General features: G+C 37.5%; 2 protein-coding genes across 4 annotated transcripts; one reads left to right on the top strand and one right to left on the bottom strand.

Moving 5' to 3' along the window:
- Positions 1-10,803: 10,803 nt before the first annotated feature.
- STIL (STIL centriolar assembly protein) lies at positions 10,804-35,791 on the bottom strand. Of its 2 annotated transcripts, XM_087719705.1 has the most exons (17): positions 35,726-35,791; positions 33,320-33,386; positions 32,944-33,048; positions 31,514-31,629; positions 30,454-30,641; positions 29,845-30,092; positions 28,827-28,910; positions 28,556-28,642; positions 26,968-27,115; positions 25,894-26,003; positions 24,364-24,475; positions 22,622-23,659; positions 22,031-22,193; positions 21,303-21,525; positions 13,536-13,728; positions 12,737-12,987; positions 10,804-11,729 (listed from the first exon to the last, which is right to left on the bottom strand). In XM_087719705.1, exons 2-17 carry the CDS (start codon positions 33,352-33,354, stop codon positions 10,913-10,915), a joined length of 3,918 nt encoding a protein of 1,305 aa, XP_087575831.1. In that variant the 5' UTR covers positions 33,355-33,386; positions 35,726-35,791; the 3' UTR covers positions 10,804-10,912. The 2 variants fall into 2 exon arrangements, with proteins under 2 accessions (XP_087575831.1, XP_087575832.1); XM_087719706.1 differs by lacking the exons at positions 24,364-24,475; positions 25,894-26,003.
- A 2,558-nt stretch (positions 35,792-38,349) lies between these two features.
- CMPK1 (cytidine/uridine monophosphate kinase 1) lies at positions 38,350-46,576 on the top strand. 2 transcript variants are annotated; one of them, XM_014075762.2, is made up of 6 exons: positions 38,351-38,648; positions 41,905-42,051; positions 43,279-43,431; positions 43,811-43,887; positions 43,975-44,071; positions 45,312-46,576. In XM_014075762.2, the coding sequence occupies exons 1-6, from the start codon at positions 38,463-38,465 to the stop codon at positions 45,351-45,353; spliced, it is 702 nt and encodes a 233-aa protein (XP_013931237.1). In that variant the 5' UTR covers positions 38,351-38,462; the 3' UTR covers positions 45,354-46,576. The 2 variants fall into 2 exon arrangements, with proteins under 2 accessions (XP_087575830.1, XP_013931237.1); XM_087719704.1 differs by lacking the exon at positions 43,975-44,071 and having other exon boundaries at positions 38,350-38,648.
- The last annotated feature ends 7,476 nt before the right edge of the window (positions 46,577-54,052 follow it).

Raw genomic sequence — 54,052 nt, 5'->3', positions numbered from 1 at the left:
AGTGAGCTGGAGATCAGGCCATATTATTTTTATTGTGATTACCTTTATTCCGATTGAAGGGTTGTCATTTGAAGCAAATTTATATTCCGACTAACTAGTGATGTGACTTAAAGAAACTAAAATTTGAGATTGCTTAAATGCAATCAAATCATTTTCGTTCGATTTTCTCTACTGAGCCTCCCTGGTTAATTTCACGCCTCACGTACAAAACCAAGCGGCAGTTGGCTCTCTTTTGTTGAGGGGGGTGTTAAATGGATGCAAAATTTATGATGAACTGAAGGTGAAGCAAAGACCGAGTCAGCTTTATCAGCGCATAAAGAATGTTTCCATAAATAAATATTTTTTTAAAAAAAACTGACCCAAATGTCAAGTTAAGCAAATGTCCTCTTTGTACAATCGTGTGTGTGAAACATTAAAGGAAGGTTTGCTATGTTTTCTTGTGAATCCACCACTACGACTGAGAAACTATCATATTTAGCGTTACAGTGTTCCTAGAAAGCCAAAGCCAAACAAATTATGTTGTGGCTTCACCGGTTATATGATTCAAGCTACTATACATGGTTGTGCTGTAACTCATCTATGAAGCTGCAGTCTTCCGACTTAAATGGAAGGTCAGCAACATGCTGGCGAGGGCCTGAGTTTAGCATCGGCCATTCTTTGTTTACTGAATAAATCAGAGATATCTGGACTTTGCAGACTGTATTTGGCTGAATGTCCGTAAAATGCGAAGTCCCAAACCTTTTGGCTTAGATTCGATTTTTTTGATGGAAAACAACATCAATTCAGGGGGGGGGGTGTCATGTACGGCTTCCCTATCTAGAACTGCGGGTGTCGGTAGATGAGAGCACCGATAACGAAATCTCGAACACCTGGCTGCCATCCAGGGATTGACCGGAGTTTTGCAATGGAGATCCAGACGCTCCAAATTGAACTGTTTTCGATGTTAGGAGCGGGCTATTTAAAGAGCACCTAGCTCCAAAGCGACCTCGATCCAGTGGGTTTGGAGGCCTCGCCGGCCGCAACGAGTTTCTCCTCTCTGGGAAACGTGTTTCTTCCCCCCCACCCCCACAGCTTTAACTTGCAGATCTGCCCGGGCTCTTGACTCGGGAGGTATCTTTCTGACGATCTTTAGAACCCAAAAGCGATCACGTTGATTTCTCTGGCCACGGAAAGGCGAGAGGTTTTTTGTTTTTGCTGGCAGCGGGTAAATCAGAAAATCTTCCTCGTCGGTCATCAATCTCTGATCTGGCGTCTCTGGGTGGCTTGCTCTGCCCCCTTCCCCCCTTTTTAAAAAAAATAGAATATCTCACTTAGTACAGGGAAACACCATTCACACTTGTTAGTCTGAAGACGCAGCAACTTCGGCTCAGCCGAAGAGTTTCTCCCTGTCAAGGCCGCCGCCTTCTTATTCCACCTCCCTAAGGCGCTGAGCGAAGGTCCGGCCGAGACTTCCTGGGGAACGCCGAAACTCTTGCAGCCTCATAGCTCTGCAAGCGGGCGGAAGAAATGGGGGCGACGCAGGGACTGGGAAGCAGAAACAACGAACCCTGCCAACCTACCCCTAACACACACACACACACACACACACAAACACAAAGAGACCAGAGGAGGATGGTGGCGCTTTCCGTTCCGTTTCAGGCAGCCTAGAGAACTTTCAGTCTAGAAAGAACGCCTAGAATTTCTCCGTTTGGTCTTTAGGATACACACATACACTTCCTTAGTATTCCCGGGCACTTCCTTGGAGGCGGGGATCATGAAATTCTTTAAACCATGGTAGGAGAGGAATTGCCTAGTTTTGGGTTCCGATGTTGGCTTAGCGTGTAGCGACCACCTCTCTCCCATTGAAATTTAGCCAGCGAACCTGAATAACGTGAACCGTGGCTTAGTCGAAGGATGCGTGTCTCAGAGTGTTCTGCAGTCTAGACCTCTCGCCAAAGAGGATTCCTGGTCAGCTCGGAAATATTTGCGTCTTCCTTGTGTAACTCCTTACCTGTACAAAAAAAAGCCCTCTCTTGTACTCATTTGGAAGAGTTTTGATTTTGAGAAAGCGGACAGACGCAGACGAAAGCACCACTGGATCGTCCGGGGAGGTGGGGGAAGAGGTAGCCTGTCTGCTGTAGAAGAGGGACAGAGCAGGTCAGAGATCTTCATGTTCCTGCTGGAAAAAGCGAGGCTATGTGAGAGAATACTCCTTCTCCACCAAGCCTATGCTTCGGGGTTGATTGTACTACAACTCCCAGAGTTCCCAGCAGGAGAGATATCTAGGTCAGCACATCAGGAGTTTAAAAATAATAAGGCATTTTAAATGGTTATAATAATACGATTCGAGCTTAATAAATATGTCACAGGATGTCAGTGGTTTCACAATATGAACATCAATACAATCGTTTTTAAAAGACAACCCATATGCTACTGGTGCTGCGACCTAAGGCAGCCTTCCTGTTGCCAGGAGTGAAGTCTCAACAAGATGAGCCCCATAGTTTTAAACTATGACTGAAACAGACAAAGGCGCAAGGAACATAATGTGTATTTCCCCATTAAGAATGGAATATCAGATCCAAAAATACAAATAGTCCTACTGAAATGATGTAATCCAAGTTAGATGTGACTGGCAAGTCCCATTCATTACAACAGGTGTACTAAAAATAGGAACCAGCCTGGATCTCAGTTCTGAGGCTTCTCTCCATTCCCAGAATAGTTTGAGGACTAGCTGTGATGTGTCTTACTGATTTGTGCAATTTACAGTCTCTTCTTTCAACTCATAAAGTTATTGCAGGCACCGAGTGATTGCTTTTATTACACACTTAATTGTATGTTAATATTGTCCTATTGTGCTATTGTGGAATATTGTCCTATTGTGGAATTAAGATATGCCACTCTGTATTAATAGCCAAATTATTTACATTTTATTCACAAGATATGTATAGATACCACAATTAAGGATCAGAAGACTGGTGAACTAGCACAATAGCTATAGGAAATTACATTTTGCCTATCAATCTGGCTGCCATCTATCAATCTGGACTACAAACTTCATTTACTAGCCTGATTTTTAATGATCACCATAAATAGTGTTCAGTGGAAATCAGAAGAAAAGCAGCAGAAATGACCACCCAATATAGGAAAAACTGTTTTATATTTGACATTCTATTGAACAAAGAGGATAGACTCATGGGGCAAAAATATTATTTAATTATATCAAAGAACATTATTCAACAAATCTAGCTCCCTGATTACTATTACTACCTTCAGTCCAGCTTGTTCTGGAGGTCCCAATTTACATCATTTTGCTGTACTAATGGATGCCTCCGTTTCATCTAGTCCTTTAACATGAGACCTCTGCAAGCACATTCTCTTTTAGATCATAATAATATTTATTTTGCACAATTCCCCCCCCCCCACTTTTTTTAATTTGACAAGACACACATGCCCTTCGCCAAGCTATTCTTTTCCTTTCTCTTTTCTTGTGTTCTCTTCCTTTTCAAATACTTTCAAGGAAGCCTACAAAGGAAGCCTCTGGGGTTTTGTTTTTTGGTTTTTTTAAGGCCTGTTAGCCACAGAAAAACCGAGCAGCCTCCTCGCATCCGAATTTTGTCGCCGTTCTTTCCCGGCATTTCCCTCCCTTCCCTGCTAATATCTTGGAACTTCACAATTGAAAACCGTTCTTCATTTCCATTCCTGCATGCCGAATTATGGAGGGGGGCGGGGAAGGAGACGGGGCGGGTAGGGACTCAAGACCGCCGAATCGGATTTCCCGACGTCTTAATCTTCCCCAAAGCCATCGAGTTTTAGGGGGCGACCCGCCCGGCCGCTATGCCCGTAGCCCCCCAATACTTGTCTGGTGAGAAAACTGGAGGGGGAGGGGGGGTTACTGGCAGAGGCACTGAAGGCGTTTCGGGGCGCTGCTCTTTCCCCATTTCCTGGCCTTCAGCAAGCCCAGTTCCGCCAGTATTTTCTTTTCTGGATCAGCATGAAGGTTTCCTACAAGGCTCCCCCCCCCCCCGCGCGCGCTGCTAGTGAGCAAAATAAGAATAGATCAACAATTCACCCCAGGATTTGGCCGTCCTTCCGTCACCACCACCCCGCAAGCCCTTCTTTGCTATCTGGGTGTAAAAATAAGAGAGAGAAAGAGAAGTGGGTGATATGAGGAGTGAGGAATTGTTCCTTCTGCCTTTCCTGTGTGGTTCGCTGTCTCTCCTTTTGAAACAAATTAGTTCAAGGAGAATACCTCCTCTACCGCTATACTCATGTATATATCAGTTGGCACTCTGCGTGTGTGTGTCCGTGGTAGGCTAACCTACGAAGCGATTTTCTTTCTTGAACAACAAACCAAACAAAAAGAGAGGAAAAACGACCCCTTTTACTCACCACTTGTTTTTCGTAGGTGAAAATGACTGGAGCCATTTTGCGGCCTATTCATGGAGGCTGGTATTGCCCCCCCCCCTCCCCCTATAGTTGTTTTTTTTTTAGAGGAGGAGGAGAAGTGCTGGGCGGCTTCGCAGAGCCAGGAACTAATTCCCACATCACGTACAGTTTCCTATTTAGTATGGAGAGCGGATCGCTGGAGCAACGTGGCCAAGCGAGATAAGCCGCTGGCACTGGCCCGCCTGCCCTGATAAGCCCCTAAACCCATTATTTATGAAATGATTCATTATTATTTGGCAATTTTATCGAGGGAAAGCGGAAAATTATTGCAGGGATATGCAGAGAGAAAGAGAGAGGGAGAAGAATTTTGGATCGCTAGCTTTAGAGCTTTCAAGGCGCGTCTGTTTGCGCGCTCAGGTGCACTTTAAAAAGAGACAGCAAAGAGATGGGTGGGGAGAGGGAGGCGAGAATAATCAAATGCTCCCAACGACTGCCCACTTTTGAATAAAGATCCTTTCTTTTAGCTTTCTTGGAGGTGATTATCCATCCCCCACCTCCATGCACACGCACACACAAACACACACACACATACCCCACTTAAATAGGGAACACTGTTCTTAATTAAATTTAATGAGCCAAAATAAATCAGGTACGGTACCGCTAAAGGGAAGACAGGGTGGTCGCTTGTCGCTTAAAAATAAACGGCTGAAGAGAGCAGCTTGTCAATAAAACTAATGTGTGTATTATTTTTAGAAAAATATTTTAGCATACAATTATTCAGCATAAGAATCACCTTGAGGGGCTTGAAGATGGATAGATTTAGACTCCCAGAATTCCCCAGCTACACATCTTCAAGGGGGTCCAGATTGAGAAACGCTGGAATTGCCTGCCAGGATTTGCTGCTACAATTTAAATGATATGGACTTCCCGCCCCTTATCATGAGACTAATGAATTCTGGCCACCCCTTTTCTGCCATGTTCTTGGGATGTCGACTCTGTCTCATCCCTTAAAATCTCTCTTAGCTTTTTCCAGGTTTGAAGTAATAGTTTCCATCCGCCCCAGAGTTTGCTATGGATCTGGCCTGAAACCTTTGGCTGCCTCTTTGAGCGGTGATGTGATTAGGGGTTGGGGCCTATCCAGTTCATAGGGGTCACTGCTGGCACACCTCTCCCTTTGGGTGCCTGGGCACCAGCCTCCATGGGAATTTTGGCTTGGGTTGGAGGAAAGACCAGGCAGCTGGTCACCACGAAGGTGCCTGACTAGCACTTTCCCTAGAACGTGTTAGGTTTTACAGGAGCTCCTTATAAATATAAGTTTGCATTCTGGAAGAGTCCTAGTTCTTTGCTGCCCAAATTGATCCAAATGGAGAAACCAGTTTCTGACAATTGTGTGCTGATTGTGTCACCAGCAGGTGTATCACAGAATGATGACAAGGATTTGGCATGGCTATTTTTTCCCTTACTATTTTTATGATTTAATTTTAATATTTCTAAAGACTTGTGCAAGAAGTGTCTTTCTAACCTAGCAACAACTCTGGTGCAATTGAAACTTCTAATTTCTTCTCTCTCTCTCTCTCCCTCCCTCCCTCCCTCCCTCCCTCCCTCCCTCCCTCCCTCCCTCCCCCCTCTCTCTCTGTGAGAGAGAGGGGGGAGGGAGGGAGAGAGAGAGAAAGAGAGAGAGATGGTGGTAGTATTTGGTATTTTCCATTCCAACTAGATGCCCTGATGATCACTGTAATCACAACAGCATGATTCCAGATTTTGGTCTAGCATTCTCCAAGCCTCTAAACCATAAAGTCAGGACTGAATTTGCTGATTATTAATGATTCTCTCTCCTTTCATCCCAGATCTCTTCTGTGTTTCTCAGCTGAGAGCCGGGCTGATTTCCAATCCCTACATTGCCTGATTACCAGGCAATGTTGCCAGGACAAAGGAGGAGGTGCACTGATTGGCAACATTGAAGCATTTCCTTCTGCTTCGCCCAACTTCCCCGCTTAAGTTTAATCAATCAATTCATTTGGCCATTCATAAATTGTTCTGAACAACTCCAGGCAGCTTATAAAATAACAAAGGATTAAAGCAAAAGGGAAACTTGAGAGGGGGCTAATCCCACCATTCCACTGAACCCCACTTTAAGTGAAAGAGCTTGCTGCTTGTTTCTCCATTAGCTGATGATGCTTGAGGATCCTTCCACTTACCCCTTCTATAAATTGGCTCCAGAAAGGGCTGCATCATTCAGTGGCCTTTCTGTGGTAGAATTTGGGCTTTCAGGGATAATGGAGCACAGCTTATACCAGAATACTTCCTTGATCAGCTCAGTGACAGGTCTCACTTTCACTTCCCTGGGGAGAATGGTGAGTAAGGAGATGGGAGGGAGAAGGATGTTTATTTTCCAACTAAAATCTTTCTGGTGTAATAATAGTAAACAACAGAACCAAAGTGATAATGTTTCCTAGTTTAGGTAATAAAGCATCTGCAAGAAAACAAGCAAGCTCAGAGAGCACCAAGGATCCTCAGAACCAAACTGTCCTGACAAAGAGATTCACACATCACAAGAAGCCATGGCTTGGTTAATCATGGTGTATTGAATACTCTACTGGTTCAGATATTTTTCCTGAGCTACAAATCTTAGTTTAATATAAATTTCCAAGCTACCTTGGCTATGATCACACTAGATGCAAAGCCATAACCACATAATTCATATCATGGCCTCAAGTGGTAAGGAAAGCCAACCTATCCACCATCTCTAAGCCAACCTGCTTGTGGAAAGAAGGGCAGGAGTTCTTGAATAGCCTGGTTGTGTCCTTAGAGAAGAGACCCATCTTGATGCAAAGAGAGACTTGAAGGTATGCATGAACACATCCATTAAGCATCTGATCTCACAACAGGTTGACTCACTCTGCTGGAATAAAATGAAATATCATGTAAGGTCTTATCAATCAATTCACAGCAAAACTGTACCATCAATCGCAACAATGATGTTTCCCCACCTTTCCCTTAAGTAGAACTAACTGCTCCTGGTTTACAGACCAGATATTGCAGTATCCTTCCCCTGCCACCCACACCAAGCCACCCACATAGAACCGGTAGAAAAAAAATAGATTTCACCACTGATCCAGATTACTTATCTGATGACTCTTTGGGAAATTCCCACAGAATGCAATTGATTGGAGAAATTCCGAGATTCCCATTTACCACCTGCGATCCTGTTATTTCAAAGCACCCTTGCAATCGATTAAAACTGATTAAATCTGGTGTCTCTGGGGTCTCTTCCCATGCGTGAGGGCGGGGGGAGGGGAGAAAATATTCTTAAGACTACGGTTTTTATTCCATATGGGGAATGAAGTTTCGGTGGGAAGGAGAAACCGTAGACCTTCCGGCAACGATAGATTGAGGGTCCAAAAGTGGCACAGCCGCGTGTGTGTGTTGTTTGCTGCGCTTGCCGCCGTGGAATAAACCATTTCTGGAGTGTCCCAGCCTAAAGGAGAGAGCGATCAGCCGGGGAATGCAAAATGAAGTGGGGCAAACGGGAAAAAGCTTCGGTCAAAGAGTCGGCAAAGGAAACTGAAGGACTGACAGGGTAAATGCCAGGGCAGATGAAAGATGAGTGGCGGGGTTAAATATCCGCCTCCCCCCTTTGCCCTGGGGACAAGATCTGGAGGTTGAAGTGGGGGCGCGAGGATTTTCCCCAGAGAGGTTTTTCACCAGGCCGGAGGGGAAACGGCTGGAAGTGTTAGTTCCCCGAGCAGTCACGACTGTATGCTGGGCCTGTGTTTTAAACCAGAGTCAGGAAACACGAGCGCCACTTCCTTTAGCCACCAGAGGCAGGAAATGGGAAAGACAGAAGTCGTCTGCCCGGGCGGGCACAGTAATGGAGATCACGCTTCTCCTCTGCCTCCTCCATCTCTCTCATCCTGCCCTTCATTTGATAAACAGGCCTCTCTGTGTGCAGGGTCAGGATCCCATATAGATGGAGTTATGTTGAGATCATAGCAGAGTGCCCTGGTCTGGTCACTCAGTAGTCCCAGTCAGGAATCATATACTGTACCTGGGGTCAAGGCAGGATAAGACAACCTGGTACCTTGAAACCTGAATAGAGTATTTTTAGACTAGGGGTCTCCAACCTTGGCAACTTTAAGCCTGGCGGGCTTCAACTCCCAGAATCCCCCAGCCAGCTTTGCTGGGAGTTGAACTCCGCCAGGCTTAAAGTTGCCAAGGTTGGAGACCTCTGTTTTAGACAATACTCTTTTCAGGTCTCTACAATTGGCTCTGTTGGCTGGTCTGAAAGGAATTGAAGCCCAAAATGTCACCAAGGATACCAGGTTGTCTAATTCTGGATTAATATTTTGTGGAAAGATCTAATGGCTTTGAGTCTTATTTTGTGGAAGCAAGGGTTTAGAATCCTGAAAGTTTTGTGTGAAACAATCCTCAAAATATTTCTTGGTGCATGCCAAAGAATCATAGTGCAATACTAGAGGACCTATTATCTCATTTAAACTGCTATCCACCTCATCTTTGCACCACTGAACAGCATCATCACAACACTGGCTATTTGCATTGCGCAATATGTGGTTCCTAACTAAATTGTGTTGTAATGTGTGTGCCACTTATAATATGCAATTAACTGGTTTTCTGCTCTGGCTTCGTTAATGACCCACTTCAGCATATTGTCAGCCAGCAAGAAAAATATCCAGCAACTGGAGCATTAATAGGGTGAGGATTTGGCTCTATTGTGTAATTCTAAATTTTTGCTTTTCTGGCAGACTTCCCCTCCTCCACTCCCACTTGGGCATCTGATACTGTCAAAATAATGTGAAGAATTTAGAGAACAGTTTCCAATAATATTAAGTTAGCAAATAAAATCAGATTCTACTTCAGACAGTAGAGGTACATGAAAACACCCAGATGTAATCTCAGAAAGGAGGGACATAGACCTTCCCCTGATAGATGGTTAGAGGCTAGTTAAACACTTTTGCAGAGGAAGTATTTGAAGCCAACTAATACAAGAAAATGAGCACATCAATAAAACTCCAATTATTCCATATTATTTTCTTGCCACTGCAAGTGTGCTGTGCTGCTGTTGCATCTAATATTAGTTTCTCCATTGACTCCATTCTAGAGTTGTATAAAGATAAAATTGTGTAAATATACCTTGTTTCCAAATACAAGATTGGTGGTTTTGTTTTCCAACTCTCCTTGTTAGAAACCAAGTTGATTCCAAAAAGTTGTGTTGTTTGTGTGTGTGAGGGGGGGGGGAATTGCATGAAAGGATTCAAGAAACAGAACTAATGTAGAAGCCAATAGCTGGGCACTAATTTGGCCAAGAGAGGCTGTCTAATGTCTGGAGGGATGAGAATGCTTTTCCAACACACTTGAACTTCTAGTAAAAATGCATATCGACATGTCAAAAACCTAATAAATTCCAGTAAAATGGGTAAGGGCAGGTTACAGCCACATAGGATGGAGAGTTTCCTCTGTCACTTTCATGTGTATTGATTTGAAGCACATGAAACAATTTAGCTCACTTGGCAGGCTGATCACGCAAATGCACCTACACATGAGTAAGCAGCATAAGCTATTGAGAGGATAATGGGAGCCAAAGACTCAATAACATATGCATAATGGTTGTGAGCATTATCTCTTTAGAATGTACCAATCTATTCCTCCTTGGGTTACTTTTAATAAGTATTTTATAATTTGACAGGATGATAAATATGCTCTGAATATAAGGTATCTGCACCTAAGAATGTAAAGCAGGCTGTTTTCCCAAACCAATGATGTTTTATTTAGTTTGACTTATAATTTTGAAAATTTCCACTCTTCAGAAGTAAGGAAAAGCAGTGATGAGCTTATCCTTGGTTGTTCAAATCCCTTGTTCACCCATCTTCCTTAAGCATATGTAATATAAATGTGAAGCCTCTTGGTTTAGAGACACAAATTAAACCAAGTTATATTTAATTATATTTTTATAACAGAGTTTTCTAAAAGTTAGCACATTACAAAAATAGTCTAGCAATTTTATTTCAGCACACAAACAAATCAGGAACTATAGAATATAATGTTTGGTGTTTATGGCAAGTCAAACACATAAGATGGCTATTATTTGTCACCCTAGTTTTGTTTCCTAATTGCATTTGTTACAAATAATCATAGGACATTTTATTTCAAATTCATAAAATAAGAGTTAAAATTGGTAAACACTTCAAATCAAACTTGCTTTAAACTCACTGTCTGCTTCACCATGGTCAATTTCATTCTTGTTGCATTTAATAAACAATAAATCAACATCTTTAAAAATACCCTACATAGCAGTTGTATCCTGATTATATTCAATGACCATTTGGAATGTAAATATATTCTAATATGCATAAAGACCTACATTTATTGTGTGACCCAACCTGCTGTATTTCTCTATATGTAATTAGGAACCACTCTCCCATTTATTGATTGCCAAGAAAAAAATTAAGTTATATTTAGTAAGCAGCATCTTTTGATTTTTCTGAACAAGAAAAGGAAGAAAAGAGGATGCCAGTCATTTGTAAATAAGTCAGAATAACTTTGGGAGCTGTCTGAGTTGTTTTACATCGAGAAAAGTGCCTACTAAGTTAACATTTTCTGCTTGATTTAAATTACCAACAGAGGGAGTTTGTGGAATTCCAGTCACAATGTGAACATTCAGATTTTCTTTGTCTGGATGCTGTGTAAATTCTGCTTCTCCAGGCAAAAGTTTCATTTTTGGCTTTAAATCCTTTAAAAAAGGGTGCGGAGGTTCATTAGTTTGGTGCAGGATTCTTGGTGGCAAAACAGCATTTGTAACATTTCTTAAGATGGGCCCTTCTGAATGCAGCAGGTGACAAGACGATTCAGTTTGTGTTGGATCAAAATTAATCTGCTTCTCACCAGTTCTTTCAGAATAGCCTTTCCAGGAAGCAAAGCCCTCTAAAACAGGGTTGAAATCCAAGTGCAGAACAGACTCTAAGCTCTCTTTGCTCTTGTAGTTCCCAGATGGTTGCTCTTCTTCATCATCACTACCATCATTGCTTTGTAGAAGGCCATACTTCTTCATATATCTCTTGGTTGCAAAAGACATGTTGCCAGGTGAAATTAAACCAAGGCCCATCAAAGACTTCTCTGTATTTGTTTGCAGGAGAGTCTGTAAAGATGAAGTCACAGAATTTCTCTGGCTTGAATGATTTAAAGAAAGCTGTGACAGTTGATTTTCATTCAGGTACTTGAGAGCAATAGCATTTGCCTCTATGCTCAGGTCTGCTCCAGTGGGAGTTAAGCCACTCATACCAACATTAGCAAAAGAGATATAGTTTAGTCCTGGTACTATTGCTTCAGGATTAATGCAAGCCAATACACTAGAAAAGAAAAAGACACATTTAAATATTTCTGCACATTACCATTTATTCAATTTATTAATAACCAGCTGGTCATAAAGTGTGAATATACAATGAATGTCATCTGTTTTAGTATCCATGTAGTTTCCTAATTTGACAGCTTTAATATGACACATTAATTTGTTCTCATAATGTCCGTGAAATTTATAAAATGATTAACTTTAGTAGAGATTGTTTGTCTCTATCAGGGAAATTTAATATGGATGGTCTGATTTGTATGTCTAGGAGCAGCCTTTTATTTCTGTCCTTTATAATGTCTTCCTGTCCATAAGAAAACCATTTTGATTTGTTACATAGAAAAGAAAAGAAAATACTATGGTATATACAATGCAAGTCATGATTGAAATAAGAATGCATTTGTCCAGATTATTTCATCTACAAAAGTAGATAGGTAGAATTGACAGACATTTAGCCTTGTAAGCTTTTTAAGCAATTCTATGCAAAGGAGAATTTACAATCTGCTCAACAGTAACCCTGATCTCTAGATAGCTATCTGCAAAAGACACCTGTCACAGATATTTCAGATTATTAGGCAGATATAGATGCATGGATACTCAGTCATTTGTGGCTTTATTAAATATTAAAATTTTGCAAATTTTGATTAGTTTTTCATATAGATAGGCCAGATTTGCATAGACAAGACTGTAGGAAAGAAATCAGAAATATAGTTTTCATTCTCATTTCAAATTAACAATGGTTTAATATTGCATCCAAATCCTGAACTGGAAATAACTTTAATGCTGGGCAGTAAAAACCAAATTTCAATCCATGAAGGTTGAACACAGTAACAATGCTTTACTAATAGTCAAGGCTATCCAGACTTTGTTCTGGGTTGGATATTACAAACTTTTGCTCAAGAAAAAAAAACATCATTAACTGATTTGTTGGTTATATGCAGCTCAGAACTGTACTGATTGAGGTACTATATAAAACCTAGCAATAAATAAAAATCAATAAATTGCCATTACCCAGCATTCTCCACTTTGTGTACATTGCTCATCTTCTCAGGAGAATCAAAATTTACTCCAAGGTTTCTTAATTGCTTCAAGGTTGCATTCAGAACACTATCTTTATTTCTTAGGACCATGTCTGATGTTGAGCTTCTTTTTTGTGCCGTGTTTATTTTTAGGGATGAAATGTATTCGTCTTTAATCAGATCCTCTTTCAGAGAAGGACTGCTTTCATCAGAGGATTCCTTCAAAAATCGATTTACCTGACCCTATAGAAATATTACAAAGAACATAAAATTACCGGTAGATGAATAAAATTGCTGGATGACATCTCCATAGGAATTCACAGCATGTTGACAATGTATTCATATTACCATAGGAAAACCTGTTAGCGATTTATTTCTAGCTCTCAAATCATAGCTGCACAACTAATGTCATTAGCTGATAGTTAAACAGATTTTTGTATAAGTCTTTAGAATATATACATTTAGAAATAATCTGTTCCAAGTTTTCATTTGAAATATCATAATTCTGTTTAATTTTACATAATCATGCAACTTACTAACCTACTATTTTGTCCCACACCACTTTTTTAAAGAAATAATCATGTATCTAGTAGAATGCAGTTCTGAAATATTAACAATAAGCTGGATATATCCTATTGAGCACTTTAAGAAAAGCATGGAAATTCAAGATGCATGGATAATAAAGACTTTACTATGAAATACTTTTTTAAAAAAAATCAGAAGTAATTTATAGGGCCAGCACTGTCTAACAGTTGAATTTAATAAAGTTATATTGAGCAAACAAAACTTACTAATAAATCCTGATACATTTTTTGATCATCTGGTGATACATTTGGTGGGGTAGTAATGGCAGAGTCAAAATTTTGTTTATCAGTTGGTTCAAAATTATTGTCAGTTTCTTCTGACGGACTGGTTTGCAAACATTTGTTACCATTTTCATTCTGCAGTGAAGCTTGGTCAATTCCTACGGCAAGTGGTCCATTACTATTAGTAAAAACATATATGATTTTAATTAAACTAGCAATACATTTATCATTGTAGCAGAATTTACATCTTAAACTAGATATCATATTTTTCCAGTTCTTTAAAAGTATTATCAAACTCTCAAATTTCAGAACATTTATTATGTTTTTAGATCGGAAATGACTTAAGTGTTCATCTTCATTTACTGCAAGCAATATGTTCATAATCATGACTAGAAGGTAACAGTAGTATCTCCATCAGTATATTACTTGAATATATGAACCATGTTCCAGTTATTAAAATAAATATGAATTTCATATTTTCTGTTGAATGTTTTATGTGGAACTGCATGTGTCAAACAATTGTTTAAATCCAACTTTTCTTCTGGGGTGTATACACGATTCATTTTGATTATCTGTGCATGAAAAATATGTTTTTTAAAAAAAAAATTTTTATTTCCATTTTTATAACATACAATCATGTATACTATACATAGCCAGTATCATATAGTATTAAATAATTACATCAGTTCCTCTTATCAACAATGCCCAGAAAATAAAAACCCATTATAGCTCTTCTGCTCTCCATACACCTCTTTCTTCTACCTCTCTCCAACTTCCTATCTTCCCTCCATCAGCCTTTCCTACTCTACTTCCCCTTCCTTTCTCCTTCTCCTCTCTCTACATTCCACTCCTCCTTATCCTCATCCTCATCTTCCCCCCTTACCCTCTCTCCTATCCCTCTCTTCCCATCTTTCTTCTCCCTTCTGTTTTCCACTCCTCCTCTCATTGGTGTATTTCTGCTTCATATCAATATACTTAACATATCCTAGTTTTAAAGAAAATAATAATAATAATAATAATAATAATAATAGTAATGAAAATATAAGAGAAGACAGTATACATGTGGAGTCAAATTACATTAAAATCTAACACGTCTCGTCAAACCTGATATATATCCCTCCCTCCTACCCTCCCCCCCAAAGCCTTCCCTCCCCCGACTTCCCAGAACCCATACACGGTATAGATCTTTAACAAAGACAGTCTAAAATATATTGGAAAAAATAAAAAATTGATAACATCTTTACATTGAACTTAGCTCCTCCTTGCTAAGCTAACTTTAAACAATTTATATCATTCCTGATCTTAATCATAAGCTATCTGGAATTTCCTAGTCCCATAATCAATCCATTTTTTCCAGTCTTGTTTATATCTCTCGTTTGATTGGTCCTTAAGATATGCAGATATTTTAGCCATCTCGGCTAAATTTGTGACTTTCAATGTCCATTCGTGAATTGTAGGCAAGTCTTCCTTCTTCCAGTGTTGCGCCACCAACAATCTTGCTGCAGTTATTAAGTGCAAAATCAAATTAATCTCTACAGCTGTACAGTCAGTAATTATACCTAACAAAAATAACTGAGGAGTAAACTTTATCCTTTTTTTAAGAACATTTTGCATAATCCACCATATTTTTATCCAAAATGCCTTAACCTTTTGGCAAGTCCACCATATATGAAAATACATAGCATCGAGAGAACCACATCTCCAGCATTTGGGTTGTAAATTCGGATACATAGAAGCCAACTTTTTAGGATCCAAATGCCATCTATAAAACATCTTATAAAAATTTTCTCTCAGGTTTTGGGCTTGTGTAAATTTTACATTTCTTACCCAAATTCTTTCCCACATTATTGGTTCTTCAATATTTTGAGCCCACTTTATCATACAGTCTTTAACTAATTCTGTTTCGGAATCCATCTGTACTAATACATTGTATATCCTCTTTATATGCATTAAACTTTGATCTCTTATTTGTTTAAATAAGTTATCCTTGACTTGCATGAAACCAATTTTTGATCTGTTTTCCACCTGGCCTGTAGCTGTCCATACTTAAACCATGTTTGAATTACCTTTTCCTCTTTTAATACATCTAAGGATTTTAGTTGTAATACACCCCTTTCTAGGGTAAGAAGCTGTAAGTAATTATATCCTGTTTTTGTGCTATGTTCATATTGTCTATTGCATGTCTAGAAATTGCCCACATGGGTATCTTATCATTTAATTTATATTGATATTTTTTCCAAACCCGCAGTAAAGCATTCCTTAAAATATGACTTTTAAAAATTTTGTCCACTTTTTTGTTGTATAATAGGTAAGCATGCCAGCCATATACCAGATCATACCCCTCGATATTAAGTATCCTATCATTAGTTAAATCAATCCAATCACTAATTACAGATAATGCTACTGCATCATAATATAATTTTAGGTTGGGTAATTTCAAACCTCCCCTCTCACGCACATCTTGCATTATTTTTAGTTTTACTCTCGGCTTCTTTCCTGCCCGTACAAATTTATTAATACCCTTCTGCCATTCTAGCAAGTTCACATCTTTTTAAGTATAAGTAGCATTTGGAAAAGAAATAAAAATTTAGGTAAAATATTCATTTTCACTGCTGCTATTCTTCCCAGCAAAGATAACTGTAACTTGTCCCATTTTTTCATCTGTCTGTATACTATGCCAAAGTGGTTCATAATTATACTTATATAATTTCCCATTTGAGGTTGAAATATTAACTCCTAAATATTTGACCTTAACTGTTTCACATCCTATCATTCCTCCTAGTTCTTCCTTTTGTTTAGTATTCATATTTATAGCTAGTATTTTTGCTTTCCCTAGATTTATTTTAAAACCTGACACTTGGCCGTATTGGTTAATCATATTCATTAAGATCATACTAGATTCCTGCGGTTGGTTTAATAGTATAACCAAGTCATCCGCAAAAGTATGCACTCTATATTCTTGCTGCCTAATCTTAATTCCCTTTAAACCCTCCAAGCCCCCTATTTTGTTCAACAGTATTTCCAAAGTTATAATAAACAGTAATGGAGACAAGGGACAACCCTGTCTTGTACCTTTTTCAATTTGAAAAGGGTCTGTTAAACTTCCATTAACTATAATTTGAGCCGTTTGCTGTTGATATATTGCTTTAATTGATTGTAAGAAACGTTCTCCTATTTGCATTTTTTGCAGTGTTTTCAACAGGAATTGCCAATTAACTCGATCAAAGGCTTTCTCAGCATCCAGAAATATGAACGCGGCAGGAATTTGGTTATTCTTTCCCAAGTATTCTAGTGCATTAACAATTAATCTTACGTTACTTCTCATTTGTCTCCCTTGAATAAAACCTGTTTGATCATTATGAATCAATTGTTGAATAACCAACATTAACCTATTTGCTAGTATTTTAGTGAAGATTTTATAATCTACATTAAGTAATGAGATAGGTCTATAGTTTCTTGGTTGAGTAATATCTTGGTCTTCTTTGGGTATCAGGGATATAAAAGCTGTCTTCCAAGATGGGGGTACCTTACCTTCCGTTTGAATCTTATTAAATAATTCCTTAAGAGGTTCTACCATTTCTAATTGTAGATTTTTATAGTAAGCCGCTGTCAAGCCATCTATACCAGGTGCCTTCCCTGCCTTTAACTGCTTAATTACCTGTAAAATTTCCCCCGAAGTTATTGGTTGATTCAGTCTTTGCCTCTGCTCTTCTTTAACTATGGGTATTTTTCTTTGTCCAAGTATCTCTCTATATCTAGACCATTAATTTTGTCACCCTTGTACAGCTCTGTAAAAAATTCCCAGAAGACCTTTTGAATCTCACCCTGTTGAAACACTTCTTTCTCTCTATAGAGCAATTTAGCTATGTTACGAGATTTTTGTTTTTTCCTAATCTGATACGCTAACCATCTGCCAGATTTATTTGCATTACAAAAAGTATTATGTTTTGCATATAACAGACTTGTGGCTACCTGGTCTGAGATCAGCATATTAAATTGGTCTTTTAATATGGCAATTGCTTCTTTAATCTTTATATCTCCTGGTTTTAAAGTTAACTCTTGCTCTTTCTTCCTAATTTCATCTTCCAGTTCTGTTCGTTTTACCCCTTGTTTATGCCTATGTAATCTATTTAGATTTATCAAAGCTCCTCTCATATACGTTTTACTTGCATCCCATACAATTTCCATAGATGGTCATATTAAAAACAAAATATTCTGTTAACAATTTTTTACATTCATTAATGTATTTCTCATATCTGAATAAATTTTCATTCAATCTCCAAGACCTTCTTGCTTGTGTCACCCCTCCCAACTCCATCCAAACTGGATTATGATCTGATAAGACTCTGGCAGAAATCTTTGTCTTCTTCACCCTAGAAAGCAAGTCATTAGTAATTAATATGAAATCAATTCTGGAAAGGGATTGATGTCTATCAGAAAAGAAAGTAAAATCATATTCTTCTGCATTTCTTTCTCGCCAAATATCTCTCAGTTCGAAGTCATCCATCATATCGAAAAAGGACTTAGGTAGTTTTGCTCGCATTTGAGTATTTGGACGAGAAAACTTCTTATCTTTCTTAGTGTCCAGTCACCCAGTAGTATGCAAGACCTATAATCCCACTGTACTAATTTGGCATGAAGTTATCTGTAAGATCCATCTTGTTATTGATTGGGAGCATATATTCCCAGTAGCAATGTCTTTTTCCCTTCTAATACCAGGTCTATTACAATATATCTTCCGTGGGGATCTGCTTCGATTAATTCAGCTTTCATGTCCTTTCTTAAGTATATAACTATACCATTTTCCTTCTCTATAGCAGAAGCTATAAAGTGTTGTCCAAATCTTGTATTAATCAGATATTTTTGATCAGTTGATCTAATATGAGTTTCTTGCAAGCAAATTATATCATTCTTGAACTGTTTAAGATAGTGATATATTTTCTTTCTTTTCTGTGGAGAGTTTAATCCATTGACGTTCCATGTTAGAAGCTTAGTTGTCATCTTTGGTTTCCTGAAGCTTTTTTAGAGCCACCTGGACATCCTGGAGTTTAACCTTTGGCCTGGCCGCTGCTTCTAAGCTGGTAACTGTAGCATCTTGGCTGGTGACAAGTGTTTGTTGTGATTGTTGTTTTTTTAATTGTTGATCCATTCGTCTGGTAATCACACGGTTTGGTCTTTGTTCCATGGCTCCTTGTACTTCTGAGAGAGAAAGATGACCCATCCTTGTTGATAATTGTGTAGTTTGCTGTCTATCTTGTCCTTCTTGTTCTCTTTCTCTAGGTCCAGGTGGGGCGGGATGTCCAGCCTTCAAAATATTATGGTAAAAATCTCGAGCTTTCCATACTGAATTAAGACGATATCTTTGCCCCTCAAAAATGAGTGCTAGGCCAAATGGTGCATCCCATCTGAACTGTAGCTGATGATTTTTAAGCTCTTCAACTAAAAAGGCATAGTCTTTCCTGGATCTTAGCATTTGAGGTGGTATCTTTCAGAACAGTCAGTTCCTGACCCCCAATTTGAAGCTTGGTTTTATAGGACTCTTGCAATATCATATTCCTCATGTCTCTTGTAATATGGTAGATCACAATGTCCCATGGAAGCTGCTTCTGCTTCGCCAGCCAAGAATTAGCGCGGTAAACCTTATCAATTTGCCAATCAAAATTACCCCCTGGCCTTCCCATCAGGCTATCAAAAGCTTCTGAAAGAATCTGTTTCAAGTTTTCCTGATTGTTTTCATGCAAACCCCTTACTCTTAGTGCAAGTTCCATTTGTCTATGCTGTATCATAATAATTTCTTTTTCAGCATTTTCGACTTTTTGTTGCGCCACATCTATTTTCGATACCAAATTAATATTGGCATCATTAAGATCTTCTAGTCTGTCTTCAATTCCGGAAACATGTTCTGTCAATAAACTAACAACCCCCAACATATCATCCCTGATCTTCTGAACCCGGGTCTCAAGTTTATCAGACAGTTCCTTATGCGCAATGGATATCTCTTCTTTGAGTTTTGTTTCCATCGTAACTGCATGATTTTTAAATGCATCAGCCAATTCCTTCAGAAAAAAATCTTTAGTTAATGGCTCCCCCGTAGGGGGAGGAAGCAATGATGCAGTTTTGTGCCAGGGGCGGGTGAGCTGCCAGAACCTTTTGGAGCCGGGGGTGGGGACCTTTTGAGTAGGGTTTTGCTTAGAAGCCATTCCAAGTTTCTTCTTCAACCAATTAATAAATCTCTGCTGGCCAATTATACAGCTGTTAATTTAGTATTAAATCACTTCTTTCCTTTGAAGTTTTAAACTCCGTAGAAATTCAACGGATGAACAGTGTTACGAAGCCGCTCGGCGCCATTTTAACTGTCTCTTTAGTAGGTAAGTTATCAGAAGGAATTCTTGTAAAAATGAAGCTAAGGTTTAATACAAACAATTAAAAGTTCACGTATACAGGGTCCGCTCACCTTGGATTCAATAAATCAAATTTTGTTCTGAGGATTTGAGTGTTGCTTTGCACTGCAAATTGCAGCTGGAATTCCCGGCACGGAGACAATTCTGCCCTCGGCTGGCCTTCCCCCCCTCCCAGAAACAAACTGCGAGGGTCGGTTGGCACGTTGCCCGGCAGAATGGCTCACCTTATCTTCTTGCCCGAAGAAAAAGGTAAACTGTCAGATGGCTGATGGATTGGTCATCTGACAGATAACGCGACCAGGATTTGGGAGCTGTAACGACCAGCTCACATCAGCAAGCCCCTCCCAGCGGAAGTCCCGAAAAATATGTTTTTAATTACTCTGATCTTACAGATAATTTTATTTTATGTATTATTCCTGACCAGAACAAGAAACATGAATTGACAGTTCCTTGCAAAGCAAGTCCATTGTCAATGCCTGTATACTGAAAAAAGTATTCAGATTGCATCTGTTGGTGTTTTCCTGACTATAAGTTGAGGCTTCCAAGAAAAAGAGACTAGAAACCAGAGCATTCACAATCACATAAAGGATTCATGTGAGTAAAACCTCTCATTTATGAACATACTATAGTACCAAAAATATGACTGGGATATGAATGAGATGAACTGTTTAAATTGTTCCCTCCCACATTTTTCACAATTGATGCTATTCCAATTTTTGAGGCCTACTGAGACTAACAACATTGGAACAGATCTTCACAAATGGAATACAACCTTTAAAAGCAAATTGAGAAACTGCCCCTGCTGGAGATAGAATTAAAATATTGAATCTATATGCTATAGAAGTTGTTATATAATTCATTTAAAGTAACTACTATGAAGAGAATAAGCTATCTCGACTCAAATCCAAACACTATTTTTGAATCAAGCTGCTTTTGAATCCTATTCTTAGGATTAAAATGTTAGATTTTCAATAGGAGGCAAATATAGAAAATATATAGGCAACTTATTTTGAGGTTTAAATGCATAAGATATCATAGTGCCGAACAATTAAATTCACCCAATCCAGGCTGCTATCTACGAGCAATATATTCTAGAATATAGATATAGCAATATAACATTGCTATCTACGAGCAATATATTCTAGAATATAGATATAGCAATATAACATATTACTGAAAGCACAAGAATAGAGCTAAACCAAGCCAATTTGGTATTCATACTACAAGTCAATTAAAATACTAGCTTCAGTTCTGAAAAAAACCCTCACAGGTGACTTAAACATAACAAAAGATTTATGCAAAATTTAAAAGAAGTCAGAAAGAATATTTCAACTTTATAAAAAAAAATTACCACAGGCCTGCAGAAGACTGATTAGTTCCTCCTTCAACAATATGGACACTATCAACAAAGCTGGGTATATCAACAGCTTTTAATGAAGAGGCAATGCTTGTTTGACTACTGTCCTTTTCTGCAGTCATAGAAATAGTGATGTCTTCATTGGAAATTTCAACTTCATCTTCTTTCACAGACTCTTTCTTGTTTTCCAAAGGGGTATTCCAAAACAAGCTGGCACCTATAGGAAGTCAAATAAAAATATTGTGCAATTTAAACTAGGCTGCTGCACTATATACTGTATGTGATGAATATCTTGAAACAACTTTGCACCATTTACAATGTACTTACTCCATTACTGATATAAACTAATCTGTTTACGTACTAGCTAATTCTTATTGCATGTGCAACATTTGTTAATGTGAAAATGTGAAAAATGGCAATCTATCACCAGTTTGTCTTTGTATGCAGTGCTGGTTTGTAATCCTAAAACTGGCATAAATAATTGTAACCAGGGATGAGGGTTCTATGATCCCATTACAAAATACCGCTTTAGTAATTGATGTCCAATGTGTCAAAGTGAAAATATCATAGCTTGATTTAAAAAAAATCACTAAGTAGGTTTCTGCAGAAATTAATGGGCAGCTTCATCAGGAGCTATGAACAACCAGAATAAAATGGTTAAATGCTTAGCATTTTCCCCTGAGTTTAGTGCCATTTAAAGAAAATGTACAATAAAACATTACCTGTACTCACTGCAATGCTGATACTTTTCTTCATGTGTAACCCTGGAGAAGACTGGGTTTCCATGGCAACAAATTCTACTTGCTTCTCAGACTGTACACTATTGTTTTCTAGGGATCTGGAAGCACAGGACTGAAGAGTTTGTGCCTCTAAAAGCTGTTGGATCTGTAAACAAAATCTGTGTTAATTGAACTGCCTGGATAAAAGGGGAACCAATTAGTATAAATTACCTGATAACAATTTATCCTACATATATTTAAGACTGTTTTCCTTTCTATTAACTACATAGGGCAGTGTTTTAAAGCCCCTTTTATAATACGATCTTCTTATGTGGCACCATACCACAGCACACAGAAACAGGTAGTGGAAATTAAAGAAAATCATTAATTTAGCTGGCTTCTGTTTAATATTGACTTTCCAGCATAAGAAATATTAACAATAAAAACACAAGTTACATTAAAACTTCTACTTTCTTCAGAGATTGAAACAGAAACTCCCAAATTCCAGCTTGAAAATCACACCAATCATGTCAAAGAGCAAATATAATTATATATTTCAGTAAGGAAATAGATCATTGAAATAACACAACCAACCTGAGCCTGTAGCAGCTTGATTTGCCTATGCTGTTCACCAAGAATTCTGTAAACATCTGAAGATAATTCAACCATTTCATTATCTGATACTGTATTTGTAGCAGGAAGATTCATACAAGCTGAATGTGTTGTATATGGCTGTGCATTACCATGATTTACTGGAGATGGCATTCTTACTGCAGCGGATGTGTTATTATTAACAGGAGAACAATTCCCTATTATTCCATGATGGCCTACATTAATATGGCTACTTGCGGCATACCCTGGATTGCAACCATTTACGTATTCTTGATTCTGATGGAACATTAATTTTGTACTCTCCTGGGTAGGACCTGAATGATTTTCAGGGCTGTCATTACATATGCCTTGCCAAACATTTGCTGGACTGTATTGTATATGGCCATACTGCTGACAGTTGCAAATACAAGGAGAACAACATGACGGACCTTGAATTGGTACCCGAACTCCCAGGGGTCTTCCTAGGTAAGATGGTGATAGTGTACAAGCATGCCAGGGATACTGGGAAACCAGAGGAGGTTTATTAGATTTTTGTGCCGAAAAGCCATTAGTAGAAAGTTCTCCTTTCTGTGGAACATCATCATTATTTGCCAAGGGTCTTTCAGAAGGAATTGTGCATTGATGCAGGGATGTATTTTGTGGAAGTTCATTACAGGATATTGAATGAGAAGAAGTAGGTATGCAGCCCCTTTTAGCTTGCGAGCCAGCTGGGCTGGGCTGCAGTTGTAGTGGAGATTGCATTCCTTTGTAAGGTTTTAAAGATGCAATCCTGTGTTTCAGAGGATTTGGTACTTGCTTTGGAGGAGGCTCTCTGGCACCCGAAGCAAAGATCTGTCTTCCAGCATCAGAGCTCTGAGAGTGCTGGGGAGCATGCGCTACAGAGTATGCCATCTTAGCAGGTTGGTGTACAAATGAAGATTGATTTTTAATCACAGCATGTTTAGATGTTGGTACAGATTCTATGGAGATGCCTTCAAGTACAATGGACAATTCAGGAACTGAAGGATGGATCTCAGTCATCTGGAAACCAAAACAGTTCAAAAATAAAAAATATGTATGAATTCTTAGTTTACCAAATTAATCTGAAGTATTTTTCTCTCATCAGCTACACCCTGAATAGAACTTAGTGCAGAGAAATAAAGTAAGGTGTAACAAAAGTATGTCTCTACCATGAGGCCTAAAATAAGTGCAAGGGCTTAATGTGAGGAGAACATGACGAAAAAGACACTGTAAAAATGATTTACCCAATGTAACACTCTAAAACTTAATGTTTGCAGCTTTGGGTTTTCTATTACTGATTCACTTTGAGTTTAGAAATAAGAAGAAACGCCAGTTCAATTCAGTTGGCATTCATTTAAGTTCTTAGTAAGCATATCAGTATATCCACACTTTTACTAGCTCTTGTGTCAATATGGTGTGAGAACACCTCCCTATTTAATTGAGTCAAGTAATTTTGCCATGGTTCAGCTAGTTTACTATGTTTTGCATATTCCCACAGCATAGTTATGCAGAGTCCTAAGAAAGTGCCTTTTTCAAACTTAATTTGAAGATAAAGCAGCAATAAAGGGTTAAGAGTCCTGTAGTACAACCTAGTGGCAGGATTATGACATAACATTTATTTGTAAGAACTCTGAACCAGAATATGGGTAATATTAGTTACTCAAAATAAATACTGTAAAGCTAATTTACTGTGACTGGTTTCAGGCAAGAAATCTAGAATATACCGGTTGATTGATGGGATGAGGACGGGGAAATGGTCTTGGAGATGCATCATCTTCCACACCAGAGTCATGATCACTGACAGAAAGTTTATTGGGTGAGCAATCTAGGGATAAACTATAAAAAAAATAAAATTTTATAAAGCTAGTAAAAAATAACTTTGTAATTTATTTTTTATTCCTGTAACATATTACAAATAATCATGGGATTCACAGGGATTTTAAATATTCTTATATGCAATATGCCATTTTATAATATAGCAGTTTTAAAAGAGTGTCTGCAACTCATTGACATGTCATGGCAATTTACACATTTTATGACCATTATTAAACAAGAGAAAGCTGAACAACTGTTTGTAAACAATTCAGGTAAAGCATATACATTTTATTGTATCTTAATTTTTTAATTTTATTTTATTAACAAATATTACATTTGTTTCTTGGTTACAGGAATAGTGTTTCTCCTAATACAGTCTTTTCATGAAAGGAAATTTATACTGTGAGATTAGAAAGTAAAATCTACAAAAATATAAATACACACATATTGCCTGATATATCTTGGGTAGTTTACTTTTGGATAATAAATTACAACACATTGTATTAATGAAATGAGTAATCTAAGAAATTCTACTGTCTTACAGTACAATACAATAGCAGAGTTGTAAGGGACCTCGAGGGTCTTCTAGTCCACCCCCCTGCCTAGCTAGGAAACCCTATACCGTTCCACACAAATGGCTATCCAACATCTTCTTAAAGACTTCCAGTGTTGGGGCATTCACAACTTCTGGAGGCAAACTGTTCCACTGATTAATTGTTCTGTTTGGAAATTTCTCCTCAGTTCTAAGTTGCTTCTCTCCTTAGTTTTCACCCATTGCTTCTTGTTCTACCCTCAGGTGCTTTGGAGAATAGTTTGACTCCCTCTTCTTTGTGGCAACCCCTGAGATATTGGAACACTGCTATCATGTCTCTCCTAGTCCTTATTTTCATTGAACTAGACATATCCAGTTCCTGCTACCATTCTTCATGTTTTAGCCTCCAGTCCCCTAATCATCTTCGTTGTTCTTCTCTGCACTCTTTCTAGAGTCTCCACATCTTTTTTACATCATGGTGACCAAAACTGAATGCCGTATTCCAAGTGTGGCATTATAAAGTGGTATTAACACTTCACGTGATCTTGATTCTATCCCTCTGTTTATGTAGCCTAGAACTGTGTTGGCTTTTTTGGCAGCTGCTGCACACTGCTGGCTCATATTTAAATGGTTGTCCACTAGGACTCCAAGATCCCTCTCACAGTTACTACTACTGAGAAAGGTACCACCTATACTGTGTCTTGTCTTGTCTTATCTTGTCTTATCTCCTACTTTTCTGAAAGATATATTTCACAAGGCAGCAGACAGGAACTGATACCTACTAATTATTCCTATTGAAAATCTTTATTGATGCAAGATACTGTAAAAACTTTGGAAGTGATTGAATTGTACTGAAGCAAATAAACATTACAGATTATTTGCAAGGAGAATTTTACAAATGACTCACTTGTTTAGGGAAATGTTTTTTGAAATTTTGCTGAAGAATTCTGTTTCTGCATTTATCTTTTGTGAGTTCAGTTCAAACTGGATAGGGTATTTATCTGAAGGTTCTACTTCCTGAAATGAAATAGATATAGATACTAAGCCGGACAGTCAAGTCACAACAAAAGTGCACCTCTGTACATCATTCATTTCAGGAACAATAGTGGTGCTGAGTATTTATTGCCTGAAAGATTTTTGTACCTATATGTAGGGGATTCATGACTACTATAGAGAACGCCAGAAGTAAAAAGTTAAAGAACATTATTGCTGCAATTTTCTAACAATCATATTAGGTATATTATAGAGGTACTGAAGTATTTTTATTTGCTTCCCAATCTTCTTAAGTTGTTCTCTACAGCAGAAATAATTACTATGCTGGTAATCAGAAAAATGATGCAAGATAGTTAAAATAACTATCTATTAATCTTTCCAAATTGAGAACAATTATTTACCCTTTTCATCAACAGCAAGAATCCCACAAACTTAGTTTTCAGTTTGGTTCAGTAAAAGCAATCGTTAAACCTTTTAGAATATGTAAAATATTCAAAATGCAATTTTTCTAAGATCTGGTTGGCCCAACATCTTTTATGATTAGTCTTGAAATAAAAAAAACTAAACTATTCTTTTCAGATCCCATATTTTTTCTTTTTTTTTCTTCACACAAAAATCTGGTAGTTGCTAATTCTCCACCTATATTATTTTCTTTTTAAGCCTACAAGATAGATTAGGATAAAAAGAATGATTAACTCAAGGGTAAATATCTCAGGTTAAGTAATAATTTAAATCTACCCTCAGTCTTAATCCTAAATTTGTTCCTTCATGGTGAAACTTAAATAGCAGCTGTTACTTTTGGAAGAAAGTTCTATTTAAAATTTCTAAAGATTGTCTTTACTGGAGTGTTAAGGAGATTGGAAGCCATAAACAATACCATTTCACAATTTGAATATATATGCATTCTAGTTCTTGATATTTTGATCTTATAAACAAAGTAGGGCCATGCTATTTCATATCCAGCATGACAGGAAGTCAAGCAACTTACTTTGAACAGATGTAATGTTTCTTTGCATGTAAGTAGCTGGAAATCTAATTCAGTACGCCCATCATAAGGCAAGCATTCATAAAACTTTGGATCTTTATGATTCAGAGCAAAAAGAACTACAAGAAACCTTCCTGTTTCAGAAAATACCCTAAAGAGAAGAAAAATATTCTGTATACAAAGCAATGCAAAAACCACAAATTCAGAATTTCCATGCAACAACATAAATTGTTCACTGCCAAGAGTCAGTGAAAGAAATGGTTATACAAATTGAATAAACCAACAAACCAAGTAATTATAAATGTTGAGCCAAATTTAGCATGTTTTTAAAAAATATAGTACAATATTTACATAACCATGCTACAGTCTCAATCACTGTCTGTATTGCATGTCATCATTTATCATAAAACGATTAAACAGTAGAAGTTACATTACATTCTTGGACTACCGTACTGTGCAAAACTTATAATTTCTCTTACAGTTTGCAAAGCAATAAATGCATGCAAATAGAATGCTGGATGATGCCATCTAATCCCAAATGAATTTACTCTGTATTTGCAATGGGGCAAGCAAAGCATTGTTCTGTGTTCATATAAAATACTTAACTCTTTAACACAGCCTCCAACCATTTAAAAAGTTTAGCTCAGATCATGTTTTATAAGACCTCTCCAATAAGATTTTATACTGGGCATGGGTATCTGGCTGGGTTTATAAAAAGTTTTATCCCACTTTCTAAAACAGCATAACACAAAAACAATACAGGACATTTCTATGATCTATAAATCTGTTTTACTTATTCTTGCATAATATGTATACATTATATATGACAACTATATTTTGTTCTTTGTGAGGTACTTTTTTTAAAATTGCCCAAATATTTAATAGTATTTTATGCTATCTACCAATTCTCATTTGTTTACTATTTACTGTTAGTTTTCGGAGTATAAAACACACCTTTTCCCTTAAAAAAGAGGCTGAAAATCTGGATGCGTTTTATACCTCATCCCCTTCACCAAAAAGGCCATGCAGAGCTTTTAGGAGCCTTGCAGAGTGCTCCTGGGGGCTGGGGAGAGCAGAAATGAGCGAAAAACAGGCCGTTTTTTTTTCTCACCCCCCCCCCCCGAGTACTCTATAAGCTTCCTAAAGGCTATTCATGCCTCTTTTTTTGGCAAAAAATGGGCCCATTTTCACAAACAAATGGGCCATTTTTTGCTCCCCCACTCTCCAGAAGCACTTTACAAGCATCCTAAAGGCTATTTGTTCCTTTTGGGGGGGGGGGGAAATACCAGGCCCATTTTCACGAAAAACAGGCCGTTTTTGGGAGGTCTGCAGAGTGCAACAGCTTTTTTTTTAAATTTGCCTCTTCAAAACCTTGGTGCGTCTTATACTCTGGTGCACCTTATACTCCAAAAAATACGATATTTTAACTAGTTATTTTAATGACCTTTTCAATTATACATCTTGCCTTTTTTTAGCAATAAAAGATAAAATAATATAAAAAGCCAATAAATTTAAATTCCTATTACTGTAACAGTAAGAAAAAAATCCCTATTACTATTAATTGAGAAGAACTAATTTTAATTATAATTACCTCTCTTGGATTGATGAGCTGTATAGGTATCGCAGACAAAAGGTCCAAACTTGTGGATTATGAATGTGAACTAATCCACTCAACCAACTAGAGGAATAGACAAGGAAAGATATTTCTGAACACTCATATTACAACACTTGCATATCATATAGAAATAAAATATGGACTGAATATCTGAGGTAATCTGCAAATGTACTGCAAATATTTGTTTTAATACAAATTCAAATCAAGAAACTTTTTATGGAAAATAGCTCATCACCTAAATACTTACATGCCAATCAGTGGTAATGTGCATGCTTTGGGGTCTGATTCCAGAATTAGTAGAAGTTTCCTTGTTTGATCCATTGAAAGATAACTGCAAGTAAAACAAATGAGGTTTCTTTTACAAAGAAAAAAATGATTTTAAAGAAATGAAAGAGATTTCCAAACTAGCAAAAAGCTTTTGCCAGAGAAGTAGCAAATAAAGGAGATAAACACAGGAATGAATTCTTCATATTTTATATGTAAGAGAAATGTACAAGCTTCACACAATAGACTATACATACAATGTTAAGAGAACAATTTTGTGTAATTTTTTTTCAGTACTCTTCTGAAACAAAAATGGTCAGTGCATATATTTTACCCAAAAGGAATAGAACAATGTATTAATTAAGTTATTGATGGAAATTACTCTTAGAAATGGAGAAGTCAGGCAAGTGGCAGTTTCACATATTAATTAATGCATTTAACATTGCCATCATCCTATGAAAACAATTCCAGCAGCTTTCAAATGGTTAAAAAGATTTTAAAAAATCTACCCAGAAAAATAAAAACCACCCACATTTTCTGACTGAAGGACCAAACATTTAAATTATCTTTACAGCTGTCGTAGTGATGTAATCCTAGAATTGCCTCATTCTAGGCCTGAGAAAGCAAGTGACCCAAAGTCAACCAGCTAGCCTTATATCTAAGACAGGACTGGAGTTCAGAGTCTCCCAGTTTGTAGTTTGATGTCTTAATCACTGCAACCTGCCCTAAAAGAATAAATCCTTGCAATATTATTTTGAAGCATTTCATGAGTCTGCCTGTACAACATCCTAGGACTGGCCCAAGGTCATCCAGATGGCTTTGTCTTTAAGACAGAATGAGAGCACATAGCCTGCTGTTTCTAGCCCAGGGCTTTAACTACTATTTCAAACTGGCTGTTTAATTTCATTTAAGAACCGGAACCCTTAGAAAGCATTTAATGAAAAACTGCACTCTTAAATGAATCACAAATAATGGACATTGCCAATCTCAAATTAACTCACCCATATTTGTAAGTTCCTTGAATATGTGCAATACTCATATTGCTACTTAGGTTTCTAGCAAGGGCTGTAGGAATTATTGGGATAGCCTTCACAGGAGTGCATTTTAAAACATTGGCCACTGTAACTGCTGCCCAGTGAAAATCAAAATTTAAGTTGTCCATATTCTCCATTGAAGAGATGTGAACTCTTAAGGTTAGCAGTTTGGAAAGTTCCAAAGAATCTTGTCTGCTCAGATTCTGATGCAGTATCTATAGTAAGAAAGTATCAAAATGAATCTCAGATAGAAGTATCATTAGGAGATGTTTAAAACAGGGAACTTCATCACCAACAGAACAATTTCTTAGGCATGCTTCCATGTTTTCAACACAATTGAAAAGAACAAGCAAAACAATAGGGATGATATTCCAATTGTTCTTATCTCTGCTTCTGCCATCAAGGAGAGTGTCAGAAAATATGAATGATGCAGAATATTGAGAAGAGTCTATAAGGATAGTTCAATTATGCAATCATTTTTAATAATATAGGGGTATAACTAGAGACTGAAATATTATACAGTCAAGAAGAGGTATCATCCTAAAGAATAAAAAGAATGTTCCCTCAAATTCTTACCTTAAATGCTAAGTTAAAATCCTCAAAGGTGTGTACTATAGTATCATTTGATGAACATTCCCAACAACCAATTCTGCATGGAATGAAAAAGTCTCCAGGAAGAGGTGCTATGGGAATTTTTCCCAAACCATTTGGTTCTTCACGACCAGGATCAAAACGGTCTACTGTTAGCAATACACGTTCACCATCTATACCAGGAAATTAGGATAATTAGTATGCTGACAATTTTTATTTCAGTTATTACCCCTAAAAGTTTACCAGTGTCAAAATCAAGACAAATTGCTCAAAAGAACTGGAATGACTATAACTTTGCAGATAGAAGGCACTCAGAATATGGTAAAAAACAAAAGGTCCAATTTTGACTCCATGTACTCCAACAGGTCCTCAATATACTCTACAACAGGAAAGAATACAAATGAAGACACTTCTCCAACTCATTAAAAGAGATGCAATTTTGCAGGACTCACATGGTTGTTTCAAAAGCAGTTTGTAGCCCGGCAGGCCTGGGGCTGTTGACCTCATTACTGAGGTCCAGCCCCGATTAGATTGGGTGCATGGTGATGTTTTAAATTGTTTTCTTTTACTTTTTTTACTAATTACTTTCTTTTGTTCTGTAAGCCGCCCGGAGTCCTCCGGGATTGGGCGGCCTATAAATCCATTAAATAATAATAATATTAATAATATTAATAATAATAATAGTTTCCTGTTGTCTTTGTATATACACATGCTTCAATTTCTTTCAATAAAATAGTCTTGCTTTGATTACTTAAACCTTCAATTCCTTTCCATATAAGAGGAGAATATAACTCTCAAATAAATCTAAGCTGTAGAGAAGCATTTTTGAATCATTTATATGCCCAAGGGACTGAGAAATTCAAGATAGTCATTTATTACTAAGTAGAATCAGCTTAGTCATGAAACACATAGTCATAAATAATAGATTCTAAGTTCAGTACAATGTTTTCTATTCCTTGGTGTTATGTCACAAAAATCATGTTAAGAAGAAATAAGTTTATAAGGTTTACTTATTCAATCAAAAATAGAATAATTGCATACTTACTTTCATCTACTGCAAGGGTGCCAACTAAAAAACAAGTGAATGGCTTTTTTCTACTTTGCTTTGCATGACGATGGGCAAGCCGCAGTGTTTTTTCAGCAATTATTACTTTGGGATTTCTAAGAGATAACAGACACAGAATTTACTCTTTATGAACATACCATACTAAGACATTCCGCTATCCCCCAAAACTATTAATTACAAGCAAAAACAGTTGAAGAAGTAATTTCAAGCTGTCATATCTCAGTCACTTTCAATTTGATCAACCACAATGCATTCCATATCCTGAAAATCACTTAGAAGCTACAATTGTTCAAGAAAGCAGTTGCAGAGATAGTAAATGCAGGCATCCCATGTAAGAACTTTACCCACTGAGCTGCATTGGCTACTAGTAAGATTCAAGATTCAAGTAAGATTTTATAGAGGACAACTCAAATGTTGTCCTCTATAAAACATTTCATAGCTTGAAGTCTGATTATCTTGGGACCTATTTCTTCTGTTGTTTTTGCCCAATTGGTTAGATGTGCTATGGTTGGCACATTTATGCTATCATCTTGTGGGATTTAGGAAATATACATCTTCTGCAACTACACCAATTTATAGAACAGCATTTCCACTGTGGTTTGTATGGCACAAAACTTGTGTATGGACAAAATCGAAAAATTACAGCTCTTTCAATAGGCCCTGAGTAGGATGAGGTGATGCATTTCCTGACAGAATATTTTGACTTCTGATTAGGATGTTTTCTCCCACTGATATAATGCATTTATTATTGTTTGCTCTTTTCTTATGCTGATATTTTACACCAATAGGTAAGCCTCTCAGAAGAAGTGGCCTAGTAGTAAAGACACTTGCCTCCCATTTGGAAGAATTGAAAGTTCAATTCTAGATAAAAACAGATATTTCTCAGCTCTAAGACAAAATATCTGCTGTGAACTCCGTATAGGCATCATGAAGATCATTCGGGTTCAGTTCCATTCAGATGCCCCAACTTTACCGCGAATTAAATTACAGGTTCGTTAAAAAAAAGTAAGCCTTTCAGAACAATTTCAGTGATTGAAAAGGCACGCAAGTTGATAAGTGAAAAGGCTCTAAGAGCATCATTTCCAAAATTTAACTTTTAATTCATTTTATTACCTGAATATAGTCATATGCACTTCTTCCAAGTTACACACCAAGAAAATCCCTGTTTTAATGATGACATTCTGTCCTTTACATACAACAAAGGAAACTTTGAATTTTCCACAGTCATATGCATATGTAATGATATATTACATTATATTACCTAATAATAAATAATAAACTGGACAGAAACAAATACAGTATTATTTAAAGTTCCCAATCTCTGGTAGATGAAATGAAGAAAACCACTAAAATATTTGTGCTCCCAAACACTCTCTATAGTGTTGAGCCTAAAAGATTACAAATCTTACCTATAACTTAGGTGACAAACAGTGCTTTCTCCAATAGGAGCTGGATTCCAAAGTGCAAATTTTGATGCAGGAAACATAAAGGATGGCATCTTTCCCCAAACCCCTCTGAAAGATAAAACAATTTTATATTTACCACATTTGATTTCGGTATAGTTAGAGAAAAAATGATGACCAATGTTCAGATATTTCATTTCAGTGTCCATAACTATATACTGTAAATAAGGAACTATTTAGTCTGCAAATTCCAGATAGCCTACCTAACTACTAAACAAAACTACCAAATCAATATTACAGGAAAGAAACAAATTATCTTCAGTGTAAATATTCATTCTCCAGTAGTCTTTAAAACCATTGCATCTGAACAAAATATCAATACCTTTGGTTTTGAGATTCAGGAGAAATTGTTTCCATAATATGTAAGTATGAAATTTGAGTTTTCTACTCTGTAAAAAAAGTAACACAGGAATATTAATTGGCATTAATTTTATTTTTTCAGCAAAAACTTTTATTTTTAAGTATCACTAATACTAAGATCTATTTTAGTTTCTGCATATTATGCTTCAGCAAATATAACTATAATTTACAATTCCTATAAATTGTAGTTATATTTGTATGTTGCAAATATGTATTTGTATGTTGAAATATGGCTTATTGTTCATATTTCCTATTCATATAGCAATAGCACTCAAGACTTATATACCGCTTTACAGTGCTTTATAGCACTCTCTAAGCAGTTTACAGAGTCAGCATATTGCCCCCAACAATTTGGGTCCTCATTTTACCCACCTTGAAAGGATGGAAGGCTGAGTCATCCTTGAGCCTGGTGAGATTCGAACTGCAAAATTGCAGGCAGCAGAAGTAGCCTGCAGTACTGCATTCTAACCACTGCGCCACTGCGGCTCATTCATATAAATTATGAATAGGAAATATGGACAATAAACCAAAAGCAGGATTCGTTGTGAAAAACTGTTGAGTGATTTTCCAGATTTCTAATTACTCAAGAATATAAACTGGCTTCACTTATAACCAACTTGGTAACAAAAATTAAACTAATGCAACAATGCTCTGTAATCATCATTAAACCTAATGCACAAAGAAAACACTTTAATATAGGCTATCATAGTCATGTCAGGTTTCTTGTTCAAATTATGAAGCTAATATTCAAACAAAACTCCAAATTTCATAAAACTGGGGAGATGAGATACAAATGAAAAGTTCTTCCCAGTGGCGGGTGCCAGATCCCGTCATAACTGGTACGCTACGACAGGGCCGGACGTCCACCTCAGGCATGTGCGCTGTGCACGCATGCACACATCACCGCCCTGCGATGGCCCAGCTGCTTGGCGAGGTCGCGTAGGTGCCATACGCTGTGCACGCGTGTGCAATCGGCCCGTTTCCCTCAAAAAGAGGTAAGGAACGTGGGCAGGCAGGTGGGCCCAATGAAACACCGTTCTGGTACAGTTGGCTGCTACTCGTTATGCCTGTACCGGGCCATAGCGCCCTGAACCCACCACTGGTTCTTCCCCTAGGAAAAGTACCGTAAATCAAATAGGATGGGAATGCTTATTGGAGGGAATATTCAGATTGGGAATAGTTTATATGAAAATACATTTGGAATTGTGTTTAACCATCAGCAGAATATGGGTGAGTAATGTGCCATGCTATTGAGAAAGGAAATACTATTTTAGCTATGTTATTTTTTTTTATCTAAGGATCAGTGCAGTTCTTGATTCAAATGACAACATTTTCAATTGGTCAGATTCCATCTAAGGTATTACATCTAGTTGAATAAATGTGAGACATTTGCAGCAACTTTTGGTTCAGTTTAGGAACCAAATTACTATTTAGCAAAAGGAAGAATTGAATAGTGAAACCAATTAGTAAGAAATGTGATAACCTCTCAATTGGATGGGTTCAGACTGAGGCTGGACATCCACCTAGCAAGAATGTTTTAATTTAGAGGCTATACTGAACAAGAGATTGAATTCAGTGACATAAAAGCCTCCCAGTGAAATTACAAAAAAGATGCTTCCCAAATATCACCAGTTGTAGAGAGATAACAGATGGCTACAAAATCTAACCAAATATGAAACATTGATGAACATACATGTCCCCAGATCCCAGACCTTTAACTATTAAGGCAATTGTTTCAGATTATTTCTGAAGCACCAAAGCTTGTTTTGATATGAGGGTGGCAACAAATACATTTAATAAATAAAATCTAATAAATATATAACAAAAAGCATACTCTGAACACTTTCGATTAGGTAACCTCATTTGTAGCCCCATGCGTTTATACCATAATTTGTTGCGGAAAAGCTAATTATGAACAAAATTGTTCATGTTCAATGTACATTGTTGAGAGAGGAACAATCCATATGTTGGCGAATTACTGAAAGAACCCACTGCCGATAACAATATTTTAGCCTCTCGTTTATTTTTCTGCCAACAAGGCAACATCGCGTAACCAGTAAGAAGTGAGGGAAAATAAGTATCCAAGGCCATAGACAAGGCAATCCCACGTAGAATAAGAATCGGAGTTTAATTTCCCCGGGTAACTTCAGCGCCGAGTAACCTAGTTGAATCGTTACTGCAAGCCTCAACCCGTTACTGCAAGCCTCAAGCCTCAAGCCAGGCTTACATGAAAAAGGGAGAATTAAGAATTATTTACAAAAGGAGGAAAGACAAAAGCCCTATAGATATGAAGCGAAACGATAAAGATGAAGAGCATTTGTACAAAAAATAAAGATACCCGCCTCAAGAGCAATATCGCCCCATTTACCTCACAACTATCATTCAGACTCCGTTTTTATTCCCGGGTCGCTAGAGGCAGACACAACTTGCTTAACAAAAGCAACTGAATTCTCATTCCCCTCCTGTTGTGGCGGCTCCAATGGCGGCACAATCAGCCAATCCGAAGTCCTTCACGGCAACTCGGTTTAGCCATTCCACTCTTCGAACAAGATATTTCCTCCGCCCACCACCCTTTTGGAATCGTTCCTTTAGCGTCAATCAAAACCATCGCTCCCGCCTAATGGTTTGTCGTAACCAATGACCAAACTTCTTAGTGAAATAAAACCGTCTTTTAAACTTGCGCGCGCGCGCATCTCTTAATGGTGGGATTTTAAAACAGATGTCTTTTAAACGGCCTCAAGAAGCCAAGCTACTGCGCAAGCGCCAAGGTTAAAGCAAGATGAGGTAGCTTTTTTTGTTGCCATAGTAATCGCTTCTAAGGCTTCCAGCAAAAACAGCAGCCGTAATGGCGAACATCTTTGAGCAAACATAATTAGGAAAGGACTGTTAACGATTTTACAACCTAGATACTGGCTCAGAAGTAAATCTCAGGTACGTTGGCTAGGATTAGGAGCGTCCTACCCAGGCCCTTCGAGTTCAATGAGGCTTAATCCCAGGTAAGTGAGTATAGGATTGCAGCCTCTTTCAAGTTGCTACGAAACCAGCTCCGTAAATACCAACAAGAAGTAATTTGATAGTTATTAATCTACTTTCTCTGCATCTACTGTCAGATAATTAAAGGACGGAAGCAACACTGTTATGTGGTTTATAACGCTGATTGAGACACTGGCCAAAATAGAGAATCAGTCAAGTGGTCCCACTGTTGGCATTTAAGGTTGGAAGCAGTGTTTCTCAGCCTCAGCAACTTTAAGAGGTGTGGACTTCAAACTTCCAGAATCTCCCCTAGCCAGCATGAAGACTACATCTCTTAAGGTTACTGAACTTGCAAAACACTGCTCTAAAGCTGTTTGTATTTGAGTCACAAACCAACAGGGTTACCACTAGAAAACATCAAAGTGATCTATCCTCTTGTTTTCCAGGGGCATTACAATAGATTAGGTCCGTGATGGCGAACCTATGGCCCGGGTGCCACAGGTGGCATGCAGAGCCCTTTCTGCATGCACACCAGCTGTCATCCCAATCCAGCTCCATCACACATGTGCATGCGCCTCCCACCAGCCAGCTGGTCTTCGGGTCTCTGAGGCACATGCACGGGGTAAGGGGCACATGAGCAGGGGGGCACTTTTGGGACCTTGAGCAGTGTCCTCATGCCCAGTTTTGGTTTCCAGGTTGGTGCAGGAAGCCTTCCAGGCCCAAAATGTGGCACACCAACCTGGAAGCCAAAAATGGGTGAGGGGTGGGTGGGTCGCATGCGTGGGAGGGCGGCACAGAGGCCATGCACATTGCATTATGGGTGTGTGCACACTGTTGCGCTCTCGCGCTTTCAGCACGCAATGACAAAAAGGTTAGCCATCACTGGACTAGGTTCTGAAATTAGCAGCATTAATGCAACCCAAAACATTTCATGGCATTATGTGAAAGTACCACATAAGTGGAACATCAAGTTGAGGAAGACTTCTCTAATTTTTATAGCTTGTTGTGTCCTTGATAGGTTTTCATAAACAAGGCAGCAAGGAAATTATTTCCCCTACAATAATTATATTGCTGCACATAATGGGCAATTGTGTCCCACAAGAATTTATGTAAATAAAAATAGTCATTGTGTTGACTTAGAGAAAAAGTATTTTCTGGCCATATTGAACAAAGAATTTCTTAATTAAAAACTATGAATTTTTGGCTATGGAAGAGCCTTGTGGCTACTTAACTGATTGAAGTTTTGGCAACTACAATTTTCTTTACTTGGCTTATTGTTTGAACTTTAAAATAAAAATACTTTGGAAATATTCTAGTGCTGAATTTTAAAAGATTTATGAGCTACATTTATCTACATCTCACAACTTAGTGACTTCTCTAAAATCAACCCACTTCTCAATCATAGAAGTTTTAAATTTATTTCAACATTTTGAATAGAGAACCCAATTGAAAAATGGCAATTTCCAAGAATCTTACCAAATATCTGCTAAATGATCCGTTTGCTATTTCAATGTGTTCTTATGCCCTTAAAAGAGGCCAAATTGAATTGGACCATAGAATTAAAGTTAGAGGGACTTTCTTTTTAATCTCCATGCAGTAAGATAGGATTGGGCTGTTTTGCCAAGAAATAACCAGAAGTAAACATTTGGAAGACCAAATTGCAGCATGCAAAAATCCACCACCTAGGTTTTTAACAAACACTATTTATTGTGTGTGTGTGTGTGTGTGTGTGTGTATGTATGTAATACAAGACGTATTACAACACAAGGGTTGTTTCTCAATGAAATCGGCATTAGCCAACACCCACCCTTTAGATTTTATCAAGAGAATCGAAGCTGCTCTTCCAAAGCGACCTTACTGGTTCCTTGACACCCGCCCATCTGCCTGCCTTCACAGTAAGGGAACCTTATTGTAATTGCCTTCACAACCACTAGTACAGGCCCGCCCACACCAGGCCTTTCTCCGCCCCCCCTCTTCCTCCCGCACCAGCGACAGCGACGGGAAGAGTGAGAACCCGGAAGCGCTTTCGCTTCCTGGTGACCCATTATAAGCCAGCTCAGCCGGAGGACTCGGCGGCTTGACTGTAGTCGTGGCCGGATTCTTTCCCCCGTTTCCTCTTTTTTTGGCGGCGTATGTTTTGTCGTTGTCTCTCTGGGGCAACTGCCGGTCGCGTAACTGCTTCGCTCCTTCGCCTCAACGCTTTCGCCGTTGCTTCCTCCCCTTGGCCTCGCTTGCTGCTCCTCATGAAGCCGGTCGTTGTCTTCGTTCTCGGCGGGCCTGGAGCCGGAAAGGGAACCCAATGTGCCCGCATTGTGGAGGTAAAAGGGACGGTGATAGCGCTTCGTGTTTTTTTCCCCCCTCCCGCGTTTCTGTTCCTTTCTATCGGGAAAGAACTACAATTTCTAGCAGACGGTGCTTTCGAAGAGTGCCGGCAACTTTGCCTACTCGGAGCGCAAAGAATGATGGGGCCTGAAGTTCTTTCGTGGTTTGCGGTCCGGAAGATTCTTAACAATACTGTATTCCAAATGAATCTGATGCCGGATCTGACCGGTTCAGCTACGCTATGGAAAATGGGTGCTCCAGAACTGTTTTTATCAGGGCTTGGTGACTACAAAAAGAAAAAAAGCATAATTAAATACACAGAAAATTCAATTTTTGGGGAAATGTGAAGTAATTGCGGCACTTTATTGCTCTTGAGGCAGTTTTTTTTCTTTTTACAAATTCTCTTCATTTTTGTCGTTTCGATTTTTATTTATAAGGCATTTCTCTCTTCTCCTTTTGTAAATGATTTCCCCTTTTTATACACACCTGGGTTGAGGCTTGTATAGTAAAATTCAAATAGGTACTGAGGAAACACAAATGCCTGGAAAAAAATCAAACTCCGATCCTTATTCTGCATGGGATTTGCCTTGGCTATGATCCTGGATATTTTTTTCGTTCCTCCTTACTGGTTAGGCGGTATTGCCATGTTGGCAGAAAAATAAATGACAAGCTAAATATTGTTATTTGCAGTGGCTTCTATCAGTCCTCCTAAAATAATTTGCCAAAGTATGGATTTTTGTGTATCAGCAATGTACATTGAACATGAGAAATATTAATGATTAGCTTTTCCCCAAACAATAATTGTGATAAAAACTTTTAGGGAAATTTGGTTTGATAGTTTTATGTAGATTAAAGTTTGAAACCAGAAGATACTAAACCAGTGGTAGTCAACCTGGTCCCTACCGCCCATTAGTGGGTGTTCCAGCTTTCATGGTGGGCAGTACCGGGTTTTGTCCCATACTGAAGCACTTTCCTTTTTCAAATTTAATTGATTTCCCTACTTTATAAATCACCATTACTGTGGAACTGGTGGGCAGTTAGAAAATTTTACGACTAACAGAAATACAAGAGTGGGTGATAGGTATAAAAAGGTTGACTACCCCTGTACTAGACAAATACATAAGCAAATCTGAATATTTTCTAATGGCACATGAAAATGACCTTTAATTTGTACAAGGGTAAAATCTTTTGGGATTGAGATAGTTAGTAAATGCTGTGCTATAAATAAATAGTTGAATACATTTGAATAAAGGGAAAATAAATATTTCTGGCATTATTAGCGGTATGAAGCTTAGGAAAGCTGTACTGTATTTACTTAATTGAAAAGAAGCATGGGGGAAAAGGTTTTTGATGAGCTGTGCAAGAGAGGTTAAGTGAGGCTGGATTCATTCACAGATTGCTTTAAAGTTATGTAAACTTAACTGGGTGACTGAGCCTGTTGCCCTCTCTCCCACCCATCTCAGAAGATTGTTGTAGAAAAAAATGGAGGAGAAACTTCTATGCATGCTGCCTTCAGTTAGAGGAAGCACAACATATACTGTAAAGAAATGTAGTAGCTTTTGGCTTTGTGATGTAAATACTGCCAATTGTGAATTTTCTACAAATTCTTGTTAAATAATAAACACAATATGATGCAAAAATATAAGATTAGCTTCATAGCTTTGACGTGCCTGGACCCATAATATTCCATCAATTTGAGGGCTGCAGTAGGCTTTGTGTAACATATCAACGCTGTCCTTTTAAAATGTGTGGAATTGAGAAACCGTTGTAAAATCAGGACCCAGATTGTTGGGGGCAATATACTGACTCTGTAAACTGCTTAGAGAGGGCTGCAAAGCATTATGAAGTGAGATATAAGTCTAAGTGCTATTGCTATTCTGAACTGGCTTTCGGGCTATTTAAATTATACAGTATATCATAACTCATTTAGTTCTTAGTTGTAATATTTCTTGGCAGGTATAGTAACAAGAGAAAGAAGAACATGGTGCCTTCCTACAAAGTATAGAAAGATTTAAAAAATATGTGGTCTTCCCTTTTATTTGACTTTATATTTATTATCTGAAGCAATACTGTGAATCTCTGACATTGGTCTGACATTAGGTTATATTTTAGTATTTTGATTAACATTTTAGTAAATTTGTATTTTAGTTTTCTAGAATTTTATTTCATCCAGTAGCTTAGTAATTCTGCTTTAAACCTTTGAAGATTGACATTTAAACTTTTTTATATTTTAGCTTTATTTCCGTTTGTTTGTGTATTTGTTTGTTTGTTTGTTTATTTATTTATTATATCCTGCCTTTATTATTTTTACAAATAACTCAAGGCAGTGGACATATCCAGCACACTTTCCTCCTTCTCTTCCTCTTTTCCCCACAACAATACCCTGTAAGGAGAGTTGGACTGAGAGTGACTCAGTGAGAGTGACTGGCCCCAAGTCACCCAACTTACTTTCATAACTAAAGCCTTATTAAAATTCACAGTCTCCTGTTTTTTAGCCTGGTGCCTTAACCACTAGGTTAACCACAAGAAAAACAGGCTTTCCCCTTTTTTCCCATACTGTTCTTTGTATCGTTAACTTTGGTATTTTTGGTACATTGTATAATTTATACAATACATTTTAAGAACTTCTAATATATACACAATTTTTTTTACTTAAAAAATTCTTGTTTTTAATGAAGCATTTCAAGAATTTTCTGTTTTCAAAGAAATGTGATGGAAGTGCCAATGCCTGCATTTTATATTTGCCTTTATGTGAATCTTATATTGTATAACTTCTAAGAAGCTTAAATTATTTCCCAAATATTCAAAGGAAATCTATAAAGGAGAGTATTTGCAGTTCAAGGTTGAAATGAAGAGCCCTTGGTGCTCTCTGAACTTGGTTGTTTTTTTGCAGATGTTTCAGTACTCAAATTAGGTAATATCATCAGTGTTAGTAAGGAGTTTGCTCTCAATTAATATTCTAATATAAATGAATCCATCTCATGTCAATGAATTTGGGTGGCAAATTCAATGATTTTTGGTGGCAAGAAAATCAAATGAAACCAATTATCCAAACAACAAATGTTTGAAGTCAAAGAAATCATTTCCAACTTATAACTGAAAAGAACAGTAATAAAACCAATCACAACAGAGCTCACCTAGTTTCCTAGCCCAAATATATGAGAGAACAGCCAGGTCTTTACATCATGTAAATAGAACACATTTATCTAATCAACTTTTTATATGGATTTAACTTAATTATGCTTTCTTTAGAAATATGGTTATACCCATCTTTCTGCGGGTGACCTCCTTAGAGATGAGAGAAAAAGACTAGGCTCTCAGTATGGAGAACTAATTGAAAATTATATTAAGGATGGCAAGATTGTACCTGTTGAGATAACAATCAGCTTGTTAAAGAGGGTAAGTTTAATTTCATTTCCCATATAAATCTAAAACAAAATATTAAGATATTTATGTACTTTAATTTGACTTTTAGTAGTAAAATAATGTATATGACAGATTCTTCCAAGCAGAATTCTTTATTGTTCCACACTTATAGGTATCTACTATCTATAGCAAGCATATATTCTGAGAACTATTGGGGAGAGTCTGTTTTCACCCACTTGGTTTCACACAAAATGTCTGGACTGAGTTGCCTCTTATTCCTCTGGAATGAACCCCTTCCTTCTGAGAATCCAACCTATTACATTTCATCACAGATATGTGTTACATGATGATTCATGATAAAGACAAAATTCTGGGCTCAAGCATTCTACTTCGGTGACATATGCATCTCCTCTGATATACTTTGACCTAAAATAGACATGAAGTGTGCTACGTTTTGTAAACTCCTTTGAATCTTTCCAGTTTCTTCAAATGAAAAAAAATGCAAAACGACAGAGGAGGCAGTAGTATTGTGAGGGATAGGATTATCTTCTAACTAAATAAATATATAATCAATACATTCGGGAGAGACAATAAAGCAATATTCAGAAAGTTTTGACAAAACCTGACAAGCTAATGCTTGTAACCACCTGCTGCAGATCATTGGTTCTGAACCCAAATTGCCCCTTGTAAACTTGAAAACTGATTCTAAACTTTTTCTATTTCTGCCTATTTGTTGTAAGAATAATGAAATTCAAAAGATTGGATCCTCCAAATATGACAATCTATTGATGTCACATTATCTACCAATGAAATTGACTCTTCCTTCTTCCCATTCACTTTCCAACCCCCCTTGAAAACAGTCAGGAGCTCCACAAGGCATCGATTAATGAAACTGAATGAAAACATGATCTGTTGTCTATGAAGAAATCTGTTCATGTGGCACTGGATACAATGGCGAGTGGGTTATTTTCATCATGATATGATAATTTATTGACAGACCCTTCAGATTCTTTGACTGATAATTAAATAGTGGAAATTAATGAAGATGGGTTGGGTTTTTTTAATGAAAGTTCCGCTGTGGGTGTATTGGTGCGCGCGCACGCATTTGTGTGTGCAGATATTAAAACATTATGATTGCAAGAACATTGTATTTTATTTGGCTGTGTCAAAAATAAAATAAGGTTTCCAATTAGAACTGTTTTCTTGATTGTATATATTATTGTCTCATGTCATGTTTTAATCTGAGCTATTGTTCTCTAGGCTATGGATGAAACTATGGCAGCTAACTCTCAGAGGAATAAATTCCTAATTGATGGATTTCCCAGAAATGAAGATAATCTTCAGGGCTGGAATAAAACAATGGATGAAAAAGTAGATGTATCTTTTGTTCTCTTTTTTGACTGTGATAATGAGGTAACATTAATACATTTTCTTTTATACAGAACAAATGAAGATTATTATGTTTCTCTCTTACATATTGCATTTCAGGATTTAAGTTAGTTAATATTTAAATGTCTTGGTACTTTTCCCCAGGATGTCTATTTAATTATTTGGCAAGCTGAGTGTTCCACAAATTTAAATAAAAGAGTAATAAATTGATGACAAATGACCCTGTAGAACTGGCATTACAGAAGAACATGGACAGTATTCATTGTTGATGTGTAGATTTGATGTGTAGATAGGATAAGTACTCTGCATAAACCATTGGGCAATTAATCTCACATATGTCAGATTTAAGGTTCTGTAAAATGTTTAAAATAGAATTTTAATCTCTATTTTTACTTTTTTACAGATATGTATTCATCGTTGTCTTGAAAGAGGAAAAAGCAGTGGCAGAAGTGATGATAACAGGGAAAGTTTGGAGAAAAGGTACAGCGTGCATTCAGAATTTTATTGTTTGGGTTTTCCGATGTTTTTCAATTAAATGATTTCTTATTTTATGTATTTTTATCTTAGAATTCATACATATCTTGAGTCTACTAAGCCCATAATAGACCTTTATGAGGCAATGGGCAAAGTTAGGAAAGTGGATGCCTCCAAATCTGTTGATGAAGTAAGTTGCAAAAAGAAAATGTTTGGGATCAAATTGCTTAATGCTTTATATATAATTGTTCCTGGGATTTTGTATATTTCAAATACCTGCTTCTCTTGTATACCAAGTAAAATTTAGCCTTCAGATGTGTGGAATTCACCATCATTATTGAAAATTCTGGGATCACTATAAATGATGATATACAGGAGAAGAACAAATTGCTCCTAATATCTAAACAAAGAGCTTTGATATACTATTCTGTAGCTAACAGTTGGAAAGAGATCACACTATCTGATTCAAAAAAATCATAGCTTTTATAGCCTAAATTCAAAATGGTAAACAAATAATTAACAGAAAAGACAATTGATAAGGGTGAAGATGGAGATTCTATCTCCCTGTGACAGATGCAAATATTGATGAATAAAAGGCTAATTTACCAGTACGTTTTGTTTCATCTATATTTAAAAATTGTCCACTTTTTTCTTTGACTTTCAGTCAAACTGAAAGTTTTCTTGGCAACATTTTCAGAATAGTTTTGCCACTGCCTGCTTTCTAGGGCTGAGAGATAGTGATTGGTCCAAAGATACGCAGCAGGTTTTGTGCCTAAGACAGGATTAGAATTCATAGTCTCCTGGTTTTAGTCTGGTTCCTTTAACACTATATCCAACTGGCTATTTTAAACACATTAGGGATGTATGTGTGTGTATATAATTTATCTGTGTATGTGTTGTCTTCTTTTTACATGTTTAGAAACATTGCAATTTATGTGTATTTTTAAATCTGACCAGAGAGTTTCAGTTATTGACTTACAGAAACATAGTAAATAAAAAAACATGCTTCTATAAAGTGTCTCTTCTTCACATTAAGAACTTTAAAAAAAGAAGAATTAAAGTATTTTTAAAATACAAACTGCTCTGAAGTTGAATGCATTATTTTATTTTAATAAACACTTCATGAAATGCATTTCTTTACCCAATATACAATATAATATCCAACAGCAGCAATCAATTTTTCTTTATTTGAACAAGTTGGGACAGGGCTTCCAAACTAAACCCGCCATTGCTTTAAACTATCTTATGCTGGTTGTTATGCCGGTGTACTACTGCATAATAGAAAAGTGTAATGTGCAGAGTGATTAGAAGAATTGAAGAACTGAATGCAGAATTTCTCTGTAACTCTGATATGCAGCTCATTTTTCACAATGTATCCTGTGTTCTTATTGATATTATATACAAATATTGTTTCATAATATCTCTTTCAGGTTTTTGGAAAAGTGGTAAACATCTTTGAAAAAGAAGGCTAGCCTTTTCCTTGAACACCCTTCTAGAATGCTTGAATCTTGCTTTAAGAGCTGCTACCATAGTCCATTTTATAATAGTAATGAAATATGCCTCTTAAAATATGTGTGTTTAAAATAATTTTTAAAAATATTTCAAACAGCATTTGAATATGACTTGGAAGTGGCTCATTAAAATATTGACATTGACACTGACTTGAAGTTAGGAAAGTATTTTAAATTTAGGAAAATAACAATAATCAAATAGCAAACACATTATTTCTGGAAAGCATGTTTTTTCCTTGTTGCCAAAAGCCATGTTGTTTTTTAGAATCCCACAAACTGAAATTGTAAATATGAATGAGAGGGCCCTTTTAGTTTCTTGATAGTTTTGTACCAAATATAGGAAGTTGTATGAGGAAGTTTTATTTTGTACTGCTTAAAAATAAAGACATATTTGCTGTTTTCAAGAAGGAAGTTTCAGTTTAGACATAGCATACTTTTTGATGTCATACTTTTTGCTTAAAGGATTGCTAGGAAATGAAAAAGAATTAGCTAAAGACCTCCCAAAAAGTGGTCATTCAACCCATAGAATGGAAACTTCCTGTGTGTTTCGGGAGTGGCTCTTTTGCCAAACTTATTGGAATGCTGCAATATGAGGATCAAAGAGACTAATAGACAGCCCAGACCCAATACTTGGGTTGGGTTTAATAGAAATGGTTCATACAGATCACAGGGAGACATAGGTATTTGAAGTCTCATTATTTCAGTGGAGTTTAAATGTCATTTTCTGAGATAGGCTACTACAAACCAGTGTGTTTAAATGCATTTAAGATTGAATTTGCAGATTATGTAGGTGCCATTTATTTGTACATGTGTTTACTGGTTATATGGGCATTGAGTATTTGTGATACTCAAAGACTAGGTAGAATTCTGATGTTTGACGGCAGCTACTACACCAACATTCTTCTGCCACCTATTTTGCTGCATGGGAAATAATGAGGAATTTTGTAACAAAATTGCTTATTTATTCTGTAAGTTAAAGTGTTTGAGATTGGCTGGAGGTAATATTCTTGTGACTGTTTTATCCTAATAATTTTGCATAACTGAAGATTTTGTTCAATTATACTTTTGATATAATTTGACCAATGTAAATGATACCTTTTATTTTTTAATTCAACGTATGTGTTTAATGCTGTACTGGTAGGAGAAACAAATTTTAAATAAATAATTGGGTACAAAACATACAATTTGTATCTTTCTTCATTTGATATGAGATTGCACCCTTAAAGTTTAAAATTTCTGTGAAAGAAGACACAATTGAATATTTTGGGGGAGGGATATTTTTTTCCTTAACTTTTAATATTTAGGTTCCTTTCAAACACGCCAATAGATTGAACAAATCAAGCCAAAGTTGTCACTTCTCAATGTGCAGATCTGCATTGGCTACCAATTATCTTTCAGGCACAATTTCAGCTGCTGTTTTTGATTTTTAGGGGCATAAATCTATCCTACTTCAGACATATTATGCAAAGACCCAGCTGTCTTGAAAAAGCTCTAATGCTGGGAAAAGTGGAAGGAAAGAGAAGCAGTGGTAAGGTTGATGGACTCAGTTATGTGGCAATGAGTGCATCATTAGGACACATGAAAGAACAGATTAGGGGATAGATCTTCATGGAGAAAGTCTACCTATATGGTCACTAGTAGTTGAAAATGATGGCTCATAATCAATTTCTAGGTATTAGTCAATGAATATTTTAAGGAAATATACTAAAATATCTCTAGGAAAAGAGAATCCACACCTTTTCCTGTATGATAGCCTTGTAGGAAAAAAATATTAGTTTGTATAACAGCATGCTGTCATTTAAAAAAAGGCATGAATATTGCAAACCTGATTAAAATGTAGGTGCTCTTTCCTTGCTGCAGTTGGCCACAAGGAGGAGTACTTGCTTTGTATTGAAAGGACTAAGCTGATAAAAGGAAAAACCTTAGGTTCTTCGTGCTCATATCCCACGGAAATAACATGTTAATGCTCACTATCCCATAAAAGTAATATAATTTAAAACAGGAATTTCATAAGCAAGAAGTGTGTTACACTTCTGGGATTGGATGGCTTTTTGATTGGCTGCATCCAGATGATGAATGGTGAGAGCTGAAATCACCAACTGAACTGTATAGCATTTAGCTGAACTGTATAGCATTTATAATCATTTCATTTTAAACAGTCATCCAAAGGATATCAGACTGCATTTTCAGAAATGAATTACAACATTTGAAGATGTAATTTGCATCAGGCAACTATAAATGCAGTGTGAAAAACATAGAAATTGCTATACTTCCAGAAAACCCTCTGGAATCATCATTCTCAGATCATGTGGCCATGATCCAACTGCACTTTCAGTACCTCCGTTGATGTATTTTACAATGCAAGTTATTCTGCAGTATTTCTGATTTGATCTCTGGAACTGTCTGAAGGAAAGGCTAAATATTAATTGTATAAGCACCTATTTCTCTGAAGAAAAGTTGTTTGACATAACATTATAAGCATGAAACACAGCCTCTGAGGTACGCTAGGAGTTCAGCAATGTTCTGCTGTGATTTAAAGAGTGCATGTTTAAAGGTAGGGTGGGGCTAGGTGGGAAGTACGGAACCAGAAATTTGTCCTTGGTGTGCAGAACTGATACTGTCTCTCAGGTATGGTGTCACAAGCTGCTGCAAGCCAAATTCCATAAAGAAAGAAATCCAAGTGCACTTCTCATGTCTCTGGGAAGAAAGATGCCATAAAAGTCTAATAAGTCCAAAGCTTTTTATTCTAAAATGAGCTGCTCTCTATTTCTGGCCTTTTGGTTTATACTGAAGATTTATCTGCCCTAAAAATTTAGTCTGGACCCAAATCCCATCACCTTGCTTCTTTCTTCTCTTGAATAAAAGCTGTCATCACATCCCAGAATCTTTTAAGTCTTCCTCAATACTTCTCTCTCTTGTTCTCTCTCTTGTTTAATAAAAGATGGCTGGGGGGAAGCGGAGGGGGGTGGGCAGCCGAAGGAGACTGTGCATTCATGTCACCGTTCACTGTCAGATTCTTCTCCTTTCACTGTTTGCCCAGGACTGCTGCTTGTGCCTAACCAAATTTATGAAAAACAGCATTTTTGAGGAGAAAACAAAGCAGAATAAAATAAATTGAGTCTCCTGTGTTTCAGAATAAATTAGATACTGGCAATGTATCTCTCTGAGTCTTTCCCTCTGCACACTTGTAGAGGACTATTTTGTTTGATTTTCAGCTTTACATCTTACTGGTTTAATTTTTAATTTCAGCTTCCTTTGGTATTGTTGATCGGTTTTATGCTAAAATCACATTGTAAGCCTGAATTGAAGGGACAGTATCAGTTTAGCAAATAATAAATTCCCTTACAGAAAAAATGATAACACATGTCTATGCTATAAAATATTATTTGTTATAGTATTTTCATTTCTTTGGTTATATATTATAGTTTGTTATAGTAGTAATGTATTAGTGTCAGCATTTAGTGGCCATACAGACAGACTTCCAGGTTTATCTGTCTTAAACTTAACCTTATAATTCGGTATAGGGTTTTTTCGTGCCTTGAGGACAGGATGAAGAAAATCTAATTTAGGAGCATAAAAAGTATCACCTAGAAGTTGCATATAGCCTGCTAAACATTCGTTTTGCAAAATCTAATACCCAACTTAAGGGTGAAGACAATCATTTCAACCATTTAAAGATACCAGCTTTTCTTTTTAGAGCCTTTTATACTTTTGAAATAGAGCCTCAACAAAGCTCTGTTCAATCATAAAGTTGATGGAACATGGGTAGTCCCAATCATACTGTTACAACCAATAATGAATTACAGGTCCATTGTTCAATTGTGGAAAGACACATAGTTCATGACTGCTGTTTCTTATCTTCATGAGCTAAAATTGGGTATTCAAAATGTGATGTTGATATCAAACTGAGTTCTACAGAGGTCATTTGTATGTACTATATATTTGTGGGAATATTCCTCATTTCCAGGTATTTCATCTGGGGAATACCTAGTGGTTTGCATTTCAGCTGCACTATTGGTATCTAAATACATCATTCCACGTAGATCAGGGATTCCTAAATTTTTGTCACCATACCTCCCTTTAAAGTAATCTCAATGTACACTCCTTCCCTAAAAATCCAAACTCCAAAATAAACACAAATAAACAATGAAAACAATAAAAGTGAAACTTGGAAAACAATATTCTTCACACTTCCTTCCAGATTCTGCCTGTACATTCCCAAGGAAAGTACATCGCACACTTAGGAAAACTCAGATACAGATTGTATCCACGTTGTTTGGTATAAGTGTTTTTATGATAGAATAATGATGGCATATTAGAAAACTAACCCTTCAATAAGTTTCACAGTACCAAATACAAATTAAAAGGAATGATTTAATTATTTCAGCAGCCATTTCAAAATAATTTAAATATTTTCAGAAAAGTATTTCTGATTTTAAAAACCAAAATGTAGGAAATTCTAAAATGGCAGGTCTGTTTTCAAAAAGATGGGACCATTAGTTTTCTTTCATTTAAGAAATAGAAATTCTTTATCCTGGCAATATCATTCTTGCTATCCACTTAGGCACCCTTTATAACTGCTTTGGAACATTTTCAGAGCAGATTTTGAGGATGCATGAATGACTGAGGCAGAATTATTCTTTTTCTCATTTTCTAGTTGGTGATGGAAAACATTCCATTGATGGAAATGGGATGTTGGACTTTGCCTTATTGCATACATTTGGCATATATCAGTAAAACAGGATATCCACATTCCTATTGGAGAAATAATGCTAGCTACATTATGCAAATTATACATACATGCATACATACATACATATGCTAACCTGACGTTGCCCAGGTATTTATTTATAGGTGGAAAATGGCTGGACCAAACGTAATTTCTAATGTTGTATTTTCCCCTTTACCAGAGGGCAGTGGTGGGATTCAAATAATTTAACAACCGGTTTTCTGCCCTAATGATTTCTTCTGACAACCAGTTCACCAAACTGCTGAGAAAGTTAACAACCGGTTGTCCGGAAGTGGTGCGAACTGGCTGAATCCCACCACTGCCAGAGGGAGCTCCCTTGTGGAGTACTGTGAAGCCATTACCATGTCCATTCCACTGCACTGTACAGTAAAAGCCATTTTAAGGCAGTACAGTAGAAGTCATTTTAAAGCATAACAGGCTATATCTTAACAGAACACACAACCCGGGGGGTTTTAGGTGTGTCTTACCCCCACAATATTTTTTTCCAGAGAGTAAGTCATTTATGTACCAAGCTTGGTTGAAATTGCTCGAGGAGTTCCAGAGTTATGCTTGAACACACAAACACATAGCTATACACACAAACATATATGTGTGTGTGTATGTCTGTGTGTGTTGCATTTGTGCTGATAAATAAATAAATAAAGGGAGACTAGTATAGATCTATTTCAAGCTATTTAGCTCTCATCTATACTAGTCTCCCTTTAAGAGCCGAGGTGGTGCAGTGGTTAGGGTGCAGTACTGCAGGCCACTTCAACTGACTGTTATCTGCAGTTCAGCGGTTCTAATCTCACCGGCTCAAGGTTGACTCAGCCTTCCATCCTTCCCAGGTGGGTGAAATGAGGACCCAGACTGTTGGGGGCGATATGCTGACTCTGTAAACCGCTTAGAGAGGGCTGAAAGCCCTATGAAGCGGTATATAAGTCTAACTGGTATTTATTTATCAGCACAAATGCAACACAAATGTAACAAAGGCAACATAAAAAAATGGCTTTCTGCCTGGATGGCCCAGCAGGATCCGGTTGAGCTGCTGATGGACTCGGATAGCGAGGAACCATATGAGTCTGCCCTGGAAGATGTGGAGGACCCTGGGCAGGGTTCAGACTCAGAGCAGGGACCAGAGAGGCTGGTTGGCCACCAGGAGGAGCGGTGAGGATCAAAGGCAATTTGTCCCTGATGCTAGATTGAGAAGGGCTGAGAAACGGAAGCAGCAGCTCTGTAGGCAGACTCACAGAAGATGATTAAGCACAGGTGGTTGTTGATTGGCCCCTCCCAAGAGAGATTATAGGTGAGGCGTTGGGAGGGGACATTTGCAGGAAACAACCATTCGAATTAGTAGATAAGAAAATCTATCTGTGTATTCTAGCAATTTCTGTTCGTTTGGACCGTCTGCGTTGCTTCGTTTGAACTATCTGGGTTGCTGCAGAGCTACTCTATTGAACGTGAGTTGCCTGGGTCCTCAACCAAAGGATTCGTTATCTCAGTAATTGAACAGTGGCAAATAGCCAAGCCTGTGTTCTGGTTTATTCACAGGCTTGGGGGTGGTGGTGGTTCAGAATAGTTTGTTTCCTGCCTAAACAATTTACATTACAATTTACCCTTTGCTGGACGATTTCATGGGGTTTTGCGATCACCTCAGACTCATGTATGAGGACACCATTAAGGAGGAAACAGCCACCAGATGTCTCAAGATGCTGAAGCAGGGCCGGGGTTCCTTGCAGGACTATGTCAGTGAATTCTGGCTCCTTAGCCAAGATTCAGCCTGGAATGAGGCAGCCCTCATGGACACCTTTCAGAATGGGCTGTCGGACGACCTGCAGGATGAGCTGGTGCGGGTGAACAGACCACTGACGTTCAACGCACTGATCCACCTGTGCCTCTGGATAGATGCCCGGTTGCAGAGGCGGGGGTGTCGCCACTCATCCCAGGAGACCAGAGGGATGCCGATCCCATGGGAGACCCTAGCTCCATGGGAGGAGCCCATGGACTTGGGTGCCACCAAACCCCGCTTGTCGCCAACTGAGATGGACAGACGGCGCGCAGGGGGTTGTGCTTTTACTGCGGGGATCTTGGGCACTTGGCAGCAGTTTGCCCCAAGAAGAGTATGGGGCTGCGAGGTCTGGGGCCTATCCCTCAGCTCCAGAACAACTTGTTGGGAAATGGGCAGTGCTCGATCTGAGGGAGACCTTAGGTTGGGCGCACACTGAGACAGAGATTGATGGCTCTCCCCGGCACTTGATCTTGGCAGCACACATTCTCCTGTCTGGTAGTCTGTGTGATTTTTTTTTAACAACCAAGTTCTAAGTGGGCTATGACAGAAACGATAATCCAAACTCAGTATCACCAGATGAATACTTGTGGGAATGAGCATGAAAGAAAGTTTTGAAAAGAGTTGAGGAAGTGCAGACAGATTGGACTCAAAGATTAACAGGGACTATGCTATAGGTTATATAAATAGCTAAGAAAGTATTTAAGGGCAGAAGATCATATGGATTTGGGGGTAGCAGAAGATCCCATGTATACAGGCACATAAACGTACACAGAAAGACACAAATCAGGTAATAAAAGAGCAACAATGGAATCCCTTTCATTCTGCATATGTGTATGTTTACCTCTGAACCGCCTAAGCAGACTAGTAGAAGAGCAAGGGACAAATAGCAGAGCAACACTCTTCCATGTCCTCTACTAATTGATTTTGTGAATGAGAATTAGTCAAGTACTCATTTAAATTACCAGAGCATCACAGAATTGACACACACACACCCAAAACACACAACTCTGTCAATATATGGAAACAAAAATGAAGCACTATTTGAAATTTTTTTTAAAAAAATAGATTGCACATTGCTATTGAATCCCCTGATTCAAATTGGCATATTATATAAATTCAGTGGAAAGGGGTATTTCAATCGAATTCCTTCAAATTAAATCACCACCAGAAGTTTCCAAATGGCCCTAAATAATTATAATTAAGAGAGGAAAGTGTCAAGAATATTAAGATTCTAATTCTATACACTTCTTATTGGGAACAAATAAGATCTGCTGAATTTATATATATATATATATATGTTGCTGGACAATTTGTAATCAGAATATATCCTTTTGCATTACTGTGTCATAATAAGATGAATTATATCATGCCTTCTTATTTATTTTTCGGTAAGACATAAGGAATAACAAAAAAACAAACATATTATGGTTCTTAGCTACTAATCCCTAATGTTAGATATTTGACACTGACATAAAAACAATGCTTTGTTGTATGTTAAAAGACTGACATGTCAAACCCAACCTTGAAAGTTTTTAGAACATAGCTGACCCTGTAACAAGACCTCCTGGATTGACTGACAGTTTTTGAATTTAGCATTTGAGATTAGCTGACCTTGTTTATTTAAGAGCCACCTGAGAAACAGCAGGCATGCTTATGGCTATTAAATCTCATGCTGCAAATGTTTACCAAGGTATCAGATCCAACTCGAGTTGAGGGATGAAAATACCCATTTGGTCTCAGTTATGGGTCCTTGAGAAGACTGCTCAGATTGACTCACATCTGTCACAGACTAATGGGACATTAAAAGTAACAGTATTAAATTGCTTAAAAAAATATTAACAAAGATTTTGAAACTGCCTGAATTGTTTTCAGTTTGCCTGTTGAGGAACTGCAAAATATTACTTTTGCTACCTATTGGGAGCAAAAGGGCAAAGTAATTCTGCTCCTGGACTTTCTGCTCAGGCCTATAAAACTCCTCAAAGAATGGAAGTCTTGGAAGAATTCATCCCCCAATTAGACTCTGTGCCACTCCTTCAAAAGAATGTCAGCTGGAAGGCAAATGGACTCCTAAACCTCCTTAGCTGAGGTGGGCAGTGAGACTTGACTGTGGTGGAGGAGAAGATACAAAGAACTTTGAGTTTG

The sequence above is a fragment of the Thamnophis sirtalis genome, unplaced genomic scaffold (genome assembly GCF_051295495.1).
Source record: "Thamnophis sirtalis isolate CommonGarterSnake01/CBP01778 unplaced genomic scaffold, rThaSir2_p1.2 scaffold_7, whole genome shotgun sequence".
Lineage (NCBI taxonomy): Eukaryota > Metazoa > Chordata > Lepidosauria > Squamata > Natricidae > Thamnophis > Thamnophis sirtalis.
The sequence above is the reverse complement of the archived record's forward strand: the minus strand, read 5'-3'. Positions and strand labels throughout refer to the sequence as shown.

What these genes read in the sequence shown, in the direction of transcription:
- STIL (XM_087719705.1), bottom strand. Translation starts at nt 33,354, where the DNA reads ATGGAAACAATTTCTCCTGAATCTCAAAACCAAAG. An exon ending in CTCATCCCATCAATCAACCG is followed by an intron (nt 23,660 to 24,363) that starts GTATATTCTAGA and finishes TTTGGTTTCCAG; the next exon opens with ATGACTGAGATCCATCCTTC. An exon ending in CAGCATTGCAGTGAGTACAG is followed by an intron (nt 21,526 to 22,030) that starts GTAATGTTTTAT and finishes GACTTCCTATAG; the next exon opens with GTGCCAGCTTGTTTTGGAAT.
- CMPK1 (XM_014075762.2), top strand. Translation starts at nt 38,463, where the DNA reads ATGTTTTGTCGTTGTCTCTCTGGGGCAACTGCCGGTCGCGTAACTGCT. An exon ending in AGGGAAAGTTTGGAGAAAAG is followed by an intron (nt 43,888 to 43,974) that starts GTACAGCGTGCA and finishes TTTTTATCTTAG; the next exon opens with AATTCATACATATCTTGAGT. An exon ending in CCTCCAAATCTGTTGATGAA is followed by an intron (nt 44,072 to 45,311) that starts GTAAGTTGCAAA and finishes TATCTCTTTCAG; the next exon opens with GTTTTTGGAAAAGTGGTAAA.